Source organism: Marmota flaviventris, chromosome X (assembly GCF_047511675.1).
Source record: "Marmota flaviventris isolate mMarFla1 chromosome X, mMarFla1.hap1, whole genome shotgun sequence".
NCBI classification, from domain to species: domain Eukaryota; kingdom Metazoa; phylum Chordata; class Mammalia; order Rodentia; family Sciuridae; genus Marmota; species Marmota flaviventris.
The window spans coordinates 64,349,599-64,410,546 of NC_092518.1; the positions used below are offsets into that span (position 1 = coordinate 64,349,599).

The window sequence follows — 60,948 nt, forward strand, 5'->3', positions numbered from 1 at the left end:
ATAAAAAACTATAAAATTTATAGTTAAGTCTTGCCTATTAATCTCATTTTTCTTCTACACACATTTTTATTTTCTCTGGATATTAGGCATTGTTCTATTTTATTGCAGTTTTAAAATTCTGTACTGTTGTAAATTATATGTGACATAAAATTTAACATTTAACCATTTTAAGTGTACAGTTCAGTGACATTAAGTAGGTTCACTCTGTTGTGCAACAATCACCACTATCCATCTGTACATTTTTTTCATCTTTCCAAACTGAAACTCCTTACCAATTAGACAATAATTTTCCTTTTCTTCCCTACCCCAGCTCCTAGTAACTATCTCTCTACTATTTGTCTCTATGTATTTAACCCTCTAGGTAGTCCATATAAGGGGAATCATACAAAATTTGTTCTTTTGTGACCAGTTTATTTCACTTAGCATAATGTCTTCAAGGCTTCACCACATTGTAGGATGCATTATAATTTCCTTCCTTTTAAAGGCTGAATAATATTCCAGTGTGTCTATATGTCATATGTTGTGTGTCCATTCATCCAGAATGAACTCTTGGGTTACTTCCACCTCTTTTTTTCTTCTTAGAATTTTTTAAAAGTATGTTTTTAGTTGTTGATGGTCCTTTATTTTATTTTGTTTGTTTATATTTGGTGCTGGAAATCCAATGCAGTGCCTCACATGTACAAGGCAAGCATTCTACCTCCGAGCTACAACTCTAGCCCCTACTTCCACCTCTTAGTATTGTTAATAAAGCTGCTATGAATATATGTGCCAAACTGTCTGTTTGAATCCCTGATTTCAATTATTTTGGTTATACACACAGAACTGGAACTGCTGGATCAGATAATAATTCTACATTTAATTTTTTGAAGAACCTCCATATTGTTCCATAGCAGCTATATCATCTTACATTCCTACTAAAAGTGCACAAGGATTCCAACTAATTCTTTTCTTTTATTTCCTTCTTTTTTTTAAAAAAAAAAACACTATTCTAATGAAGATGAAATGGTATTTCATTGTGGTTTTGATTTTCATCTCCATAATGATTAGTGATATTGAGCATCTTTTCTAAACATAAGATTATTTAATCTGATAGAAGTTTACTTCTTCCTTTCCAATTTGGATGCTTTTAATTTTTTTTAAAGAGGAGTAATTATTTGCACACTGTATGTCTTACTTTTCCAAGTACATACATTTTATTTTTTATTTAAAATTATTTGTAACTGATACATAAAAACATAAAATTATACAAATGAATGGGGTAATATGTGATATTTTGATACATGTATATATAGTTTCATGATTAAGTCAGATTAAACAAATCTACCTACTCCAGGATTTCAATTTTTTTAAAAAAAGTTTTTTAGTTGCCTTTGTTTTCATGTGGTGCTAGGATCAAACCCAGTGCCTCACACTTGGGAGGCAAGTGCTGTACCACTGAGCCACAACTCCAACCCAAGTATTTCAAATTTTAAGTGCTAAAAACTTTCAATATACTTTCTTCTAACTTTTGAAGCATGTAGATCATTATTATTATCTATAGTCTCCCCACTATATAAAAGCACACCTGAAGTTAAGGCTTCCAATAGTAACAGTAGCTATCCCTTCATCCCTCTTGTATCTCCAGTCTCTGATAACCATAATTCCACTCTCAAATTCTATGAGATCAGCTTTTTTAGATTCCACACATGATTGAGATCATGCAGTACTTATCTTTCTATGCCTGGCTTATTTCACTTAACATACTGATCTCTTATATAGCCCATGTTATTGCAAATGACAAGATGTCATTCTTTCTATGGGTGAATAGTATTCTATTGTATACATACCATAATTTCTTTATCTATTCATTAATTGATAAACATGTAGGCTGTTTCCATTTCTTAACTATTTCAAATAATTCTTCAATGAATATGAAATGTGGATATCCTTAACATACTTATTTCCTTTGGCAATATAACCAGTAGTGAAATTGCTGGATGATATGGTAGTTATATTTTTGAGGCAACTTCACTACTTTCCATTATGGTTATGGTAATTTACATTACCAACAATGGTGTGCAAGGGTTTGCTTTTCTCCATATCCTCACCAGCACTAGTTTTCTCCAGTTATTTAATAATAACCATTCTTACAGAATGAGATAATACTGTGGTCTTGATTTGCATTCTCCTGGTGATTAGTGATGTTTAGCATTGTTTCATAAACCTGTTGGCCACTTGTAGATCTTCTTTTGAGAGATGTCTATCTTTATTTTATTAATTTGTTTTTGCTGTGCTGGGGATTGAACCCACGGCCTTGCACATGCTTGACAAGCTCTCTACCACTGAGCTACATCCCAGCCCTATTTCTCAGTTTTCAATTGTGTAGTTTGTTTTTCTAAGTTTATATATATATATATATATATATATATATATATATATATATACACACATACACACACACACACACACACACACACACACACATACTCATGTGTATAAGATGTATGTATATATATACATATGTAAATACATACTCATATATACACATACTAAATATTAATTCTTTGTTAGATGAATAGTTGTTGGCAAATATTTTCTCTCATTCTGTAGGTTGCAATTGTTCTGTGTTAATTGTTTGCTTTGATGAACAGGAAAAATTTTGTTGGCAGTAATTCTATTTGTCTGTTTTTTCTTTTGTTTCCAATGCTTTTGTCGTCTTATTCCAAAATCCTTGCCATTACAATGTCCTAAATCATTTCCCCTATGTTTTCTCCCACTAGTTTCTTTGTTTTCGGGCTTATATTTAAACCTTGAATTCATTTTGAGTTGGTAATTTTTAACTGGTGAGAGATAGGGACCAGTTACATTCTTCTGCATATGGATATCAAATTTTCCTAACATCATTTGTTGAAAAGACTATTCTTTCTTCAATGTGGACTCTTAGCACTTGTGTTTAAAATCAGTTGGCTGTAGATATGTGGGTTTACTTCTAGGCTCTCTATTCTACTAAATTGCTTTATGCGTGTTTTTAAGACATTCCTGTGATGTTTTGATTACTATAGCTTTGTAGTATGTTTTGAAGTCAGGTAGTGTAATATTTCCTCTGCTTGATCTTTTTGCTCAAACGACATTAGTCATTCAGTGTCTTTTGTGCTTCAACACAAATTTTATAACTCTTTTTTTTTTCTAGTTATTTGAAGCATTCATTGAGAGTTCTCCCATATTTGGTCAGTTTCTGGCACTTTATTTTGGCTCTTAGGTAAAGTCATGGTTTCTTGAAAACTCTCAATGCTTGTTCTTATGCAATGTCATTTGGGTATCAAAGGATCATATATTTATTCCAGTCTTCTTAATCCGTCTTTGTGCTTATCTTTTCAGAAATTCTAAATAAGCTGTTTATTTTCTCTGAGTCTGTAGTCACTTCCACTATTTCAGCACTGGATGCTGATTTTACCAGGGGTTTCCTGTTCCTATCTTGTCACTATTTCAGTACTAGAGGGGTATTCATGCCTGTGTTTTCCCAAATACACTGTTGGTATGTTATTCAGAATGAATGAGGAGAGTACCTGGAAAGAATAGTCCTGGGTACGCCTGGGTCCCTTGTCCACTGTTACCAGTCTGTAGTCAGATATTATAGGATTCTTTCTGACTCTTGGTATAGTCAACATGGTTGGACAAGACACAATATTATTTATTATACTTATTACCACCAATGCCACCAATCTGTGTTGTATCTTGAGCTCAAAGCCTTCCCAGATCAGCACAGAAGTGGGTTAAGTCCAAGGTTCATGCTGCTATGGGCTGTCCATGACTGAATTGGACTCATGGCTCAAGACCACAGCAAACAGTCATAGGTGATGCTAGCTGGAATAGGAGTTTAATATCCTAGGGTTGTGTGTCTTCCTCTGGCACTGGAATTGTTCCATAGGCAGGCCTGGGGTAGGGGTTGTTATGACCTGCTTAGTGTTAGGTTTCAATACAAATTCCAGGGCAAAATCTTCTGCTTACTACCCTGTCCTATGCCCAATAAATGGAGCCTTCTGACACTATTCTCCCTGAGGTTGGTGAAGGCAGTCATTTGAAAACCAAGGTTTATGCTAGATGGGGTTATTTCTGAGTCTCATCTGCAAGGACTGCATGCACCCAAAACATAAGTTCTCTTCTATTGACTACTGATTCCTCAGGCAGTTCTAGAGTTCTATCTGTGAGCACTGACTTGGTGATAGGTGTGCTGCCAGAGGTTAGAGGATGGATGGTCGAGATGGTTCCTTGGCCAACAAAGATGAAACTGAGCTGAATCACACCCAAGTCTCACAGACACAGGGGTTTCCAGAATCTCAGGAGGAAGGCAGATATATTTCAGGCCTAGTCCAAGGCGGTTTATGATGAAACTACAACTCAGGTCTTTTCCACCAATACACAGGTATTCATGTGATAGTGGAATTGGCTAGAGGCTCTGTGAGCTCTGGCCTATGTATGGGGCCTTCGGTCTCTAGTGGGTGTTTGGTCTCACACTAATGGATCTGGCGTTGCATGTACTCTGAGACCAACTCCTGTGCTAACTTTCATGTCCTGTTTGCCAGTGGCTGGAGGCCTGATGCTTACTGTGCTGCCCAAGATGGAAGGAGGGGTAGTGGGGGCAGTCATCAGTCTGGCCCAAAACAGTTCAAACAGATCAGTGGATGGGTATTGATAGGTGTTGTGGGGCTTTGGCCAGTACCGAGTTTCACAATGAAGGCCTGGTACTGGGGTTCAAGTTCTAAGGCCTGCACTTAACTCTCTCTCCCTTCCCCCCACACAGGAGGTATTGAAAGGATAAAAGAAACTGAAGTTAAAGACCAGGCATTGTAAAGCTTCTAAGCTGCAAAGCCTGAGTTAAAATGTAAAAGACCAGGTATTGTTAAGTTCCTATGCTACACTCAAAACCTGAAATTCCTGTAGCTATTAGGACAATTCACGGGACTGCCCAGTAGATATTCCCCCTGACCATTTAGTTGTTAAATAACCTGGGCCCTGTGCAGTTTGGCACGTAGGCATTCAGGGCCCAAACCAATCAGTTTAAATGTGTACCCCGCTTTAGGACTAACCTATCACCCCCGCCCGACCTGTTCCTGCCAATGAATGTACTAATCATGTTCGAGAGTTGTTGTTTGATTTTCCAGCGCCTCATGATGATTTGCTCTGATGTATGCAAAGCCCCCGCCCTCCCCAAAAAGTGTACTTAAGCACTGCTTAACCCCTGCTCGGGGCTCTTGGCCGCTCTCCCTTCTTGAGTGAGCATGGAGCCCCAGCATGCTGGATCCTCAATAAACCCCCTTTTGCGGTTGTATGAGTCGGTCTCTTGGTGGTCTCTTCCTCCATCGTTCGCTGGTCCCTTACAGTATCTCTTTCTGAGCTAGGCTGCTTAAGAGTTGGGGGAGGTGTGATGCAGGCAACTCTTGTCTTCCTGCCTTCTTCAATGTGTTTTTTCCTTTTGTTATACTTAAAGCAGGTACTAAGGTCTTTTACCTGATTTCCTTATCTCTGGCTATGGCTGTTTGCTGTGTGAATAGCTGTTTACTTTGATGTGACTGTGGGAGAAATTGCCAGAGGCTCTTAACTCAGCTGCCATCTTTCTCTGTCTCTATATCAGAGTTTTTCAAATCCATATATGGACATTTCATTCTCTACCTTTCATTTTAAGTGTTTTGGTAAGTTTCTTCTTTGCCTCAACTGTTATCAATTCCTCAGGCATCTATAATGTTAAACATTTGCTACAAATTGTTTCAACAAATACTGTTAAGAAGGTTGTTTACCCCAAGCAGGCTCTGAGTCAGGTCAAAATATGACAAGCACCATGAATGGTAGTTCCTATGGAACTGCTAGATAGGTCAGAAAGTGATGATTTTGTGTAGATGGAGCTTTGTAGAACCTTTAAATCCATTCTGTTTCTTCCATGGAGTGCTGGGTTTCATGCCTACCATGATTATAAGGCTAGGCCATTAGTTTTCAAGGCTTCCATAAAGTTTGGAAGAGGGAGATGGGAATAGGGCAAGTATGTATGCCACAAAGTTTTCTGTTCTTACCTAGAATCATTTATGAATGCATGCTCCTTTGTTTCAAGCCTTTTGTTAATTTTCAGAATTATGAAAAAAGTTGATTTTGATACTTTTTGGTAGTTTTTCTTGATGCTTTTTTGGAGGGGCAGATTTGTGTAAGACTTTACTTCACTTATTCCAAAGTCAGTTTTCCTTGAAATACTCTTGAATTGTCCAACCTCATCTTCCCAGACTCACCCTCCTTAAAAGGAAAGTTATGGAAAATAAATAACTACATTCTGGTTGACTTTATACATTGACATTTGCACATGTGAAGTTTTCTGAAGACTCCTCTTTCTTGAAATAGAACCTCTATTTGATCAGAGATTCTGAAATGCCACCATTATAAATTAAATAGTTTGAATTAAAGCATTATGTATTTAGGAGTATATTAGTATTTTTTCAATTGGAGTAAGCTTGTGAAAGTAAATAATATCATTATTAATTATTAACCATAAGTGTTATTATTAGAACTGATTAATTGATTGAGTAGAGTCAGGAGGTTTAACTCAACAGTTTAAATGACAACTACATTGGTCTCTAGGAGAAAAATGGGCAGGTTTAGTTCTTATTTACATTTCAAAGTTGGTGAAGCTAATGTTTAGATGCTATTCCTCTTTTTTAAATTAGCTTTTTATACCTTTATTTTATTTATTTTTATATGGTACTGAGGATCGAACCCAGGGCCTCACACGTGCTATGCAAGCGCTCTACCTCTGAGCCACAACCCCAGCCCCAAGTTGCTATTTCTCTTTTATCTTCCAAATTTTTCTTTTTTCCACTGTGTTTTTGCTACAGTCTATTTCAAAATCCATTGCCGTAGGGTAAACTCCACAAGGCCTTCACTATTTAAAAGTGGTTGTGTTACTAAATTATCTTGTAAAGTTAAAAAATTATCTTTCTCTTAATGATATATGTAAAGAAATCAATATAATTAAATGCAATGGTTTTCTGACACTGTGCCTTGTTTTGGCTTCTTGCTTAAGCTTGCACTTCCTTTCTCATTTTCCACCCCACTCCATTTTCAGCTAGAGATGCCAATTCGAAGAGTTAGTCATGTTAACACAGCCATCGCCATCATGTCTTTCCTAAAGGCAAGCACCACCTGTTATTTTGTGTTTCTAGAAATTAATTGTTCAGGGCAGTTGTCCATATTTTTTCTTCTGTGAAGAAACTTTAGCCAGTAGTGGATGAGAACCCTTGGCACAAAGGTTTGCTTCTTCTAATTTGGGAACGGGTGAGTGTAGAGAAATGAGCGGTCAGTCATTAATTTCAATTCACACTTGACAGCACTTAATACTAAATTAACAGATGGAGGGGGAGGCAGAAATAGAAACTGATTTCAAGCACAGAAATTCTTGATATGGTAATATAAAAATTTTTACCTTAATTATTTTATGCAAATCAGGGTTTCATCTGCTTAAAAAACGTTTGGATCTGTAACAGCTATGCATATCATTTAAATGTAGCAATTGTTTTTAACTTTGACATTATAATGTTTCTGTAAGTTCAATCCTCAGAATTTGTTGCTTTTATAGACTGAACAAAATTTTATTGTTCTAATTTAAAATAAATAAACTTGAAATGAAATTACAACAACAATTTATCAGTTTACACCTGAATTCCTCAGCCAAGCATTCAAAGTCCTTTTAGGAATTCCCTTCATATATAGTTTTGTACTTCTCTCTTCCCAACCCCGCCCCCCCACCCCCCCCCCAAAAAAAAAAAAAAAAAACTCTTGCTTCAATTTACTTTGATCCTATATCAACTTTCCAACATATTGCATTTCCCACTGAAAACATTGTAAAAATAGAAGTGTCTTTGGGTACTGGGAAGCAGCAGAGCTCTGGGTGACAGGAGATAGGGACAGTGTGGGGGGAGGTGATACCAAAGAACTGGGCAGTGGGCAGAAATACATACTTGAAATTCTTCCCACTTTGGCTCTCTATAAAATAGTTCCAGAGAGCAAAGAAACCTAGAGTTTAATTTTGCATTAAATACCTTAAAACATGCTACTGAATATCTCCATTCAGATTATCCTGTTTAGGGAGAAACCCTCTAAAATGTATTGCCATATTAGTTGGTTATGTGCTTCTACTTACATCACATGTGCTAATTGGAGTCTAAAACATTCAGACCGAAAGTATGTGTGTCCTAGAAACCAAGTAGAATAACAGTTTGTTGCTAAGCTGAAAGAAACAGCTCCATTTTGGCCATTTGGCATCTCACACCAAATGTTGAATTACTTCCCTGCCCCTTGTTCTTGTACATGTGAAACAATTCATAATAATTTACCATATATTTGGTCTGAGATTCCCTTGTTCACACAACAACGAATTTTGTGTATTTCCTGGCTTCTGTTAGACCGGAGTAGAAATAGGGATTTTCGTAGGTTGGATTGAATGAAGACACCATGGGAAGGCTTTATACACTTTCCATTAACAATTTTTTATATTTGCATCAAACTTTTGAGGTTTCCGAAGAACATTATTTGGCTTGATCCCCCCAGCAACCTTGTGACAAGATAAATGCTATTAGCCACAGTTCACTTATGGGGCACCAAGGTATAGGGTTGGTTCAAGTATGACAGTGGTTCAAAATGACATACCAAATGGTAGATCTAAAAGTAAAATCTGGGTCTCTTCTGTCACAACTTGTCACAATCTCATTTCTTCATTGCTATATTATAATATGAGATATTAGAAGGTATGTGCAGTCTCTATACCTTTTTTTCTGCCCCAGGTATTTTTTTTCTTTTGTTATATATTTTGTAACATTTACCTGCCTGAGACAGATTTGTAAGAAGTTACTTCAATAGGCTCCACTTCTTCACAAATTATCCCATTCAAATATTACTCAAATAACCACTCTCAAAGCATATTTCTTGAAGTTTAGTTATAGTTTTTAATTTTAGTTTCTATTGTATATTTAACTTATATTTTATATTTTTAACTTTTGTATTTAGCTAAAAACACATAAGATAAAATGTATTATTGTTGTAAAGTTCCAGAGTATGAGATCCTGCCCAAAAGTGCCACAGGACTTAAGAAAGAGAGGAGGACAAATCCAGAATTGCAGAAAGTACAATTTATTGGGGGATATACTGACAGAAGCATGGTCCTGGGTGGCAGCAAGACCAAGAGGATCACTATAATTTGAGTCAAAAGCAAGGGCACATCTATTGTTCATGACAGAAGTGACTTCATTCTAGCTGGAATGTATTTGGTTTATTTTAAAGCAATATCAGTCAGTCACATTCCTAGAGCCAGGGTCCATTTGTAAAGCTCCATGTACCACTTTAATGGTTTTGTCTACTTTTAGTATGTTGGGAAAGTATAGAAGAAAAACCAACTAGAGTTACTCTGGGATGATCATGGTGGTGATGACTCAAGATGTCTATAGTCATACCAAGCTGAATCAACACAACTACTGTAAACATCTCTAAGTGTACAGTTTAGTAGAATTAAGTGTATTCACATTGGTATGCAATCATTTGCCAGAAAATTTTCATCTTGCAAAACTGAAATTCTATGTCCATTGAATACAAACTTCCCACTGCCTTGTCTCTTCAACCTCTAGTAAGTACTGTTATACCTCCTGTTTCTATAAATTCCTCATAAAAGTGGAATCATGCAGTATTAATGTCATCAAGATGCATTTTAATTAGAATTTCCTTCCTAATTAAGGCAATAATATTCTATGTATTTGCCACATTTTATTTATCCACTCATCTTTAAATGGATACTTGAGCTATTTCCCTTCTTAAGAAATTGAGAATAATGCTGCTATGAACATGCATTTGCAAATATCCCTTTAAAATCCCACTTTCAGCTCTTTCAGGTACATATCCAGAAGTGGACTGAATATGCTCAAGAGTTCTGATTTTTCCACATGCTTGCCAACACTTGTTATTTTCTGGTGCTATTTTTATAATATCCATCCTAATGGATGTGAGGTCATAGAGGAGATACCTCATTCTTATTTTGATTTTTGTTTGTTTGTTTGTTTTTGCAGGAGGTACTAGGGATTGAACTCAGGGGCACTCAACCACTGAACCACATCCCCAGCCCTATTTTTTTTTTTTTTTTGTATTTTATTTAGAGATAGGGTCTCACTGAATTGCTTAGCATCTCACTTTTGCTGAGGTTGGCTTTGAAATCTCGATCCTCTGGCTTCAGCCTCCTGAGCCGCTGGGATTACAGGTGATTTTTTTTCCCCAATGATTAGTGATATTGACTATCTTTTCATATCCTTGTTATCTAAGTTTCTATCTATCTGTTGTCTGTCTATCTATCTACCTACCTACCTACCTACCTACCTACCTACCATCTTTGGAGTAATGTGTACTCAAGTCCTTTGCCCATTATCAATATAAGTATTTTTATAGGAGTATTTTAAAGGTTTTCTGGATGTTAACCACTTAAGTATTTGCAAACCAAAGCTATATTATTTTCAAACACCCCACTGTTTCATAGGTTACCTTTTCACTCTGTTCATTGTGTCCTTTGATGTTTAGAAAGTTTGAATTTTTATGTAGTCCCATTTGTCTATATTTGCTTGTGTTACCTATTTTTTGGCGTCATTTTCAATATATACTTGCCAAATTCAGTCTCATAATGTTTTCCCCTTATGTTTTGTTTAAAACTGTTTGTTAAAGAGGCCTTTCTCGTTATGGCATTTGCAGGTAAATGGATGGAGTTGGAGAATATCATGCTAAGCAAAGTAACCCAATCCCCCAAAACCAACGTCCAAATGTTTTCTCTGATAACTGGATGCTAATCTATAATGGAAGGGGCAAGGGAAGAATGAAGGAACTTTGGATTGAGCAGAGGGGAGGAAGTGGGGAGGTGGTGTGTGTGTGTGGGGGGGGAAAGATGGTGGAACGAGATGGATATTATTAACCTTATGTATGGGTATGATTGCATGAATAGTGTGACTCTACATCATGTACAACCAGAGAAATGAAAAGTTGTGCCTCATTTGTTTAAAAAAATAAAATAAAATTCAAAAAATTTTAAAAATGATTCCTGGGCTGGGGTTGTTGCTCAGCAGTAGAGTGCTTGCCTCACACCTTTGAGGCACTGGGTTTGATCCTCAGTACCACATAAAAATAAATAAACAAAATAAAGATATGTTTAAAAAAAGATTCCTTAAAAAAAAGAGGCCTTTCTTTTCCCAATTGAAGATCTTTGACAATCTTGTCAAAATTCACTTGATCATCTATGTGAAGATTTATTTTTTGACTCTTAATTCTATTCTGCTGGACCATATATCTTCTGTTTTATGCTTTTATTGGTGCATTATAGTCACTCATAATATTTGAGTAATTTTGACATGATCACACATACAAGGAATTTAATTTAATTCATTTCAGTCTCTGGTGCCCCTTTTCTCACCCCTACTCCTTCTTCTTTTTCCTCTTTCTCGTCTCTACTGGTCTATGTGTATTTATGCTAGTATCACACTGTTTTGATTGCAGTAGTTTCACCATAACTTTTGAAATTGGGAAGTGTGAAACCTCCAACATGTTATTCTTTTCCAACACATTTTTTAAAAAAAATTTAATTGATTTTATTGTTTTTTTAAATACATGACAACAGTGGAATGCATTACAATCCTTATTACACATATAGAGCCAAATTTTTCCTATCTCTGTATATAAAGTATGTTCACGTCAATTTATGCCATTATACATATACTTTTTTGCATTACAATTCTTAATACACATATATACCACAATTTTTCATATCTGTTTGTATATAAGGTGTGTTGACACCCAATTCAAGTCTTCATACATGTACTTTATATAATAATGACCATCACATTTCACCATCCTTGCTAATCCCCTTCCTCCTCCCTTTCCCTCCCACCCTGCTGAGGATCAAACCCAGGGCCTTGCATGTGCTAGGCAAACGCTCTACTGCTGAGTCACAACCCCCGCCCAAGTGCTTCATTTTTTTATGATCAAATAATTTCCATTGTATGCATATACCATTTTTTGTTAATTCATTTGTCTGTTGATGGACATTTGAATTATTTTCCCCTTTTGACTGTTATAATGCTATATAAAACACATGTACAAGTTTCCATGTTGGTAACTGTTTTCATTTCTCTTGGATAGATACCTTGAAGTGGAATTGCTGAATCATGTGATAATTTTATGTTTGCCTTTTTGAGGAGCCCCCAAACTATTTTTCACAGTGGCTATATGGTTACATTCCCATCAGAAGTGCAGGAGGGTACCAATTTCTCAATTTCTATGCATCATCCAGAAAGTTATTGGAGAAAATCTTTACCACATGCACCCCAGATTAATCTCCAGGATATATAAAGAACTTAATACCAAAAAAAAAAAAAAATCAATAGATTGTCTAAGGAACTGAACAGACATTTCACAGAAGAAGAAATACAATTGAACAACAAATACATGAAAAAATGATCAACATCTTTAGCAATTACAGAAATACAGATTAAAACTATACTGAGATTCCATCTCACTCTAGTCAGAATGGCAATTATCAAGAATATAAGCAACAATAAATATTGGCGAGGATGTGGGGGAACAGGTACACCTGTACCTTGCTGGTGAGACTATAAATTGATGCAACCACTATGGAAAATAGTATTGAGATTCCTCAGAAAATTTGGCATAGAAACACCATATGACCCAGTTATCCCACTCCTCAGTCTATACCCAAAGGACTTAAAATCTGCATACTACAGTGATGCTGCCACAACAATATTTAAAGCAGCTCAATTCACAATAGCAAAACTATGGAACCAACGTAGATGTCTTTCAAGAGATAAATAGATAAAGAAAATGTGGTATACATACACAATGGAATATTACTGAGCCTTGAAGAAGAATGAAATTATGGCATTTGCCAGAAAATGGAGAATATCAGACTAAGTGAAATAAGCCAATCCCAACGAACTAAGGTTGAATGTTTTCCTGTGACATGCAGATGCTAATTCACAATAAATGGGGACTAGGGATGAAAAGAGGTACTTTGGATTGGACAGAAGGCAGTAACGGGAGGGGAGAGGGTGTGGGGGTAGGAAGGATGGTAGAATGAATTAGACATTATTACCCTATGTGCACATATGATTACACGACCAATGTAACTCTGCACCATGTACAAAGAGAAGAATGAGAAGTTGTACTCCATTTATGTATGATGAGTCAAAATGCATTCTACTGTCATGTATAACTAATTAGAACAAATAAAAAATTATAGCCATCTGTCTCATGAGTCCATTCAGGCTCATACAACAAAATATCTTAGACTAGGTATTTTTTTTTCTGTTTTGTCTCTGTGGCTCAAAGTCAAAAGGAATAAAATGAACAAGATTATTATGTCTTTGAAACTTTTTTTAAAAATTAGAGCTTTATGGTTATACATAGTAATTGGGTTCATCGTGATATATATACATGGAAATGGATTTTGGTTCATGATATTCCATTTTTTCCAACTCCTTTTCCCTCCTTTTCTCCCTCCTCTCTCCTCTTTTCCTTTCTTCACTAGTCTTCCTTTCACTCAGCTATTAATTTGTATTTGATTGTTTCTTTATGTAATATTATCCTTCCTAAACCCTTCCCTTTATTTTATTCTAGCTTCCACATATGAAAGAAAATATTTGAGCTTTGAGTTTCTGAGTTTGACTAATTTTGCTTAGTGTGATATTCTTCATTTCATTCATTTACTTGCAAATGCCATAATTTAATTCTTTAATGGCTGAGTAAAACTCTAGTGTGTGTGTGTGTGCATGTGTATTGTGTGCGCATGCACACACATACATTACAATTTCTCAATTCATTCATCTATTGATGGCCATGTGGGTTGATTCCATAATTTAGCTATTGTGAATTGTCCTGCTATAAACATTGAGGTGGCTGTGTTGCTGCAGTATACTGCTTTTAGATGGTTTGGAAAAATACTACAGAGGGCTGGGGTTGTGGCTCAGTGGTAGAGTGCTCACCTAGCACTTGCAAGGCCCTGAGTTCAATCCTCAGCACCACAGAAAAATAAATAAAAAAGGTATTGTGTCCAACTACAAATAAAAAATAAATATTTAAAAAAATACTAAAGACTGAAATAGCAGGGTCATATGGTGATTCTATCCCTTAGACTAGGTAATTTTTAAACAAAAGAAATTTATTTGTTACAGTTTTTAGGGGGTTGGAAGTCCAAGATGAAGACTCTAGAAGATTCAATTTCTGGTAAAGTCCTGATCCTTGTGGATGGTGACTCACATGGCAAAGAGGCCAAGCAAACTCTCTGTGGCCTCTTTTTTTTGAATCAGGGATTGAACTCAGAGGCACATGACCACTGTGCCACATCCCCAGCCCTGTTTTGTATTTTATTTAGAGACAGGATCTCACTGAGTTGCTTAGTGCCTGGCTTTTGCTGAGGCTGCCTTTGAACTCTCCATCTTCCTGCCTCAGCCCCCGAGCTGGGATTACAGGCGTGCGCCACCATGCCCAGCAACCTGTGGACACTTTTATAAGGTTACTGACCCCAGTAATGAGAGTTATGCTCTGATGATCAGATCACCTTCTAAAGCTCCATATTTTAACACTATTGCATTGGAGATTAGGTTTCAACATGCAAATTTTATTTTTATTTTTTATATCTTTTTTTAAGAGAGAGAGAGAGAGGAGAGAGAGAGAGAGAGAGAGAGAGAGAGAGAGAGAGAGAATTTTAATATTTATTTTTTAGTTATCGGCAGACACAACATCTTTGTTTTGTATGTGGTGCTGAGGATCGAACCCGGGCCGCACGCATGCCAGGCGAGCACGCTACTGCTTGAGCCACATCCCCAGCCCTATTTTTTATATCTTAAAAATACTTACTGTATTTATTATTTATAAAATTTCAGTAAACACAAATACAACTGTAAACACAAACCCAATCTATGATGACAACGTAAATTAGTGGTAGCCTGGGATGAGGGTAAGGGAGGAGAAGCCTCAGGGAGGGATTTCTTGTTTTTATATTTTTTATTTATTCTTTTTAGTTATACATGACAGTAGAGTCTATTCAACATATTTATAAAAACATAGAGTATCTTATTCTAATTAGGATCTAATCTTGCTGGTGTACACAATGTTGACATGAATTTTTGAGGGACACAAACATTAAGACCATAGCACCATCATAGTGAGTGTGAAGTGATATCTCATTGGGGTATTTATTGACTTGCATTCTTCTAATGACTGATGATATTGAACATCTTTCCATGTGCTCATTGGCCAATTGTGTATCTTTGCAAAAATGTTCAAATGTCTTTTGTCTCTCTTTCTGTGGGTTATCTTTTTACTTTCTTGATGGTGCCTTTTGATGCACAAAAGTTTGATGATGTGCATTTTATCGATTTCTTATTGCTCAGGGTTTTTGTGTCATAACTAATAATATCTTGCCAAATTTTAGATCATGAAGATTTACTCATATGTTTTTATAGAGCTTTGCATTTTTTTTTACATTTAGGAGCTTGTCATTGTGAGTTAATTCTTGCATATAGTGTCAAGTAAGAGTCCAAGTAAACAATTTGCAGGTGCAGCATCTTTCATTGATAAAACGACTCCACATTGAATGACATATTAGTTTCCTGGATCTACCATTATAACTTTCCACACACTGGATGGCTTTAACAGCATACATTTATTGTCTTTAAGAGCTGGATGCCAGAATTCTGAAATCAAGGTGTTAGTAGGGCCATGTTCCCTCTGAAGGCACTAAGAACAGATTTGTTTCAGGTGTTTCTCCTTCAGGTGCTTCTGGTTGTTACTTGCCCTCCCTGTATATGTGTCTGTGTCTAAATTTACTCATTTTATAAGGACACCAGTTATATTGGAATAGAGGCCCAACCTACTCCATCACAAACTCATCTTAAAAATTACATTTGCAGTAATCCTAAATTCTGAGGTTTTGGGAATAAGGCTATATTCTGAGATTCTGGGAGGCATGACTTCAAATATATGAGTTTTTTGGGGGGACACAATTCAACCCATTACAAAGCATCTTGGTACCATTGTGAAAAATCATTTGACCATAGATACGTGAGTTTATTTCTATTCCATTGACCTATATGTTTATGCTTGTGTTAGTACCACACTGCCTTCATCACCTTCATTTGTGGTTAATTTTTAACATCAGAAAGTGTGAATTCTCTATTTTACCCTTCTTTTTCAGGATTGTTGTGGCTATCTTGCAATTCCATATGAAATTTAGAATCAGATGTCAGCTGGGATTCTGTTTTACTGAGGCTGCAAATCTAGTGAACATTTTACAGACCTTGTATATCCCAGGAATAATTCGTTGACATTGTAAAAACAAAAACACAAAAAGAAAAAAAAATTGAAAACAAAACTTTTATAATCTCCCCATCCTGAGATGATCACTCTGTTATTATATCTGAGGTATCTCTTTCCATGCTTTTAATGTCTGTGCACATATAAATACACAGATGTGTCTCCTGACACATTTGGAAATCTACAAATATTTCTGCTGTTATTAATATTACTGAGACCCATTCCTTGTGTATATTTGGAAGTGAGAAGCACCCCAAAGAGGCCCGTACCTACCCATTGTTCTTTAATTACTGAAATTTCATCATTAAAAATCTACTCCTGTGGAGAAACTGCAACCCTCACATATTCCTGTTGGGAATGTAAAATGGTTCAGCCACTGAGGAAATAATTTGGTGGCTCCTGAAAACACTAAAAATAGAATTAACATATGACCTGGCAATTTCACTCCTAGTTATATACTCCAAAGACATGAGAACAGGGACTCAAGCAGATTTTTGTATATCAATGATCATAGCAGCATTATTCATAATAGCCAAAAGGTGGAAAACCCCAGGTATTCATCAACAGATGAATGGATAAGAAAAATGTGGTATTATTCATATGTGGCATATTATTCAGCCATAAGATGAATAAAGTCCTGATATGTACTACAACATAATTGAACTTTTTAAAAATATCACCCTAGCAATATGTAAATCAATGGATGTGTAACTGATGTGATTCTGCAATCTGTATATGGGGTAAAAATGGGAGTTCATAACCCACTTGAATCAAAGTGTGAAATATGATATATCAAGAACTATGTAATGTTTTGAACAACCAACAATAAAAAATTAAAAAAAAAAAATCACCCTAGCTGGGCTTAGTAGCACATGCCTATAATCCCAGTAACTTGGGAGAATGAGGCAGGAGGATCACAAGTTCAAAGCCAGCCTCAGCAACTTAGTGAAGCCCTAACCAACTTAGTGAGATCATGTCTCAAAATAAAAAATAGAAAAGGGCTGGAGATATGGTTCAATGATTAAGCACCCCTGGGTTTAGTTCACAGTAGTCCCCTCCCCCCAAAAAAGAAAAACAAAAGCAAAAAATTATCTTACATAAAATAAGACACACACAAAAGAACAAAAAATTATGATTCCACATATATGAAATATCTAGAATTGGCAAATTTATGGATATGGAAGTAAAATATAGGTTACCTGGGGAAGGGAGAATGTAAAGTTATTGCTTAATGAGTACACAATTTTTTTATACACCTTTATTTATTTATTTATTTATTTTATGTGGTGCTGAGGATTGAACCTAGTGCCTCACAGGTATTAGGCAATTGCTCTACAACTGAGCTACAGCCTCAGCCCAATGAGTACACATTTGCTGTTTGGGGTGATGCAGAATTTAGAAATAGTGGTAATTGTTACACAACAATGTAAATGTAATTGATGTCACTGAATTGTACACTTAAAATTGTTCCAGTGGCCAGTTTTATATCATATATTTTACCACAATGCAAAAGCAAAATGCAATGTATTCTTATTGTTTTTTCAATAAACTGAAAATTGCCTGGGGAGAGATTAAAATACTAGTGTGATAAGAGCCTGAGATGTTGTGTCATACCTGAATTCAATTCTTGCTCTACTCCTTGCTATTTGATTTCAACATATCTTAATTTCCATAGCTCTGAAGTATGGATAATGATGTTACCTACTTAATATCATTATTATGCAGATTAAATAAAACATAAAGTACTTAAAACAGTGCATGGAACATAAATTTGTAATGAATATCAGGTGTTCCTAATATTATTTAATGTGATCCCCACTCTTGTTAATTTTTTAAAAACTTGATTACATTGTAAAATTTCTCCACATCAATAAGTATAGAACTATATTATAATTTCTAGTAAGTACATACTACTTAACTAAATGTCACTTTATAGTATAATTTATTTAATCAATCTCTTAAAAGTTAGTATTTAGGTTATTTTGAAATGATATCATCCTTTATCTCATGTGACATCCCTGGAACATTTGAAGCTTAATCATCCCTTCTTGAAACTCTCTCTTCTTAAATGTAAATACAAACTACACTGAGATTTCATTTCACTCCAGTTAGAATGGCAGCCATCAAGAATACAAACAACAGGGGCTGGGGTCATGGTTCAGAGGTAGAGCGCTTGCCTACCATGTGTGAGACACTGGGTTCAATCCTCAGCACCACATAAAAATAAAATAATGATATTAAAAAAATAACAGCCTCATTAAAAAAAGAATACAAACAATAATAAATGCTGGAGGACATGTGGGGGGAGGGGGAAGGAATATTTTTAACACTATTGTTGGGATTATAAATTAACACTACCACTATGGAAATCAGTATGAAGGTTCCTCAAAAGGCTAGGAATGGAAACACCATATGACCCAGCTATACCACTCCTCAGTATTTATCCTAGGGATTTAAAGTCAGTGTACTATAGCAATACATGCATACCCATATTTATAGAACCACAATGACAATAGCCAAATTATGGAACCAGTCTAGGTGTCCATCATCAGATGAATGGATAAAGAACATATATGTGGTATATATACATGATAGAGATTTATTCTTTACTCTTTCATAAAGAAAAATGAAATTATGTCATTTGCAGGCAAATGGATGGAACTTGAGACTATTATGTTAAGTGAAATAAGTCAATCTCAGAAAGTCAAGAGTCATATATTTTCTTTCATGTGGATGTTAGAAAAGAAAAAGGGAAATAAATTAGGGGGAGGAGCTCAGGTAGAGAAAAGGGACCAAGGGGAGGCAGAAGGAAAAGGAAAGGGGAAATACTGGGGAACCATACTGATCAAATTATATTGCTGTAGCATATGCATGTATGACTATGTAATAGTGAACCCCAGTATTATGTATATTTGCAATGTACTAATAAAAATGTGGGGGGAAAAAGAAATTCGCCATTCTTCCGTTTTCTATGCCCTGTGTCGTATTCCTATGACTTCTCACTGCCTCAAAAATGGAGGGTGTTCTAGTTGGGGAGTGTAGGGCACACTTGTATTTCCAGAGATTTGGGAAGCTGAGATGGGAGAATAACAAGTTCAAAAACAGCCTCAGCAACTTAGCAAGACCTTATCTCAAAATGAAAAATAAAAAGGGCTGGGGATGTGGTTCAGTAGTTAAGTGCCCCTAGGTTCAATACTAAGTACAAAACAAAAACAAAAACAAAAGCAAAACTGCTCCATAAGATTTAAAAAATTTCATTTCTTCTCACTCTGGATCTATTCCACAAAGAAAACTCATTTGCTCCCATGGTTAAAAGGAACCTATATACTATATGCTGGTGATTCCTAAAACTTTTATCTCTAGCTTAGAGCCCTCTTCTGATAAAGCTATATATGTAACTACCTCTTTTCTAGAAGTTCTCCAGGCATCTTAAAGTCAATTTACTTGAAGCTAAAATGGTTATCTTCTTCCTACCACACTGCCTATATTCTCTCAAACAATGGCACCACCACCCAGAATTTCCCAAGCTAGAAGCCTGGGGAAATCACCCTTAATTCTGATTTCTGATTTGCAACTCACTTGTAGCCTCTTCTGCCTCCAAATATCTTTCAAATATATTTGCTTATATCTAACCACAAGTCACTGACTTCCTTAGTGAGATCTCTTTTAATGTCTTACCTGATCTATTACAATAGCCTAAAGGTTTATTCATCATTTTTTAAACCTCTTATTTTTTCCTGTGTTAAACTTTAAAAAAAATTACTTGTTCTTTTTAGATATACATGACAATAGAGTATGTTTTGACATATTTATACAAATATGGTCTATATCTTATTCTAATTAGGGTCCAAGTCTTGTTAAACTTCTTATCTTGCACCACTTTATATCTATCTTTGGACCAAATGAAAATCTGCATGAAGTCCTTTGTAAGTCACCATTGCCTACAAAATAAATGCCAAAGGTCTTAGTTTAGCTCAACTAGATTCTTCATGATCTGCCTCTTCTATACTTTTTTTAGCTTCATGTTTCTCAATTACTGTCATTCTTAGTTCTAAATATAATAAAACAATTGCAAGTTGCTTATTGTCAATCTCCCCACTAGGGTAGGGATCATATCTTACTGAATTATTTATCCTTTAAACCTAGCATATTACATCACATGTATAGAGGCTTAATAAATATTTATTAAGTGAACAAGCAAATATTGATCTTACAATTAAAACAAAGGCTCTAAATGGCCTTTTTCTTTCTATGTACAGATAAAATCATGCAAGTTAAGTGGTATAATCCATTGTCTATTTTCACCTCTAATATACACAGAAAGAAGCCTCCTGTTGACATGGGGCAAACAAAAGAGCCTTTATTAAGGTTCCAGTCTCACTACCAATGAATTAAGGGTCATTGAGCAAGTTAACTCACTTCTGTGCTTCAGTTTACTTCTTTTATGAAAGAAGAATGATGATATTACCTGCAATTCCACAAAGCTAGTGCTATCAAGGATCAGATGAAATAATACAATATAACCTTGGAAAGAAGAGCACAAACATAACAGAATATCACAGTTGCTTTCAATCCCTTTTGGAACAAGGTTGTTAGTATAAATTCATTATATTAAATATAAGGGATTATTATTTTGAATTGGTATTGCAGTAACTTTTCATACTCATTCAGTTTTCACCTATATCAGAATCTGATAGAAGAATGATCACTGAGTAAAATTTTTGAGCATAGTGATTATGCAGTTGGCCTAAATCATGCTGAGGTTTAAAAATTGCACCAACCAAATTTGCAGCTGCATGCCTCTAGTTTTCATGAATAAACTTGTGGAAAAATTCAGAGTTGTTGTTAGGAGGATAAAATGAGATACTATATTCGTATTATCTTATATAATACTTCTCATTAAAATTATTTCACATCAATTTTTAATTGAACACATGTTTTCAGCACCAACTATTCCTAGCAAGCTCACTACTTTCCTAGATGTTGAGCAAATCAAAGATGAATAAGACAATATACCTGTACTTTCAAGGATCCCACAGTCCAGTGTAGATTCATTTTTAGTTCCCTAAAAGTGATGACTTTAGGGAATGGGACACAAAATAGGTTGTGAGGCAGTCTTGAGAAGTTTAAGTACAGATACATATGTTTCTTATTTATCTATGTACAATGCAAGACTCAGAAAATATTCATTGACCAAATAAACAAATGAAGGAATAGAAAGTTAAAGAGGATGGTATTTGGCTTTTTCAGATGAAAACAGTTTGATTTTGGGCTATCCTTCCAGTTTCACTTTTGTTGTTGATTTCTTGGTAGAGCGAGAAACCAAATGAAATCTGCAACAAGGAAGCACCTCAAAATAACACTGACTTCCTGAAGCTGTCAATCCTTCTTTGTTCTAGAACTTGTATTTGATCTCCTGTCTCAAACTTCCAACTGAATATAAAGCTCCTTTTTTAAAAGGTATGTCAACAGAGGTTTTCAAAGTAGAGATTTCTGGAACTTTTCTAAGGGGGTTAGTGATAAATCCAAACGTCTTAGTTTAACTCAACCTCCTTAAGTGAGTCATAACCAGAACTGTGTCATCTTGATTTTGGTGAGTTGGAGATCATTTTTAAAAAGTTTGCAGTAACTGAGCAAGACAACTACCAGATGAAAATACTATGGAACTCTTAGTTTTTCAAAATATCTTAAAATCTATCATATTTGTTGAACTCTATGACATATTTTAAGAAAACTACAGTTGTGATTATGTTCACCTTCACACAGATTTGGAAATTGGGACCTAGAGAAAAAGCCTCTTCTCATTCTTTCTTTTTCTTGCTTCTTTATGTCAAATTCCATGGTGATTAAAAATCAATCCATTGTATGAAAGCTTTGCATGAAGATCTTTTTTTTTCTGACATCTTCCTTACATCTCAATTTCTGTACTGTGTTCAATTTGCAACTGCCTTCTTTTCTCCACAGATAGATGCAAATATCTCACTGCTGCTTTCTCCTCTACTTCCTCAACAGGAAAGCTTATGACCACACTAATATCTTCAGGTTGTTCTTTAATCTGATACTGAGAATGTGGCGAAATGTGTTTATGTGTCTAAATGAGTGTTTTGGTTGTTGCTTTGTTCTCTTCACAGCATTCTACATTTATCTCTAAGGTATTTGATGTTCCCAAAGTGTTATGTAGTTCTCTGTGTTGACCAAAGCATGTTTTTGAATGGTAATCATAGGCTTTGCAAAGCCACAGTTTACCCACACTGCACTCATCAGCAGTGGAGGGTTGAATTGTGTCCCCACAAAAAGATATATTGAAGTCCTAACACTTAGTACCTCAATGAATGTGACCTTATTTGGGAATTGGCTCATCATGGATGTAATTAGTTAAGATGATTTCATACTAAAGTAGATTGGGTCCTGCATCAATATAACTGGTATCTTTACAAGAAGTGGAACTTTGGGATTAATAGGAAAGCGACCAGGTGAAGATAAGCAGAGATTGGAGTAATACATCTAAAAATCTAGGAGTAGCTGGGGCTAAAAGAAGCTGGAAGAGGCAAGGAAGGATCCTCCTCTAGAACATTTTCAAAACCTTTATTTTAGGCTTCTAGCCTCTAGAACAATCAGGCAATAAATTTCTGTTTAAAATTAAATTAAATTATTTTTATTTTTAAAATTATTTTAGTACTGGGGATTGGAACCAAGATGCTTTAACATTGAGCAACAAACATCCCCGGGACATTTTAGTTTTTTTTTTTTTTTTGAAACAGGGTCTTTGCTAAGATGTTAAAGATCTTGCTAAATTGCTGAGGCTGCCTTGAACTTGAAATCTTCTTGACTCAACCTCCCAAGTAGCTGGGATTACAGGTGTGAACCACCACACCAGGCTTTTATTTTATTTTTGATTCACATAACATTTGTACATATTTCTGAAGTAAAATGTGTATAGTTTAATATATGTATACATTGTGTAATGTTTAATTCTGGGTAGTTAGAGAATATCACCTTAAACTTTTATCATTTCTTTATGGTGAGTATATTCAAAATTCTTTTAACTGTTTTTAAAATTTATATATTAAAGATGTTTCAGTAAAAAGAATGGTACTATATTCTATACAATGATATGTGAACCAAGTTTTTCACATAATGATTTAGACATTGTTCTATGAAGGACCATTAAAAACTATGTTGGCTTTTAATTGTTTTTAGATATGTAATGCTTTATTGTTACTAGGAAATGGGGGAGTAGATGAAAGGGGATATGTGGACTCATTAGTTAATGGGTAAATGTCTGTTTCTTTAGCATTTTTTTTATTGGTTGTTCAAAACATTACAAAGCTCATGATATATCATCTTTCATACATTTGACTCAATTGGGTTATGAACTCCCATTTTTACCCCAAATACAAATTGCAGAATCATATCAGTTACACACTCACATTTTTACATAATGGCATATTAGTGACTGTTGTATTCTGCTACTTTTCCTATCTCCTACTATCCCCCCTCCCCTCCCCTCCCATCTTTGCTCTCTACCTCATCTGCTGTTGTTCAATTCTCTCCCTTGTTTCCCCCACCCCTTTCCCCTCACAACCTCTTATATGTAATTTTGTGTAACATTGAGGGTCTCCTACCATTTCCATATGCTTTCCCTTCTCTCTCCCTTTCTCTCCCCCCACTCGTCTTTGTTTAATGTTAATCTTTTCCTCATGTTCTTCCTCCCTGTTCTGTTCTTAGTTGCTCTCTTTATATCAAAGAAGACATTTGGCATTTGTTTTTAAAGGATTGGCTAGCTTCGCTTAGCATAATCTGCTCTAATGCCATCCATTTCCCTGCAAATTCTATGATTTTGTCATTTTTTAGTGCTGTATAATACTCCATTGTGTATAGATGCCACATTTTTTTATCCATTCATCTATTGAAGGGCATGTATGTTGGTTCCACGGTCTAGCTATTGTGAATTGTGCCGCTATGATCATTGATGTGGCAGTATCCCTATAGTGAGCTCTTTTAAGATCCTCAGGGAATAGTCCGAGAAGGGTGATAGCTGGGTCAAATGGTGGATCCATTCCCAGCTTTCCCAGGAATCTCCATACTGCTTTCCAAATTGGCCGCACCAATTTGCAGTCCCACCAGCAGTGTACAAGTGTACCCTTTTCCCCACATCCTCGCCAACACTTATTGTTGTTTGACTTCATAATGGCTGCCAATCTTACCGGAGTGAGATGGTATCTTAGGGTGGTTTTCATTTGCATTTCTCTGACTGCTAGAGATGGTGAGCATTTTTTCATGTACTTGTTGATTGATTGTATGTCCTCCTCTGTGAAGTTTCTGTTCAGGTCTGCTGGGAGCCATTAGCCAAGTAGGTATGACAATTTCCTTGCCAGCATACCCCATGTTGCTTAGTGGAAGGACTCGTAGAAATAGGACATTTTGCAGTGACATTGCATGTAGGTGACCTTGCTCAAGGACCAGGGCGGATCCAGGTTTAGGGCGTTCCTGGTTTAGGACAATCCGGGTTTAGGGTGGTTCCAGGTTTAAGGTTATTCCTGCTGGGAATAGGGCGTATCCTGCTGCCTAAGTTCCCCTTGAGTTCTCACGGGATTCAGACAGTATTTTTTGGGTGACAGAAACCCAGTGGAGGTGGATTTGGGCAGAGAATGTGGATTTCCCCAGAACGTGATTGTAGACGGCTGGTGTGAGTTCGGGAATAAAGAGTTGCTGTTTGAATCTACAAGCTGTGTGGTGGCTCGTGATTTTGTGCCCAGCCAGACTGCGGCAAGGTCCTTGGCCCATTTGTTGATTGGGTTATTTGTTATCTTATTGTTTAATTTTTTGAGTTCTTTGTATATTCTGGATATTAGTGCTCTATCTGAAGTGTGAGGGGTAAAAATTTGTTCCCAGGATGTAGGCTCTCTATTTACCTCTCTTATTATGAAATTCATATGGAAAAACAAAAGACCCAGAATAGCAAAAGCAATTCTAAGCAGGAAGTGTGAATCTGGAGGTAGAGTGATACCAGAGTTCAAACTGTACTACAAAGCAATAGTAACAAAAACAGCGAAGTACTGGTACCAAAAAAGGCGGGTGGACCAATGGTACAGAATAGAGGACACAGAAACCAATCCACAAAATTACAACTTTCTTGTATTTGATAAAAGGGCCAAAAACATGCAATGGAGGAAAGATAGCATCTTCAACAAATGGTGCTGGGAAAACTGGAAATCCATATGCAACAAAATGAAACTGAAACCCTTTCTTTCACCATGCACAAAAGTTAACTCAAAATGGATCAAGGAGCTAGATATCAAATCAGAGACACTGCGTCTGATAGAAGAAAAAGTTGGCTACGATCTACATACTGTGGGGTCAGGCTCCAAATTCCTTAATAGGACGCCCATAGCCCAAGAGTTAATAACAAGAATAAACAAATGGGACTTATTTAGGATGTTTTTTTGACAAATTATACGTATGTGAAATGCAACCCATTACAATTTTGATCCTATTCTTGTGGTTGTACATGATGTGGAGTTACACTGGTTGTGTATTCATATGTAAGCATAAGAAAGTTATATGTGCTGTTGTTTTAAGTGACCTATTTTGTGGTACTTTGTTATGGCAGCCCTGAAAAACTAATGTACCTGTAGAGAGCATTAAATTCTTTAAATTATACTACTCTTTCCTTTATTCAAATTATTTTCCTTTACAATCTTCTGTAGGTTTCTTCAATAGATCCCCTTCAACAAAACAAGCACCCCTGGTCCACACACTCTTACTACCCATGTGCCTTGCAGAGCCCATTGCTTCTGTATTTCTCACTAGTGCCCTGCAAATATCCAAGTAGCTTCCATGTCTTCACTGGCTCTATTTCTCATGCCTAGAATTTTCTTCCTTTCCTCTACCAACCTAAATCCTATTCATTCTTGAAGGATTACCTGAGATACTCTCTCCTTTTTAAAAAAGTGAACCCATCCTCAATTCCTCAAGTTGGAACTACTTTTTCTGCTCCATAACAGCAATTAGTTTACACCACTGTTATGCCACTTATTTCATTTTGCTTTTTATTATCATTAATTGTTTCTATGCATTTCCCATGCATCCCATACCTCTGTATTTGATTGGAAGATTTCTTGTGGCAAGGAGTGATGCTATTTTTTTCTTTCCTCCTCAATATGAAATTGTTTGGGGTTATTCATCATACTGGGGTGTATTAAGTTATTTGATGTCTCTCTCTCTTATTTATCAATTTTGGTTTTAAATTGTTCAAAATTTGACAAAAAACAACCATAAATTTTTTAAAAAAATAACCCCTTAAACAAAATTATTGCCACATAATACCAGCCATTGGTAAGAGAGCAGGAGAGCCTTATGGAAATTTGACCAAAATTATTGTGCTTGTTTGCAAATGGATGCATATAAATACTTTAAGAAAATGTTTTCTTTAAAAAGAAGCCAACATTTTTCTATTGATACATAAGTTATATATAATGGTGGAATTTGTTGTTACATATCTGACCAAAATAGAACAATATAATTTGGTCAATTATATACCCTAATACCTCCTCTTTCCCTCCCCTCCTCCATCCACTGATCCTCTTCTTTTATTCTAGTTGTCTCACTTCCATAGAAAAGGTTTTCTTTAAGACTATTTGTTTATTTTTTTTTCCTGGACTAAAACTATCAGATAGTGTGACTGGATGATGATGAGATATTGTACATAGTATCAGTAATCTTGTGCACCCGTTTTTCCTGCTAAAAACCCTAATGAATTAAGTGTAAAAAGATCATGCCTTGACATAATAAAGGCGATAAATGATAAGCCCACAGCCAATATACTGAATGAAGAAAAGCAGAAAGCAGTTCCTCTAAGATCTAGATAAAGACAAGAGTGTCCAGATCAAGATCAAAACTCTTTTTCAATGTAATATTGGAAGTGTTAGAGTAATTATCCAAGTGAAAGAAATAACAGGAAAAGAGATGTTTAAATTATACCTGTTTGCAGTTGATATCATACTAGATACAGAAAAAACTAAAAATTCCACCAAAAAACTATTAGAACTGATAAATGAATCTGGGAAAGTGTCAGGTTATAAAATCAACATATAAAAACCAGAAGCATTTTTATACCAATAACAAGATTACTCAGAAAGAAATCACAAAAACAGTCCCATTCGCAACAGCTAAACAAAAACACAACAAAAAACCCTAGAAATAAATTTAACCAAAGGTGTGAAAGATTGCTACAATGAAAATTACAAAACACTGATGAAAGAAATTGAAGGAAACACACACACACACACACACACACACACACAATAGTCAATGCAATCTTGCACAAAAGGTACAAAGTTGAAGCCATCATAATATCCGATTTCGATATACTACAGAGCCATAGTAACCAGAATACGTACTACTGCTATAATATGGACACACACTCAATGAAACATTATGGAGATACAAAAATAATCCCATGAATCTACATCCAACTGATTCTCAACAAAGGTGTCAAAAACTTACGTAGGTGAAAGGACAGCCTTTTGAATAAATAGTTGCTGGAAAAATTGGACATTCATATGCATATGACTAGCAATTGACTCCTATCTCACTGTGTATGAAAAATCAACTCAAAATGGATCAAATACCTAAATATAAGATATAACACTTTGAAAATACTAGAAGAACACATAAGCACTTCAAGACATGGGTATAGGCAATGATTTTTTAAAAAATGACCCCCAAAGCACAAGAAACAAAAGAAAAAAATAGACAAATTGGTTTGCATCAAACTCAAAAGGATATGAAGAGTAAAGGAAACAATAAACAGAGTGAAGAGAAAATATGCAGTATCAGAGAAAATATTTGCCAACTATTCATCTGTAAAAGGATTAATATCCTTTTAATATATAAAATATACAGTATATGTTAATATATATACATATATAGAGAGAACTAACAAAACAACAAAAAATTAATTCAATAAAAAATGGGCAAATGATCTGAATAGACACTTCTCAAAAGAAGAAATACGAATGGCCAAAAAATATATGTAAAAATTGCTCAGTACCTTTATCTATTAGGGAAATGCAAATCAGAACGATAATGATATCATCTCACTCCAATTTGAATAGCTAGTATAAAAACATAAAAAGCTGGTGAGTATGTGGAGATAAAGGAGCTCTCTTCATTGTTGATGGCAAGGTAACTTTGAACATCCACAATGGAGAATAGTATTGAGAATCTTCCAAAAGCTAAAAATAGATCTACCATATAATCCAACTATCCCATCTTTTGGAATATATCCAAATTAACTTAAGTAAGTATACCAATGATATATCTCCACACCCATGTTTATTGCCACACTATTCACAATAGCTAAAATATCAGGTCAACTTAGATGCTCATCAGTGGATGAATGGATAGAGAAAATGTGATATATTCACACAATGGAATATTTTTTAACCTTAAAGAAGATGAATACTGTAATTTGCTGCATAATTGATGGAACTGGAGATTATTAATGTTAAGTGAAACAATAATCAGACACTGAAAGACAAGTATCACATGTTCTTTCTCATATGTGGAAGTTAGACAAGAAAAATAGTTGATTTAAATATAGAATAATGATTACTAAAAGTTTGAGATGAGGGCTGGAAGGGTGGATAAAGGGAGGCTGGATTTGATCAGCACACAGTGTATATATGCATGCATTGAAATATCACACTGAATCCTACTACTATGTGTAATGCGTGTTGATCAAAATAAATTAAAAACTAAACAGTTTTGAGCCATTAACAAGATAAAACTCAGAAAGTGGTTTTCATTTTAAAGAAATCATAGCAGGGGCTGAGGCTGTGGATCAGTGGTAGAGCACTTGCCTAGCATGTGTGAGACACTGGGTTTGATTCTCAGCACCACATATAAATAAATGAATGAAAATAAAGGTCCATGCATCTAAAAAATTAAAAAAAATAGTTAATTGACATCTAAAAATTTTTAAAAAGAAATCATAGCAAATTTTAAAAACCCAACGTGTTAGCAGGTCTGAGACCAATTCATTTAGGAAATATCTAGGTGTGACTGCTGGAAGTTATTTTTAAAATTTTATTTATTTATTTTCTCGACAGGATTTTTTTTTTTTTTAGTTTTATTGGGAGATTTTTTAAACTCTTCCATTCATACTTGATCTGCTATCTGTCATACCTAAGTTCTGCTATATATATGTTTACCACTTTAAATTTCTCAGAAAAATTACCTTCCCTTTCATGAATGAGGCATTTCCTGTTTTCTGGGGCCCATGATCTTTCTTCCCACGGAGAAGGGGCAGGTCGAGACACATGGACAAGGGGACAATGATGTGAACTAATTCACAAGGACAGGTCATTGATTATAAGAAGAGGGGCAATGGAAGGATTGTGGATTCTGGGAAAGAAGAAAGGAGATTGATGATTAAGTAAAGGCTGAAGAAGGTGGTAACCAGAGATGTCCAGGGAACTTGTCCTTCATTCTGAGGAAGATTAATCACTTGTGATAAGTGGTTCTGCCCCTACTATAGCTGCTTTTGTCCTTAAAGAATAAAGATATTAAATGGGTCAATTCTTGAGGGAAACAAGCAGGACACAGGTCAGGCAGAAACCCCAAAGAGCAGGCCAAGGAATCCCAAAGAGGAGAGAATGTAGTACCCATAGAGGTGAGAAATAAAAGTGAAAGGAGAAAAAGTTGGAGTATCAGTGGGGAAGGAGAAGTAACAACAGGCTGTAGAATTTGAATCAATTAAAAGATAAAGGGGAAGCAAGCAAAATAGGAAGGAATGGAGCTAAAAAATAAGGAGTATCCCAAATGGTAACTTTGTCCATAAGAAAGAAGGACTAGAAAGGTTGAATAAGTATGACTGAAGAATAATAGTTGATTGCAAGAAAGTACAAGTGAATTAAAATGAGTAAATCACAAAGGGTGAAAATACTCATAAATATATGAATATATAGACCTCTAGTAGCAGAAGAATGGGATACAAATGTCCTTGAGGTCTCCTAGCAATGAATTTCCAGGAACTGAAACTATTTTGTCTTCATCCTATAATTTTATTGCTCAGGCTATTGTCTTTTAAACTATGTGGGCCTGTTTGTTGGCTTACAAATTTTTCATTGCACAGAAATTTTTGAATTTTTATTAATTTTACGTCTGTTCACAACAAAATTAAAAGAAATTTTCTAAGATCCAAAATACGGAATCTTCCATTAAACAATTCCTCAGTCCATAGATACTGGAACTCTTCAATGCTGAAGATATTAAGAAGGATGTATAGTAGCAGCATCATTTATAGTCTTTTTCTAGTGGCTAATCTTAACGCTTTGTCATATAATCTAAGGGATTTTTAGGATATGCCAACCTTTTCAGCCTCATTTTGTGCATTGAAGTGTATTTGAATTTAGACAGGCATAGATAGAGTGGGATGAAGAAGCATTTTGAGTGAATAGAGACAATATTAATGCAGAGGCAGGAAAATAGCAGTAGATATAGAAGATAGATAGGACAGGGGCAATATATGAGAGGTCTTAAATGTCATGCTAAGACATTACCAAATTAAATAATTTTTTTTACTGCTTCAACCAAGGTTGATATCAGCTTTGGGCAGTGATAAACATCTTTTGTTTTTTGGGGGTGGGTACCAGGGATTGAATTCAGGGATACTCGATCACGGAGCCACATCCCAGCCCTATTTTGTATTTTATTTAGAGATGGGGTCTCACTGAATTGCTTAGTGCCTTGCTGTTGCTGAGGCTAGCTTTGAACCCGCCATCCTCCTGTCTCAACCTCCTGAGCCACTGGGATTACAGGCATGCATCTCTGCGCCTGGCAGTGATTCACATCTTGAGTCCTATCTCCTAGTAGAGCTGAGGGCTTATGGCATAGGGCAGAAACCTTTGGATGGGAGTGAAGTCTGAGGAATGCTTATACTTGAGCAAGTGCCTTGGTCAGAGGTACTATAGAATGGATCCTGAGTATCCCTAAAGCTGTCATTTTATTGAGTTCTTATAAGGTTGGGTTCCAATCCCTGGGCTATGCATGTTGCATACTGTCAGGTAGTTACATTATCTCACATAGTTTTCACTACTGCTCTATGAAGGAACAGATTCAGAGGATCTAGAACACTTCTTCAAAGTCACACAGGTACAAGATAACAGAGCCAGGCAGGCCAATTCCATAGATTGAATTCTTTTGTTGTTGTTGTTGGATTAGTTATAAATGTTTTTATTTTCATCATAATCTAACATTATTCCAGTAGACAAAATTTTGCATTCTTAATGTCTATACTGTGCATGCCACTGAGAAGAGGCTATTAAATGAGAGTCCCTCACAGATTCTTTTATGTGAATCTGGAATCAAAAAATAAGGACCTCTGGGCTGGAGCTGGAGCTCAGTGGTAGAGCACTTGCCTCACACGTGTGAGCACCACATAAAAATAAATAAATATATTGTGTTCATCTACAACTTAAGAAATTTAGAAAAAAAAGAAATAAGGACGTGAATAAAAACTGCTCAATAATGTTATACTAGTATGTAATTAAAAAACAAATTAACTCTTGATAAATTCAAAATGAATGAATCTCTAATTATGCTGAATGAAAGAAGCCATACAACAATGAATATATTCTGTATGGTTTCATTTGTAGAAACTCTAGAAAATGCAAACTAGTCTATAGTGACAGGCTTGCCTAGAAACGGGGGAGAGAAGGAATGGATTTGTTACAAAGGAATGTGAAAAAACTTTTTGGGAATGAAGATATGATTATCTTGATTATAGTGAGAGTTTCATGGGTGTGAATAGGTCTTGTTGAATTGTGCACTTTAAATATGGACAGTTTATTTTGGGTCAATTGTGCTCTTCATATATATATATATATATATATATATATATATATATATATATATAAATCTATGTATCTATGAGTGTGTGTGTGTGTGTGCGTGTGTATAATTTCCAGAAATAGGCTGATTTCTCAAGTGACTCTTCAATTATTGACTGGCTCACTAATTTGGTGAGGGAGGCTGATGGTCAGAGACATTTTAGCAACTAAGCTTCCTACTTGCTTCAAATATCAGCTCTGAAGAGAGGGATTTTATTTTCACTGTACTGTGAAAATAAAAATCATATATTTAAGATCTTATGGCTGTGATTCACTGAATATATTTACTTTTTAAAAATTTAAATTTACAACGCTCATGAAAAAGACAGCATAAGAAGTCAAATCAAGAACCTTTTCTAAGTAGGTGACTTTGTTATGGAGCTTCATTACTGCTTTCTGAAATTAAGATTCCATTCTATATGAAAAGCGAGACTAAAAAATTTTAAATTTAAGTTTTTTAAACTGATACATAAAAGCATAAAATTTGTACATAGTAATGTGGTATCATAGTGCAAATACATGTATATATCATGTGATGTTTAAATCAGGTTAAACTTTTATCTCCTCAAATATTTACCATTTACTTCTAACTTTTTGAAAAGTACTGTACTTTATAATTTTTTAATTGTCAATTGATCTTTTATTTATTCATTTATATATTGTGCTGAGGATCAAACCCAGGGCCTCACACATATGCCAGGCAAACACTCTACCACTGTGCCACAACCCAGCCCTAAAAAGTATTGTACATTATAGTTACCTATAGTCACTATACTGTGCAATGGTATATCTGAGCTTCTTGCAGGGTTTTTTTTTTTTTTTAAACCTTCTAAAGTATTACTCTGGTAGCAGCTCTGGGCAGTTTGGCTTAGGATGTTACCCTCGAAAGAGTTTGAATATAACTGTGGATTGAATTTGGAAATTATTTTTTACAACAATATATATGCATGTATATGTATGTACATACATGCACACACATATATACAGAAAACAGATATTTGGCATGGGTGATGTATTTTGTTGTCAGTGTGATATCTGAATAAGTCAAGGAGGTCTGCTTCAAAGTAATTCCTGTGTAATTCTTTTTTAAAAAATATTTTTTTCAGTTGTAGATGGACACAATACCTTTATGTTATTTGTTTTTATGTTTATGTTTAACCCAGTGCCTCAGGCATGCTAGGCAAGTTCTCTACTATTGAGCCACAATCCCGGCCCATCTTGCATAATTCTTGAAATTTCATGATTTGAGATCTATTTATTGGGTTAAGCAATATTTTCCATTGTACTCTTTTTAAAGGAAACTTACCCTGAGAGCATTAACTCCCTAACAGTTCCATATAAACAAATATAATGCCCGTATTAACATTGGTATCTTCACGGCTTGTCCCATGCTATCCTTCTTATAGGCAATGACAGAGTCTTTCCCTATCTTAGATTGACTAGAGAAGCGGTTCCTACTAACACCTTGAAGTATTTTTGTCCTCTTTCTTGAGTTCACCATCAGTTCTCCTAATCCTCCAGTTTTTAACCACTTCTTTCATTCCTGACTCCAAGCTTTCCACTATCCAACAACTGTCAGTCTCTTTCTTGGAGAGTTTCTTTGAGTTCTAGATAGGTAATAATATATGGCTGAACTGGCTGCCACATCAGAAGCTAATTTTTAAAACTGAAGATTTTTGAACACTTTCCCTATCCTCCTTTTAAATGACTGAAACTCCCTCATGAATTTTATATTTTATAGGATACATACTCTGTGCCACTGCTGTTCCTTACCCAGGACCATGTCCCTGACACCTGGTAATGGAATCAGCTGCCATTTCTCCAGAACTTACTCTGTGTCAAGTACTGTGTTAAACAATTTATGTTTCTCATTTACTCTCATGATAGATGAATCTTATTTGTGAAGTATTATCTCTACTCTAGAGACAAGGAAATCTAGGCTCAAAGAATTTCAGTAATTTGCCTTAGGTCATTTATTAAGTGGCAGACTGCATTCCTAGTATGGACCAGAGCTTTCTCCTCCATCTTTCCTTATTTCTCTCTTCCAAAATTACCTGTCTTGCACCATCCCATTCCTTGAGGGCTTGATTCTTCTGACCAGGGGCTATTATACTTTCCTCCATTGAAACAGCCCCACCCACTCAACCTCTACCTCCATGTTTGCTTCTGCTGAATCCTCAAGACAGCTTGGGATCATTCTGTATTCTCAAGCTTACTTTCTGCTTAGACTTCACCATACCAATTTTACACACTTTCATTCATACCTACCCCAAATCTCACTGTATGTTTCCCAGTTTTTTAGTTTACATCAAGCCTAAAACCAAAAGTGAAAACATAAGACTTCCAAAAAAAAAAAAAAGGTGAGGGAACAGACATTTTCAAAGTGACTATTACGTGTCAAGGCTTTGAGGTAAACACTTTTTTACAAATGTGATTTTATTTAATCTTCCAACCCTTGTATTTGGTCTTTTATTTTTATTTTACTTATTCATTTTTGTTGTTGTTGTTGCTGGGGATTGAGCCCAGGGATGCTTAACCACTGAGCACTGGGATTATAGGTGTGTGTGACACCACACCTGGCTCATTATCCATTTTTCAGGCTTAGCAAATGGGAAAACGTCTGAGAGGTGAGATGATTTTTTTAAAAAATATTTTATTTACATTTTAGTTTTCGGCGGACACAACATCTTTGTTTGTATGTGGTGCTGAGGATCGAACCCGGGCCGCACGCACGCCAGGTGAGCGCACTACCACTTGAGCCACATCCCCAGCCATGAGGTGATTTTTTTTTTTTTTGAGATTATTTATCCAAAATCACAAGTTAAAGTGTAGAAACCAGAATTCCAAATCCTGCTGTGTTTGGCTTCAAAGCTTGGGTTCTTTCTTTCCTAGGGCTGATAAAAAATCATTTCTTCACATACTCAAACTGATTCATTGAGCTGCTTTGGTAAGGAAGGGTTTCGTAACTAAGGGGGCAAGCAGAAAACCTTCATTAAAAACAAAACAGAACTGGGGCTGAAGCTGTGGCTCAGGGGTAGGGCACTCACCTCACACGTGTGAGGCACTGGATTTGATCCTTAGCACCATGTAAAAATAAATTAAATAAAACTACAACTAAAAAAATTAAAAACAAAACAAACAAAATCCCTTTATTCCTGCCTTTAGTGGACTATTGTGGTTAGATTGTTTTTGTGAGGTAGGGTCTCTGGAGCAATGAAGAGCAACTCTCATGTAGTCCCGTGACAATGAAGAAGCCAGTATTTGGATAAGTGTGGAGCTGACAATGTATCCTACAAAATATATAACTCAATATACTTAACTGAATTGATGAAGTGAGCTTGCTGTACCAATAAAATAATGGCTACCATTCATGGTGCATTTATTATATGCCAGGCATTGTGGTAACCAATACCCCCAATTTTTAAAAATCTTTATAGTCCCCATTTTATAAATGAGGAAACTGAGGTTGAGAGAAGTTAAGTAACTAAAGTTCACATAGCAGAACTTGGGCCGAAAATCTGCTCTGCCTGATTCTTGAGCCTATTCTCTGACCTCAGATGCAATATTTCTCCTTCTATAAAGGAAAATACAGAGGGGCTTAGAGTTATAAATTTGAAAATATGTGGTCAACTTGAGATATCCATTTTATTTTTTATTAGTGAGATTCAGGCCCAATAGGGCCAGCACAGTGTGTTTAAGAGTTAAGGAATAAGGCCTGGGGATGTGGTTCAGTGGTAGAGAATATGCTTAACATGCACAAGGCCCTGGACTGAATTCCCAGCATCAATAACTAAATAATTAAATAATAATAAAAGCTAAAAATAAATAAAAATTAAAAAGCAAGGAATAAAAATCACTTATGGGAAGGAGAGACATGAATATAAACACTTATAAAATCTGAAAGAAATTTTAAAAATCTACATTATTTGTTTATTTTACAGTTCTAAGAATGGAACCTGGGGTTTCATACATTTTAGGCAAGTGCTCTACCACTGAGACATATCCCCAGCTCCAATATTCTACATGTTTGAGAAAAAGGGTGGAAGGGATATTTTAACAATTGTCTTCTAGTATATAAAAATTTATTTGCCAGAGTGTTTCACAAATAGAGGTTACCTCAAGTATCAACCTGCCTATGGTACCAGTTAACTTTCTGTGTTTATATTCTATCTCAGAACTATAAAACTCTAGAAATCAAGTCCTGGGCCTTATAGTTCCCTAAATCCACCCCTTTTCCCCAACTTGCCTTCCAAAGGATTCCATTCAGAAGTCCACAGTGTGCCATTTGCAAGCCTTTATGTATCATATAGGCTCTAAGGTTTGGTTTTCAACCTTAAAGTTCTAGAAACTTGATTTTCTTAGTGTTTGTGGAGAAATTAATTTCTGTTGACTGAACTTCCTTATCACTAAATTACAACTCAAAATAATAACATACATTTTCTCAGGGCGGTTATGCAGTATTGGTGGCACTTGGGCTTTTATCCAATTAATTTCTCTGCAACAACTTTCTATGAAATCTAGTATCCAATCATCCCCCAAGAAGGCCCTGCACCATGTTGTGCTATCTACTGTTAGGTACAAGAAAAGCAGAACCCAAATCTTGAGGAATTCATAGATATTTTTGAGTAGTGAGGGTATGTACACAAAAGAAAACTTAGAAATAGCTCTTGCAGTTGGGCATTGGTAGGTGCCTGGACAAGAAGGCCAGGTCTGGAAAAGATGAGGGTAGTCTTGGAAACTTGTCTGGTCCTAGGATATATCCTGGGAGGAGGAGTAACTTGAAAAACTAGGAAGACTCAGATCAATTTGTAGTAGGCAGGATTAATTCAGTAGGGAAAACTGGATTTCTCATGATTTTAATAGGAAAGTACAACTTATAAATTTCTCATGACTCAATAGGAAAGTGAAACTTACACATTTATTGAATATACTTTCTTAATAAGGAGCAAGGGAAGATGGCTTTTGTTTCAATCTTGAATATTTTATTTGTATTCTAATTTTTGGATTATTAGGAATCAATGTGTGGCATCTCGTTGAAGTAGGATATCAGATTATCTTCCACACTGTCCAATTTCTTGATTGTTCTGGATAGCAGAGGGTTTGCTGGACATGGAAAATCTAATTAATATGCAAATAATTTTGCAATAAATATAGCCTAAATAGAGTATAGCATAGTGAAAAGTATATTTCTTCAGAATCAAGTTGTTTTACATCTAGTTCTAAATAATGAGTTTTCTGTGTGACCCTGGGTAAAATTACATTGTTCTAGGTCTCTTCTGTCATCTATTAGACTAAGGGTAATAGACCCTTTATCTATTGAACCCAAAAGCTTTTTTTAAAAATTTATTTTTATGTTTTTAGTTGTAGATGAACACGATATCTTTATTTATTTTTATGTGGTGCTGAGGATTGAACCCAGTGCCTCACAAGTGTGAGGCAAGCACTCTACCACTGAGCTACAGCCCCAGCCCCTCAAAAGCTCTTTGTTGTTCAAGGCATCATTCCAGAAGGAATTATCTGTTTATTAGAGTTGTCCCAGGATATGTGACATATTTTCCATCTATGGACTAGGTGATCTTTAATTCCTTACAGTAGAAATTTCTTAAGGGATATATTGCTTTATTTCTGTGTCTCATCATAAGATCATAGCTCTATACTCCACAAGAATTAATTTAACAAATCCTGTTATTTTGCAGATAGCACATTAGTATTGCATAGCAATTTTTAATCTTAAAATTAATAATTTTTTACAATGCACAAAAATTTTAAAATATATTACATTTTTGTAACTCTGATGTGAAACATCTTCCCTGTATAATAAACCAGGTGCTTAAAAAATGGTACCTAAGGAGGAATTATTTATCTGATACTCTAAAAGGCCTTGCATTTAGGACTCCACAGATACCTTCTCTCATTAAGCTCTTTAAGAATGATTTACCCTCCAGGAATTCTTTAACCTGAGGTACAACCCTTCCTCTGATAGCTATTTGTGGCACAGCATTGGGAAAGACACTTCACTGCTGGGTCTCATTTGCCCATCTAAGGATGCTGGAAAAAATGGCTTATTGGAACACTTCTAGCTTTGATATTATTTTATTCTTTGAGGAATGGATGATAACTGATTAACTATTACATCTCTTGGAGGAAACATGAATTAGGATAGATAGAGGGGTAAAACGCTCAGGAAGGGCAGTGGGTACTAATATTTTTTATGAGGATTAGAATTCTCACAGGTGGGATTTTATTTTTCATTTTTTTTTGAGAGAGAGAGAGAGAGAGAGAGAGAGAGAGAGAGAGAGAGAGTTTAATATTATTTTTTAGTTTTTCGGCTGACACAACATCTTTGTTTGTATGTGGTGCTGAGGATCAGCACCTGGGCCGCATGCATGCCAGGCGATTGCGCTACCACTTGAGCCACATCCCCAGCCCCACAGGTGGGATTTTAAATAGCAATAAGCTGGTGAGGGAAAAATGTTTTGGGATTCTGAGTATTCCAAGTGTTCTTGAAGCCATATCTGATTGGTGTGCCTGCTTTGTAGTTTCTTGTGGTCATAATAAGATTTGGTGTCCACTGGCTCAGCAATAAGTTTTAATTCATCTCACTATGTAAGCAATGGAAAGACAGTGTTTGTGGTGTTAAATTATATAGAAACTAAACCTGGGTAATTGCTTAGATTGTTAAGCAATTACTAATTGTTAACCCTTCTCGGTTACTGAAGAAGATAATTGAGAAGATTCCTTCCTGATAAATCTAGACCTCCACCTGTGATCAAAGAAATGAGCAGCTCCTGCCTTAGGAAATCAAGAGCTGTTTTAATTTGATAATTATGATTATATTTTTATTAACTTCAAATGAGTCCTTCCTAGGCAGCAGTCAAACTCATTGATCTCTAAGGAGGCTGCACAATTTCTATTTTTCCAGGTAAGGAAAAGAGAATGTTAATATAAATACTTCAGTGAAAACTGTGTCCTGTGCTTTAGCATTGATGAAGTATTTCCTGCTTTCTTGGGGGTGAGGAGACATTATTTGCCTCTAAATGTAACCACAATCAAGTTACTTAATATATCTCAGTTTCCTCATTTGAGAATTAAAGATGAATCATACTTAACAGGAAACCATATGACATAGCAAAAATGAACTGTGCTTTGGGAATTAAGAGACAGTATTTTAGCTTTGGTTCTGCCACCTAGTAGCTAGTTGTAAACTACTAAACCAGTTACATTAACTCTATGGCTGTCAATTCAGTTGCTTATGATGCTTATCCTATTTATCATGTAAAAGTATTAAGTGAAAATCCTGGGGATGATAGAAAGCTCTAGTCAAAACTATGGTAATGGAATTTTAGCTTTATATGGTTATGGATAAGTTACTTTCCACTTGTTAGAATAAAATGCAGTTTTTTTTTTTACTATAAATGTAGCATATGCCCAATGTTAGAAAAATTAGAGTAAATAAGCTAAAAGGAAAAGAACATCTCACATTTTATTCATACAGATAGCCATATTTAACCCTTTGATATCTCTCTATACCCCTTCTTTAAATATATGTATTACACACACACATACACACAGAGGATCCTTACAATGGAGCTAAGTCCTGATAAACTCATTGTAAGTTGAGAACATCACAAGTCAAAAATTAACTTAATACACCTAACCTAGTGGACATCATAGCTTAGGAGCATGGTACACTGTATAGGATTGTTTGTTTACCCAAAGCTGAGTGGAAGCTTTGCCCAGAAATATAAGAGAGTATCATACTGCATATTGGTAGCCCAGGAAAACATCATAATTCAAAATACAAAATATGGTTTCCACCAAATGGTTGTCAGTTTTCTACCATCATAAAATTGAAAAAATTATTAGTTGAACCAAAATTAAGGACTGTCTGTAGCTACCTTTCTCCAACAACAATGACAGCATACCAGTTATATTCTTTATTTGAAAATTTAATTTTATTATGTATGTTAAAGCATACAACATATTATGGGACATGTATAAGTAGTACTATACTGAAGAAAATCTACATATCCATCACCTTACATACTTACTCATTGTGTATATTTATGTGTGTGTGTGTGTGTGTGTGTGTGTCAAAAGCAGTTAAAAACTACTTATTTAGCAAAAGTCCTGAATATGATACAGTATGATTAACTATAGTCTTCATGTTATACATTAGATCTTGAGATTTGTTCATCCTACATATTTACTACTTTGTATCCCTTGGCCTACATCTTCCCATTTCCTATTCCCTATTATCATTGTTTTATTCTCCTTCCCTGTATTATTACTATTATTTATATTATTTTATTATATATTTATCACACATATAAGTGAGATCATACAATATTTTCTTTTATATATCTGGTGTATTTCACTTAGCACAATGTCCTCCATGTTTATTCATGCCATGTTAAATAGCAGGGTGTCCTCCATTTTTATGACTAAATAATATATATATATATATATATATATATATATATATATATATATATATATGAACACATATAGACACCTACTATAGCTTCTTTATTTATTCATCCATTGATGGGCACTTACATTCTTTCCATATCTTGTATATCGTGAGTAATGGTGCAATGAACATAGGAGTGCAGATATATTTACAACGTAGTCATTTCATGGGTAAATATTCAAAAAAGGTATTGCTGGATCACATTGTAGTTCTATTTTTAATTTCTTTAGAAATCTCTGTAATGTTTCCCATAATAGCTTCACCAATTTACATTCCCACCAATAGTATATAGGGTTCTTATTTCTCCACACTCTGGCCATCACTAGTTACCTTTTTCCTTTTCCATTGCCATTCTAATGGGTGTTATGTGATATCTCATAGTGGTTTTGATTTGTGTTTCTGTTATGATTAATGATGTTGAGCACATTTTCATATACATGGTGCTCATTTTTATGTCTTATTTGGAGAAATGTGCATTCAAGTCCTTTACCTATTTTACTTTATTTTATTTATTTTTTTGTAGTGGTAGATGGACAGAATGCCTTTATTTTATTTATTTTTATGTGGTGCTAAGGATTGAACCCAGTGCCTCACATATGCTAAGCACTGAGCTACAGCCCTAGCCCCTTTACCTATTTTTTTTTATGGACAGAATGCTATAGCCCCAGCCCTCCTTTACTTATTTTTAATAGGGTTATTTGTCTTTCTGCTATTGAGTTGTATGGACTATTTATAAATTTTGGATATTAACTCCTTATCAGATATATGGGTTGCAAATATTTTTTTCTAGTCCATAAAATGCCATCTTGTTTTGCAGTTTCCTTTCCTGCCCAGAAGTTTTTCACTTTGATGTATTCCCATTTATTTATTTTTACTTTTGTAGACTAAGCTTTTGGTGTGATGTCCTAGAAATTATCATCAAGGTCAAGTCACAGTGCTTTCCCCTTATGTTTTCTTCTGGGAGTTTTTATAGTTTCTGGTCTTACATTTAGGTCTTTTATACATTTTCAGTTGATTTTTGTTTATGGTATAAAACGAGAGTCCAATTTCATTCTTTTTATGTGGAAATCCAGCTTTCTCCTCACCACATTTTCCATACTGTGTCTTATTGTTGGCCTTATTGAAATTAGCTAACTATATATTTATTTATTTATTTCTGAGTCCTTTATTTTCTCCCACTAGTCTAAGTGTCTATTTTAATGCCAATACCTGTTCTGATTAGTTTAGCTTTGTAATATGATTTTTAATGAAGAAATGTGTTGCTTCTATTCGTTCTCAGGATTCTTTGGCTCTTCAGAGCTTTCTATGGCTCCATACAAATTTTATAATTGTTTTCTCAGGTTTATGAAAAATGAAATAGGGTTTTTGATAGGGATTGCATCAAATTTGTATATTGTATTGTGTACTATGGACACTTTAACAATATTGGTTCTTCCTATCCATGAGCACAGGACATATTTCTATTTATTGGGTCATCATCAGTTTCTTAGGAAGGCAATTAGCCAAGTTATGGAAGTAGCCCAGAAGCTCATCAACAAATGAATGGATTAAAAAAATGTGACACACACACACACACAAATAGAGTTTTACTCAGCCATAAAGAAAAATGAAATTATTGCATTTGCTGGTAAATGGATGAAACTGGAGGACATCATGGTAAGAAAAATAAGCCAGACACAGAAAATCAAGAGTCAAATGTTTGCACTCCATTTTACATATATTCTTTCAAACTCTGCTTCATTCCCACTTAACACTTAGCATGGATATATTTCTATGTCATTTGGTGAATTTGTTATCTTAATATTTACCTTAATATTTAATGGCTCCATGGTATTATGTTGTTTAAATTCATCATAATTATTAAGGATTTAAAAAGTTGTTATATATGTTTTGTTCTAGGGTGAATTACATTTTCACAGATCAATTATATGCTTTCTAGGGTGGTTCAAAGGGCCAATCCTTTCTGTTTATAAAGAACACACAGTGTGGGATTATTCTTCATTTATAATCTTACAACTCAACCTCATTTTATTCATATTGTCTATGCTAAATAGGAATGTTTATTCTCATCCAAACTTTGGATGTGACAGTGTATTTAATAAACTATTGGGCTTTGTGCTCCAGGGGAAAAATGCTAAATGAAGCACATCATTGATCTTAACTGCTTGCCCTTCTCCAGTTCTCCAAGTCCATGAAAAAGAGCACTGAATCCAGGAAAGTACAACTTGATAAACTTGAAGATGATTCAGAAAAGATAATACATAAACAGTGTATAGCTTAATTTTGTGGCGGCAGCAAACAGATTGTGTAGCTTCCATGAATGTTTTGAAACCTGGTGGAGAAAACATTACCAAAAGTCAGGAATGGAGCTTCTAGTTTCAAGTCAGATGCTAACTTACAGGTTCTACAATAAATTACTTCCCTTTTCTGGATTGCAATTTCAGCATCTGATAATGGAGTGGTGGTAATAGATGGTCGCATGAGCTTCCTGTATCGAAAGCCTATATTCAGAAGAATCTTTGAAGAGCACAATTTATGTGTGCTTCACAAGGAAAAATGTAGGCAATATTTATGAGCCTAATAAGTGGGTAGACCTAAAGTGTGAGGTTTTAGGCATCATTTTCTTTGTTCATAAATTTATTTCCTATATCTGCTATGTAGCAAGTGTTTAATAATTCTTGTTGTTTAAAATATTTTGGTGGGTCAGATTCACCCTCAGCAAATTTCAAGAGTGCAATACAATATTATTAACTACATTTTGGATTCTATACCTTAGATATCAAAAAGTTTTCATAATACATAACCGAATCTTTATACTCAGACCTACATTTCTATATTTCCCTGACTCCTCACCCCTGGTAATCATCATTCTTCTCTTTGCTAAGAGAAACATAAATTGAAAAGTTGCAAAATATTAGAGGATGACTCAGTCTTCTAATAAAAGTGACAAAATTCCTGTTACTTGAGTCATACCAATTTGGACACTAGAGAATTGTGACAGGTCTCTAAATTCTACTTCTCTGTTACTTAGCTCTATAGCTAGTTAGTGCCCTTGGCACTCATGTTTTATTTTTGGGGCTACCTTTGTGCATAGAACTATAGGGGAATGGGGCAGATCCTATTTGGAATTTAGAGGGACAGCTGATAAAATATATATTACATTTGTCTTTAAGGAGAAACTGGTGAAATTAAGAATACTTACGGGGGACAAGGTTCATGACTGATTAAAAATTATATTTGAAGAATTGATTTTAATGGATCTACATTCAAAGAAACAGACCTTTAATGTGTTGTGTTAGGGAAATCTGACCTGGGCCATATCCTAATTCAACAATTTCATTGCTGACTTAAACAAGGACATAGATAATATGGTGATCAAATATACAGATATGCAAAGCTGGGAGAGAGTTAATATTATTTCATGACACAAATATGATACAGAAAGGCATCTCATGTTTTATATGGACCTTTACTGTGCTTGTATAATTTACCATGATAGGAGAAGGACATGCCTGAGAGTAGGAGTCAGAGATTCTTTATCCATTATCATTATTATTCATTAGTATTTTGCCTGAAGGATAGTTAGATCAGATAATCTCTTGTTAATAAAGTCACTCTGTGTGTGTGTGTGTGTGAGAGAGAGAGAGAGAGAGAAAGAGAGAGAGAAAGAAAGAGACAGAGAGAGAGACAAGCTTGTTTTTTTTTAAAGATTTTTTACTTAGTTGTTGGTAGACCTTTGCTTTATTTATTTATATGCAGTAAGAAAATGAAACCCATTGCTTCACACATGCCAGGCAAGTGCACTACCGCTGAGCCACAACCCCATCCAGAGAAGGTTGTTTTAATCTGGGTTATTTTACTGGGTAGGAATTAATCTAAGTTGGAGAGTTTTGCAGTTAGAATTAACACAAATCATTAGAAATTTCCTTGGATTTCTTGGAGTGAATTGCCTATCATAATGACTTGGAAGAAATATTGCAATGTTAGATAATGGCATTTTCTCTTTGACAACAACCAAAACATTCTGGCCATCAGAATTTCTATTCTTTTAATTCCTCAAGGCAAGAATTGAACTTAGTATGAGGATCCCTTTTAGAATCTTTCATTTTGGGAGAATTTAGGAGATTTGTGGAAACTTGTAATGCTTACACTAGATCACATTGTGACATTGAGAAAGGAAAAGTCACAACCTGGAGCTATTTGTAAGCAGAATGCAGGAGTTAATTTTAGAGTATTTATTTCCTTTCCAAATTTGTTCTCTTTCCATAGAAATTGGAGCCCTTCACTGTTATCTGCCACCAGCTGCCCTGTTTCACTAATCAGGGAAGTAGGCTAAGAATACCCCTTAGTTCTAAGTGAGGGGAAAAAAGAGCAGGTGCCAGAATTCAGGTATTGAAATATGCCAGGGTCTGTTCACCAATCATTCTCCAATGGCAGATCCTTAAGGACAAATACATCAACTGTGAGCCAACAGCTGCCAACAGTCCCATTAAGAGCAGTTAGCATATACTCCTGGCTAAGTATGAGATTGCTGTGCCACAGGTTATTATATTGTTAGGACAAGTCTTCACAGCTCACCAAACATTTTACCTCAGCAAAAATTAGACTGTCTGAGAAACGTTGATGAGCTATAAAATAAGTAGTAGTTAGTGACTTTGAAGAAAATAGCTACTAAAAATGTTCTTAGCAGGGAAGTATTTCTGGAAGGACCATGGCTATGGGTTCCCAAAACTATGATAACACTGTTTCAAATTTTTGGAATCTCCCCTGCTTGCCAATCCAGGCCTGGCACTTTCCCCTTAACCCCTTGCAGTCTCATACTTAATCCTTTCTTTGACTAACTGGAAATCCTTTCTTTGACTAACTGTAACCAAGAGTCTATAGATGTGGGTGCTAGTTCAGGCTTTGCCATTGATCCTCAGTTTTCCCATTTAAAAAATATGCACATGGCTTACAGTGTACAGGTATGTTGGTGGTTTTTTGAGAAAACTGAATGTGAAGGTTAATAGGCAACACAGATATAAGGTGGAGATGTTATTACTCAAACTCTATTGTGAAGGCTGGAAATATTTGGAAACTGCTTTTACTTGAATTCTCAGTCTGAAAAATGTTTGCCTCTGGATTAAAAGATTAAGCTTTGCCTTAGGGAAAAATCTACTCTAGTTTAATGTCTATCTGTTGTTGCCTGTTTGTATTCCTTCCCTCTTCCTTTCTTTCCTCTGTCCCACCCTGCTTTTATATCTTTCTCTCATTCTCTGTAAGTCAGTCAGTCAGTCAGTCAATTTCTCTCACACAGTAAAAAGAAAAGAAAACCTTTACCTCTTGGCATAGACTCTTATGGAAAACAGAGAACTTTTGACTTTCATGAATTTTGAATTTCTCTTTTTTAAGACTCTTACTCTACCTTGAAGTTTGATTTTAATTTATTTCAATTACATGTATTTGTTTATTTGCTTATAGCCTGCCTTCTTTCACACATGATTTGAGGCAGCCAACCTTTAGCTTGTTCAAGACTTTAGGTGGTGTTCAAACCAATGAAGACTCCATTCCTTAAATCTTCAAAGGGAAAATAAGAAGTTGCCGAGTTATGTTGCAAAAACAGAAGTATCATCTTTTCCACATTACACAAAAAGTTATTAACAAGAGTGATTCAGATATTTCCTGCAAAATCTGCTGTGAGCAAATTCATTACAGACCCACGTAGATTGAACGGCTTACCCACGTCTTACAGCTAAATATATTAGAAGGAAGAAGAAATAGAACCAGAATTTTGCTCCAGTGCTATCTGACTACACTGAAGGAGGGAGAATCTCTAGTTGGAGTCTCCACCAACATGTAAGTATAACATCTATTTTGGGGGAAATGTCTAATTAGAAGCATTGTTCATGACTGTAACTAATTTCTAATAGCTTGTGTACAAGGTTAGCTGGGAAGAAAAAACGTAAACAAATTATCAACAGATGGGAACATGACTTGTTTTTCCTTAAATTGTTGCACCCTAATGTGCTCATTGAGCACTTAACTCTTATGTTGTTTGTTAGCAGATGTTCATGTGTATGTGCATATGAATGTGACTATGTTATTTATGACTGCATTCTAAACTGATTGAGGTATGATACCATGTCTTCTTCCTGGGTAGCCCTATTTTTGATGCCATGATTAGTGCTCATTAGAGGCTGGATTTTCCTATCTGGAAACTAAATTGTGTAGCCAATCCTACCATCTCTGGTGATGAAGTTTTCCATTTTCAGTTTGGATATTCTGATTTTATAAAAAATTAACTTGGCCCTCCCATAAAATAATAAATAAGCACTTTTTGTGTGTAAGAAGACTCACAATTCACATGACAACTATAAAAAACATAGATAAATCTTTCACTCAGTAGATCAGATTTCAGATTGCTTGTTTTTGAAATTTTATTTACATCTATTTTAAATAGTTACTGAGGTGTAAATGTTCTCTAAAACTATTCACATATTTAATGCATATAATTTATGGATTTGAACATATGCATATGTTTCACATGTGAAACCATTACCACAATCAATGTAATAAACATATCCAGGTGGCTTCTTCTTTTTTTTTTTTTTTCTGGTACCAGAGATTGAACCCAGGGGTGCTTAACCCACTGAGCCACATCCCCAGCCCTTTTTAATTTTTTATTTTTAAAAAGGGTCTTGTTAAGTTGCTTAGGGTCCCACTAAGTTGCTGAGGCTGGCTGTGAACTTGCAATCCTACTGCCTCAGGCTCCTGAGCGGCTGGGATTATAGGAATGCAACACCACCCCAGGCTATCCAGGTGGTTTTGATACAAGTTAAAGTACATAGTTTTACTTCTGGGCTGGGAGTTGCCGCTGGGTTCCACATCCTTGCAGGTGATATGTGACTTGACATTTGCACATAATCACTTATGCAAAGGTCTTTGAAGTGGTATTTCTAGCCCAGATAAGGATATATGACTGTCTATAGAATTCTGAACAGCAATTGTCTTGACTCAATTTCCTGCTCTGACCCAGTTCCTTCTGAGTATTATTCACCAAGGAATACCCTCTCTCATGTTCAGTCAGAAAATGTCACAATTTAGCCAAGATTATCACTACTGATTCTTTGTGCTGAAAAGAAGTTTCCAGGCTTCCCTCCCCTCCCCTCCCCTCCCCTCTCCTCCCTTCCCCTCCCCTCCCCTCTCCTCCCTTCCCCTCCCCTCCCCTCCCCTCTCCTCCCTTCCCCTCCCCTCCCCTCCCCTCCCCTCCCCTCCCCTCCCTTCTCCTCCCTTCTCCTCCCCTCCCTTCCCCTCCCTTCCCCTCCCCTCCCCCTCCCCCTCCCCCTTCCCCTTCCCCTTCCCTTCCCCTCCCCCTCCCCCTCCCCCTTCCCCTTCCCCTTCCCTTCCCTTTGAGATGGGAGCAAGGAATCCAGCCTTATCTGGTCCTTTTGAACAAAATGAGAAGTAAGGGATATTTTTCTTTGAGATTTATTTGTCTTTATTTATTTTTACTTTATAGATTTTCTTTTAAATTAGAGCTTATGGTACTTTTAGCTTCTCTGCCTTTCAGTACTTCATATTGTACCCAGTGCCTTCATCCTTATTCCACTTATAAACACCATGAAGGTGGAGTTCAGATCTTTTTATCTGTCTATGCCCAACATTTAATATGATATCTAACATATAATAGGTATTTCATAACATATTCATTGATTTATACTTTACTGAAATGTTTTTCCCTTCCTCAGGACCCTTGGATATCTTGAATTTTTACTTTGCCACAGAGAAAGTGACTGACTGCTTCTTGAAGCCTGCTGGGTAAAAGAAAAGGTAGAGAGCTATGGGAAATCTGCAGCACAGAGGACTCATTGGGGATGCATCCATATGTACATGGCATAATATGAAAGGTGGTCCCAAAGTATAGTATGTCTACAAATATCCTTCTTAGAATAACTAGCATTCTTAAAATTAAGTAACATTATTTGTATAGGTCATGTATTAAGGCATGACTTCTAGAAGGCTATTCCTAAAATGAAGTTTTACCAGGGAAAAGAACCCATGAGAACATTACCATAAATTAGGTAATTATATTAGCTGTCCGCCTGTCTATGGTTTTATTAGAGATGTGTGGGGATTATGAATGAGATTCCAGTGGATGGATTTCATTTGTGAGAACATAGGGACATTCATTTGTTGGATGAGGGCCATGGGTGGGAGTTCCAATGGTTTTCAATTTGATTTAATACTATTTAACAAAGATGGAAATGGCAATATTATATATGACACACTCATCCAACTGTATCATAATTTTTGATTTCTCATTTGACTGTCTCCTACACTTGTCTGTTGGAAGGCAGGAAGGCAGACCATGTTGGCTTTGTACATTACTTTATCCTTAGTGTCTAGAACAGAGTAGGCCCTTATGAAATGTTAGTTAATGAGTTTAAGGAAATGAATGCAAAATGAAAAGTATATACCGTTTACAGCTAGAGACTTTTTTAAAAAATATTTTTTATTTGTAGATGGACACAATACCTTTATTTATTTGTTTATTTTTATGTGGTGCTGAGGATTGAACTCAGTGACTCACACATGCTAGGCAAGCATGCTCCACCACTGAGCCACAACCCCAGCCCCAGAGCTAGCAACTTTTGAGGGGTTATTCTTTGCACATGGCAAAGGGATGGAAAATTTATATGAGGTTTATTAAAATATATGGAATCCTGGTCATAGAAAAACTCACAGTTACTAAAATTTTCTTTCTCTTATATTTTTCCTGCAGTCTCAGTTATTGATGGTCACTGGAATGATGTAAGTGCATAATACTTTTCCTTATTTATAAATTTCCAGAAACTATTCTCTAAAATACTTCAGTTGGTGTTCTAACTCTTCAGAATATATGCCAATGATGTATTTGAGAGAAATTAGTGAAGAGTGAAGAGAGGCACACTGGGAATAACCCAGAATGAGAGGACAGAATGGAAAAGGAGAAGTTGGAAGTGATAATGTCAGTCATTGCCACCATGGGTTTTGGTGTTTATCACCCTGCAGTGTAATTATCCATGTACTTTTGTTTTCTTCTTTGTGGAACTCTGAATCCTTGATATCCCATCGATTTCATATTTATCTTTGAATCTCTACTGCTTAGCACATATTTTTTGCCACATAAAAGGTACCTGGTAAGGGTTGAATGAATGATTGAGGAGCTTAAAGAAATGTTTTCAACACTTTGTAATTCATCACAATTTACTGAGTAACTATTATATGCCCTCTAGCATGATAGTTAACCAGGATAAGATCTTTTGTTTGTCCACAAGGGATTCCTGGTTTAGAGGTGTATAAGTAAGTGAATAATTGTAAAACTATGAGCAAATGCAGTGGACAGATACTCATGAGGTATTGTAGGAACACAGAGAAGGTATACCTAGCCTAGCTTAGAAAAGATAATGGCAGGATATGAAATGAGAGATTATAGGTCACACATATAAGTAGAAATAACTCATTTTTGTAAACTCTACAGCCTTACCAATTTTATAGATTATAGTCCTGTAAAATTAATCAATAACCTTGAAGAGTAAGCTTGTTTTTAAAGAATGACTAATAGTTACTCAGATGAAGAATAGGAGGAAAGGAATGTCAAGGGGGAAGAGAGAGTATAAATAGAGTTATGTGAAAAAGAGACATTTGGCAAAGTATATAAGAATCAATGAATTCTTGGGTATTGCAGTGTAAAGTTTGAGTTAGAGAGTGGTAAGAGAGTGGTCAGGAGAAGTTGTCAAGAGGCAGATTATGAAACACCATGTCTAAAAGCCTACATTATACCGTTTTAAGTAGTGGAAACCAATGAAGGATTTTTAACAGAGGCATCACTTGATCATGTTTTAACTAAAAGAACAACTCACACTTAGACAGCTCTTGCTGTGCCTGGCATAGCCTCAACGGCTTTATTTCATAGTAACACTTTTAATTCTATGACATCTTTATGACTTAGGTACTATTCTTATCTCCATTTCATAGGAGTGAAAAATGAGGTATGAAAGTTAAGTAGCCTGTCCAGCATCATACAGCTAATAAATAATAGAGCAAGGATTTGAACATTTATTTAGCCAGTTCACTTGAAAGATTATGCAGCAAGTTTGGATTACAAGAAATTAGATGGGGAATTATTGCGGTGAACCAGTTATGAAATGATAAGATTCTAAACAAAGGCAGTGGAGGTAAAGATAGAAAGGAAAGAAGAAGAGATAAAGGAAAATATTTGAAAAATCTGCATAAGGTTAAATAGGCAAGAGTTTGAGCAGGAGCTTGAAAAGGATGGTAAAAAAGAAGGTAGAGTCATAAGTACTTTAAATTTATCTGGATAGAGAGATCTAGCAGGTAGATGGATACACACACACATACACACACACACACATATGTATATACATATACATATTGGCACCAGGAATTGAACACACTGAGCCATATCTCCAGCCCTTTATATTTCTTATTTGATATAGGGTCTCACAGAGTTTCTTAGGACCTGGCTAAGTTGCTGAGACAGTCTTTGAACTCATGTATCCTCCTGCCTCAGCCTCCTGAACCACTAGGATTACACGTCTGCACCACTATGCCCAGCTGGATATTTGGATTTGAGGCTTAAAAGAGATCTTGGCTGAAAACAGAGTTTTATACAAATGTGTAGGTATTAAAGGGAAGTGGAATGATGATGGAGTGCTAGAAAATATCAACATTTTTAAGAGTGAACGAAGATCAGGAATCACTGAAGGAGGCATAGAATATGGCATCGCGGAAACTAAGGAGATATAACCTATCAACAAGGATGGCATAATCATGAGTATCAAATGAAGAAAAGAAGCCCATTAACAGAAGGATCTTCATTTGTTGGATGATTGGTAGCCTTAGTGAAAGGAGAGTTATACAAATATTGGGGATAGAAGTCAGACTGTATAGGTTGAAGAGAAAACGTAAAATGATAAAGTAGTGAAACTGAAGATAGACAAGTCATTCAAGAAGTCTGATTGTTTCAAAGAACAGAGAGGAAGGGAGATAACAGGTAGGGGCTATAGAAGCATAGAAAATTTCCTCTTTGAGTTTATAGGTTGAAATATAGTGGAACTTTTTCATTGGTTGAAAAAGAGGAAAGGGATTCTGATAGAGTAAGGTCCTGGAGGAGGTTAGAATGGATTGCACCAAACATAAATCAGGGACAATTAATTTAAGTGGAATGAAAGCACATCACTGACCAGAAGAAAGTAAGGGGGAGCCCTTGATCTTTTTTGATTTAATTTTTTGACTGACACAAAATAATTTTATATATTGAAGTTTCTTAATGGTTTATAATTATTGCTCACTTGTATATGAAAGCAGTGGTGTAGGATGAGGGTGGAGAGAGACAAAGGATCGTTTTCCTGTGAAACCAGCTTCTTAATAAGGCTGTCCAACAACTTTGTTCTGATATGATCTTGGTTAGCTAATAAGCATCTGCCCAGAGAGGGAGAGTGGAAAAATGTGAATTTTTTTTCCAAAGTAGGATAAATAAATACATTAAAATATTTTTATCTTAAGAAGAAACACTAAAATTGAAATATTTCACAAGGAAATTGGAAATAGAGTCAATCAAGTCCTCTGTTTTTTGGGAATTGGTTTTGCTTAAGTACAGTAAAATTACATCAAGGTTACCTTAATAATGGGTTTTAATGGTTTGCAGGGTGAGGTGCAAAGAAAACCATCAAGTATCTTTCTTTTTTTAAACTCTTTAAGTGTTGACATCCCACAATAAGACTCCACTTTAATAAAAAGAATCAAAATGTAAGCTTTGGTTGGCTCTTGGAAAAACATGTTAGGACAGATATAAAAAAAAAATATTTGGAAGTCAGACAAACCTGGATTCTATGGTTCTCTTACTTCTTTGTTCTATGTGACTTTGATCAAGTTACTTAAACCATCTAGACCTTAGTTTTTTCATCTTTAAAATGAAGATAGTACCTGTACCTCATAGAGAAGTATAAAATCTTAAAAGAAATCATGAGACAGTATAAAATATTTTTAAAAAGAAAAAAATCATGAGTAATTCTTACATCCCAGGAATAAAATTTCACTTCAACATGATGTTTGATCCTTGATATATAATGCTATATTGAATTTGCTAGAATTTCATTGACAATTTTTGCATTTATTGTTTTTTTTGCATTTATTGTTTATCAGAGATATTAGACTGTAATTTTCTTGTCAGGTGTGATATTTGCAGGACTCAAAATTAAAAATTGCAAAGTGGCAGTTAAGCTTTTTGTTTGCATGGTGTTTAAAAAAAACACTAGACAAACAAACAATTGCCCACATTAAAAATTTGAGTGATCTCACCTAAAAGTCTGACTTTGGGCTCATGGAAAATAAAAAGGTATGACTATGCTATCTAATGGCAATGATAGGATGGAGCTGATTATTAGCTGTTCTCTTCCTATAAAGACCCATTTAGAAGACTTCTCTGTACCCTGAAGGCATTTGAATTCCTGACATTTGTGGGTATTCTCGTTAGTCATAAATCTTGGAAACAGAGGACTGGGGCTTTGGCTCAGGGGTGGAGTGCTTGCCTAGCACATGTGAAGCACTGGGTTCCATCCTCAGCAGTACCACATAAAAATAAATAAATAAAATATTCTGTCCATCTACAAAAAATCTTGGAAACAATGATGTTTTTAACCAGCTAATATATCAGAAACAAACTGCATGCCTGGAATTTTAAAGACACTTATCAAAGGTATAAAAGATTACATAGCTTTCTTTGAAGTAAAAGCTCCTTCAAAATAACTCTCTTTAGGTTTTATATCAGCTTAACTCTCAATTTAGCTTTAGTTTAACTTTACAAATCACTAAGTCAAAGTTAATATTCACTATCTTTTCACCAATATTTCCAACTATTTTAATGAGACAGAGACAGAGACAGAGGGAGAGGGAGAGGGAGAGGGAGCATGCAAGGGGGGTGGGAGAGAGAAAGAGAGGGAAAAACTATTTGAGTTGTTCAGTTAATGTTTTATGCTTTCCTCATGAAGTGACTCAGTATGTCAATGAAGTTTTACCTACCTCAAGCAAAGCTCTATGCTAGTGTTGTGTGGTTAATCATTTTAAAGACATAAAGGAGGATTCAGATGAGCAGAGAGAAAGTTCCAGTTATTCTACTTTCAGATGTGAAGAATTATTTGAGGGTTGCAGAACCCAGTGTCTCACACATGCTAGGCAAGTTCTCTACCACTAAACCACAACCCCAGCCCCAATACATATATTTTTTGAGCAGGAAAATTTCTTCTATTTGCTTAAGATAAGAAGAGTAAGATCAAATCTGAGTAGACATATCAATTTATGTATAGAAAACAATTAAATAGAAGGGAGAACTTTTGTCCTTGTTATCCTTGTCACCATAAGTAAGGTGTAATTTCACATGGCAGCATGACCTATTGTAAATATCAATAAAAATAAATAAATAAAGGAGTGACAGGAAGATCAGCAGAATATAGGAAAGAGAAAAGTGGGAGGGAGAAAGGGAGGAAAGGGAAGTGGGAATGGGTATTGAAATCAAATTCCTTGTATGTATAATTATGTCAAAAAGAACACAAATAATATGTATAAATAAAATGCTCTAATAAAAAAGTAAAAACAAAAACAGGTCTAACCATGGGAAGTTTATCAACACATTTGTGTGCTAAAATATTGAGTTTCTTGGACCAAACCATATTTTAAGTGACTTTAAGATGTTGTTTTTCATAGACTCATATCATTTTCCTTCTCTACTTCACTACAGGAATCTCACTCAATTTAGTGTTTTTACAAATCGAGACCATATGAAAGATCTCCGAAGGTACCTGACATTCAAATATGTCCAGTATCTAGTCCTACCTTCTCCAAACATCATCGTCACTCTGCTGGGATTGTTTGCCAGTGTGTATGTCACACTGATATTAACATTACCTTTTGTATCCAGAAAATCTACTGCAGTATTTATTAGTAACATAGCTCAGGCAGACATCTTAGTGGGTTGTAGCATCTTTTCTGCCATGATTCAAGATGTGATAAAGAGTGAAATATTATCATATTCTGTTCAATCAACCTTGAGGCAGAATTTACAGATTGCAAATGTACATATCAGTTCTCTTTTACTCAGCTGTGTTAGCCTTGAAGCCTTTCTGATCACTTTTCTTCCAGTAGAGACACGCCACATAAGAACAGTGAGATGTGCCAAGGTGGCTTCTAAGATCATCTGGATTGCCATAATTATTGAGTGCTTCCTTTATCAAATGGAGTGCTTCAAACACCTTAGCATCTCTTATTTTGACACACACAGGCACGTTTTGCTGTTGCTAAATTACTGTTATGGAGCCACAAAACTGCTGAAATCAGTTGTTTATCCAATTGGACTACTTTTAAGGATCTTCAATGTGTACCTCTTTTATAAAATGTATTTCCGTGTTTTACCTTAACAATACCTGTGATGGTTAATTATGTCTCAACTTGGCTAGGTATAGTGCCCATTTTTTTTTGTTCAAACATTAATCAAGATGTTCTTGAGAAGATATTGTGTAAATGTGATTAACATTTATGGTTTTAATAAAGGAGAGTATCTAAAACAGTGTGGGTGGACCTCATCCAATTAGTTAAAGGTCTTAAGAGGAAAAAAACCCTGGAATTTCCTAGGAATTATGTCCCATCAGCATCCTGCTTGAATTTCCAAGCTGCTGGCCTGCTCTAAAGATTTCAGACTCAAGACTACAGCATCAGTTTTGCCTGAGATTCTAGCCTCATGGCCTCCCCTACAGATTTTGGATTTGGGGGCTCTGAAAATCATGTGAAATAATTACTTAAAATTTAAAAATAAAAATTAAATAAATGAAGAAAACTTCATATCCTATTGGTCCTTGTATTTCTTTCTTCTTCTTTTAGAGACAGGGCCTCATTAAGTTGCTTAGGGCCTTTTTAAGTTGCTGAGGTTGGCTTTAAACCTGTAATCCTCCTGCCTCAGCCTCCTGAGTCGCTGGGATTACAGGTATGTGCCATCGTGTTCAGCTCTTGCTTGTTTGTTTTTTTTAAGAACCCCCAACTAAATCAGGTGGTGACTCCAATTGCAGCTGCTATACCAGATGTAGTTTCATTGCTTGAGCAAATTATCACATTTCCTGGTACTGTTATGCAATACTTTTTTCTCCATATCTATTTACTAAGACTACCAGAACAGTTTGCTTTCTCTTGGCAAGGCCAGCAATATACTTTTACTACCTTACCTTCCTATGCAATAATTTAGTTTGCAGGGTGTTGATTGTCTTTCCCTTCCACAACACATCACAATTCGCTTTACACATCATAATTTTGCATTACATTGATAGAATTATGCTCATTGGACTCAGTGAGCCAGAAGCGACATCCACAATAGATTCATTAGTAAGATATTTTAATGTTCAGAGGTTATGGAATATTTTTTATTAAAATTCAGGTGCCATCCACCTCAGTTAAATTTCTAGGGGTCCTGTAGTGTGGTGAATGTTAACACACCTTTTCTTAGGTAAACGATTAGTTGTTGCATCTAGCCTCTCCTACAATCAAAAAAGAGGCATGATGCTTAGTGGGCTTCTTTGGACTTTGGAGAAAATTTATTTCTCATTTGTATGTGGTACTAGAAATATTTACTGAGCAAGTTGAGAGCCTGCTAGTTTGAATGAGACCTAGAGCAAGAAAAGGTTCTGCAACCAGTCCAGGTTTCTGTACAAGCTGCTCTGCCACTTGGGTCTCATGATCAGATAGATCCAATGATGTTTGAAGTGTGAGTGGCAGATATTGAAGCTGTTTGAATCCTTTGGCAGGCCTAAATAGGTGAATCATAATACAGACCATTAGGAGTTTAGAGCAAAGCACTGCTATCTTTGGTAGATAACTACTTTGAGAAAAAACTTGTGGTTTGCTACTGGGCCTTGGTAGAGAGTGAATGCTTAACCATGGGCCACTAGGTTACATGCAATCTGAGCTTTTCATCCTGAGCTGACTGTTGTCCAATGCATCAAGTCAGATCACTGAGTGTTCCCAATCATATTCCATCATCAAATGGCTACAGTATATATAAAATTAGCTTTGAGCCAGTCCTGAAAGCATAAGTTATATGAAGAGGTGGCCCAAATGTCCATTGACTTCAATCCTTCTTGCTATGGTTCAGATATGATTTGACTATGTCTCCCAAAGGATAATATGCTGGAAGCCTGATCCCCAATGTAGTGTTTTCTATAGGTAGTGGAATCTCTTAATAGGTGGGATTTAGTGCAAGGAAATGATATCATGGGAGCCTTATCCTCTGAAAGAATCACTGCTGGTCTCATGGAGTGAGATAGTTATCATGGGAGTGGGTATTATAAAGCAAGGTCACTGTATATGCTCAGCCTATTCTGCACATGGCTGTTTCCACTTCCATTTCTTTGCCATGTTGTGAAGGCCCTTGACAGAGGCTGTTATAGTTTAGATATGAGTTGTTCCCCCAAAACTCATAATGTGAGACAATGCAAGATTTAGTTAAAGGTGAAATGATCACTGGGCGCAGTGGTGCACACCCGTAATCCCAGTGGCTTGGGAGGCTAAGGCATGAAGATCGAGAGTTCCAGCTTCAGCAAAAAGCAAGGCACTAAGTAACTCAATGAGACCCTGTGTCTACGTAAAATACAAAATAGGGCTGGGGATGTGGCTCAGTGTTCGAGTGCCCCTGAGTTCAATCCCTGGTGTCCAAAAAAAAAAAAAAAAAAGAGGTGAAATTATTTGATTATGTGAACCCTGACCTAATCAGTTCATTAATCCTCTGATAGTGATTAACTGGGTGGTAACCATAGGCAGGTAGGATGTAACTGGAGGATGTGGGTCAGTGGGGGCATGCCTTTGGGGTATATATTTTGTCTTTGTTGAGCTGAGCACTTGCACCATGCCCCCCTCCTGGTGCTATTTTCCCAGATGCTTTCCTCTGTAACACTTCTGCCATAATGTTTTGCCTCACCTCAGGCCCCAGTGAACGGAGTTAGCCATCTATGGACTGAGACCACTGAAACTGTGAGCCCCAAATAAACTTTTCTACCTTAAAATTGTTCTCGTCAGTTCTTTTTTCACAGGGCAAAAATGCTGACTAATACAGAGACTAAAAATATGGGACCATCTCTCTTGTTCTTTCATTCTGTCCCCAAAATTGTGATCCACATAAATCTCTTTTCTTTATAGGTTATCCAACCTTAGATATATCTATAGTAACAAAAAACAGAATCAGATAATGCTACACTATCTTTTTTTTTTTTTGTCATACCTATGACCTCATGGGGACTTCCTTTTGATTAGTTGACGAAAGAGGAGAAGTCTAGTTTACAGATGGTTCTGCATAAAATACATGTACTATTGAAAGTGGACAGGTACAACATGGTAGCCTATATCTGGGATGTCTTTGAAGGACAATGGTGAAGGGAAATCCTCCCAGTGGACATAAGTTTAAGCAATGTAGCTGGTTTTTCACATTGCCTAGAAGGAAAAATGGACAGATATATGATTATAGACTGATTCATGGACTGTGACTAATGGAAGGTGAGGAGTTTGGAAAGGGCATGTTGAAAAATTGGTAACAACGGCATCTGGAGAAGAGGTATTTATATTGACCTCTCAAATTGATGAAAAGCTTAAACATATTTTTGTCCCATATGAGAGTTTACTAAAGGATGGCCTTATTAGAAGCATATTTTAATATTCTGAGGAATAGAATGACTCATTGTGGATACAAGTCAGCTTCTTTCCCCAGTCACCTCTGTCCTTACCCAATGGGCTTATGAAAAACATGGTCATGGTGATAGGGATAGAGGCTATTTATGGGCTCAGCAACATGAACTTCCGTTAACCAAGGCTGACCTTATTAGAAAAATATTTTAACATTCTGAGGAATAGAATGACTCACTGTGGATACAAGTCAGCTTCTTTCCCAGTCACCTCTGTCCTTACCCAATGCGCTTATGAAAAACATGGTGATGGTGATAGGGATAGAGGTTATTCAGGGGCTCAGCAACATGAACTTCCATTAGCCAAGGCTGACATACCTTTAGACCATGTTGAGTGTCTAATCTTCCAGCAAAAGAGGCTAACACTGAGTCCCTAATATGATATCATCATCTGGAGTGGTCAGTTACCTACCTGGTGGAAAGGTTACATTGGATCACTTCTATCATGGAATGAGCAGGGTTTTGTTCCTACTAGAATAAACAATTATTCTTGATACGTACTTGTCTGCCTGCATGCAATACTTCTGCCAAAACTATCATCCATGACCTAGAGAATGTTATATATGCCAGAACAGCATTGCACACAGCATTACTACTGCTCAAGGAATCACTGCACAGCAAATGAAGGATGGCAATGGGCCCACGCTCATAAAACTCAGTGGTCTTAATATTTCCCCCACCTCCTGAAGCAGATGGCTTGATTGAGTTGTGGAATGGCCTTTTGGCAACTCACTTATTGTGGAAATATCTTGAAGGATGGAGCAATTTTCTCTGGAATGCTATTTATTCTAAAAATCGCCATCTAATATATGGCACTATTTCTCCCATAGCCGAGATTTATGAGTTAAGGAATCAAGAATGACCCAATAGTACATTTTTTTTTTGTTTTCTATTCCTGCAACCTTTTTTCTGTTGGCCTACAAAGCTTAGTTTCAAGGAAAAGAGTGAATCAAAACAGTGGTTCCATAAATTTGAAAGTTAGATTGCCACGTGGTTACATGGGCTCCTTATACCTCTGAGTCAGCAGGTAAAATCATATCTATGGCATGAGAAGCACTTTTCAGACATTAATGGTATCATCTCCTAAACATATATATAAATAATTAGGATATATGAAAAAATAATAAACACTATATGACAAGTGACCCACAACCTGCTAAATGTTTATAAAAGGATGAACAGACTATTTATGTGGGACTTCAGCTGTGTCATTGATATTAATCTTATTAACAAGGTCACAAACTCTGAATTACAAATTAATGAGCAAGCATGATTTAGTTGAGACATGAGTGTGTGAACACAATGGGCTTTTTTGTTTGTTGTTTTTTTTTTTTTTTTTTAAAGAGAGAGAGAGGATTTTTTAAAAATATTTATTCTTTTTTTAGTTTTCAGTGGACACAACATCTTTGTTTGTATGTGGTGCTGTGGATCGAACCCGGGCCACATGCATGTCAGGCGAGCGCGCTACTGCTTGAGCCACATCCCCAGGCCCTGTTGGTTTTTGTTTTTTTTTTTTACATCTCTCTTCTATGGCTCAGGGAAATTTGGCTTTCCCTAATACCAATTGTAATTACTTTAGTGATTGAATCTTGAAATGCTTTAAGAGATACACAAAGCAGTCTATCTATCTACAGGCATATGTTTTTCTGAATGCACTCTTTTTGCCAATTATTTGTATGTACTATTGTGAATCATAGTTGGAAAATTAGTCCATGTTTTGGGTCAAATGACCCAATGATTAAAGGGTTGGACCAAGTTCTTGAACAGAAATATCTCTGTTAATTGACATCTTTGGGCAAGTAGCTTTGAAATAAAACACAAGCACTTTTTGGAATTGAAAAGAAGGATATAAGAGGGTAGAGACATGTATAGGCAGAGTATGCATGATAAGTTTTTGTTTTGAATGATTCTAGGAAAAGGAATGAGGCCTTATTTTAGATAGAAGTGAATGAAGCATAAAATAGACACCTTGGAAACATGATATTCGATTCTTGGAAACTTTTAGAATGTTCCCAATATCATTATTTCCTTCCTTGCTTCTCTCCCTGATATGACTCTGCAGATTGCAAAAACCATTTTTTTCCCTATTTTTCTTCCTTTCATTCCTTTCTTGGTTTTGTGGAGGATGGGGATGCAGTAAAAGAACTGGTCATAGTTGGCAGACCAAGGCATTTACCCCCTATGATGTTTTCATTCTTTGCAGATCAAAGAAAGGAACTGAAAATGTCCCATTAGCACCTCAAAGAAGCTTTGCTCAATCTGTGCAAGTGCTTTCTTGGAATGGGTTAATGATTGAATAAATCTCTAGTCTATTCCTTCCCAAAATGGAGATGTCAGTTTAAAAGTCTTTCTCGGTGAATCTGAGGAAGTAAAACTAAGGATTAGCAGTGATTCTTCCCATTACTTTGGGCACCAGACAAATCTGCATTGCCAGGAATACTGACCCAATGCTCGCCAA

The 60,948-nt window shown here is 35.7% G+C and overlaps 1 protein-coding gene across 3 annotated transcripts; it reads left to right on the plus strand.

The window, feature by feature from the left end:
• Window positions 1–21,753: 21,753 nt before the first annotated feature.
• On the plus strand, window positions 21,754–55,337 carry LOC114090489 (lysophosphatidic acid receptor 6-like). 3 transcript variants are annotated; one of them, XM_027932712.3, is made up of 5 exons: window positions 21,754–21,828; window positions 46,198–46,572; window positions 48,465–48,546; window positions 49,499–49,527; window positions 54,515–55,337. In XM_027932712.3, the coding sequence occupies exons 4-5, from the start codon at window positions 49,511–49,513 to the stop codon at window positions 55,188–55,190; spliced, it is 693 nt and encodes a 230-aa protein (XP_027788513.1). In that variant the 5' UTR covers window positions 21,754–21,828; window positions 46,198–46,572; window positions 48,465–48,546; window positions 49,499–49,510; the 3' UTR covers window positions 55,191–55,337. The 3 variants fall into 3 exon arrangements, with proteins under 3 accessions (XP_027788513.1, XP_027788519.1, XP_071462103.1); XM_027932718.3 differs by having other exon boundaries at window positions 48,501–48,546; XM_071606002.1 differs by having other exon boundaries at window positions 21,763–21,828; window positions 46,469–46,572.
• The last annotated feature ends 5,611 nt before the right edge of the window (window positions 55,338–60,948 follow it).